The sequence below is a fragment of the Blennius ocellaris genome, assembly GCF_963422515.1.
Source record: "Blennius ocellaris genome assembly, chromosome: 3".
In the NCBI taxonomy this organism is placed as follows: domain Eukaryota; kingdom Metazoa; phylum Chordata; class Actinopteri; order Blenniiformes; family Blenniidae; genus Blennius; species Blennius ocellaris.
In genome coordinates this window covers 2,255,488-2,316,192 of record NC_137652.1, presented here as the reverse complement: position 1 = coordinate 2,316,192, position 60,705 = coordinate 2,255,488, and the positions used below count along the sequence as shown (strand labels likewise).

The 60,705-nt window shown below is 43.6% G+C and overlaps 2 protein-coding genes across 4 annotated transcripts; one reads left to right on the top strand and one right to left on the bottom strand.

Annotated features, from left to right (window-relative positions):
- Positions 1-17,253: 17,253 nt before the first annotated feature.
- On the bottom strand, positions 17,254-51,172 carry LOC308148949 (calcium uptake protein 3, mitochondrial-like). Of its 3 annotated transcripts, XM_080520535.1 has the most exons (15): positions 50,915-51,172; positions 45,051-45,198; positions 43,208-43,239; positions 42,046-42,124; positions 39,406-39,453; positions 37,904-37,986; positions 36,695-36,766; positions 34,060-34,101; positions 30,611-30,706; positions 24,375-24,389; positions 21,778-21,872; positions 20,685-20,856; positions 19,694-19,802; positions 19,447-19,604; positions 17,254-17,707 (listed from the first exon to the last, which is right to left on the bottom strand). In XM_080520535.1, exons 1-15 carry the CDS (start codon positions 51,158-51,160, stop codon positions 17,603-17,605), a joined length of 1,500 nt encoding a protein of 499 aa, XP_080376661.1. In that variant the 5' UTR covers positions 51,161-51,172; the 3' UTR covers positions 17,254-17,602. The 3 variants fall into 3 exon arrangements, 2 of the variants coding, with proteins under 2 accessions (XP_080376661.1, XP_080376660.1); XR_013937220.1 differs by lacking the exons at positions 24,375-24,389; positions 30,611-30,706; positions 34,060-34,101 and having other exon boundaries at positions 17,254-19,235; positions 19,295-19,604; XM_080520534.1 differs by lacking the exons at positions 24,375-24,389; positions 30,611-30,706; positions 34,060-34,101.
- A 4,637-nt stretch (positions 51,173-55,809) lies between these two features.
- LOC308145585 (fibroblast growth factor 20-like) lies at positions 55,810-57,355 on the top strand (the record flags this gene model as incomplete). The annotated part of the gene is made up of 3 exons (XM_080517050.1): positions 55,810-56,110; positions 56,893-56,996; positions 57,110-57,355. The coding sequence occupies 3 exons, from the start codon at positions 55,810-55,812 to the stop codon at positions 57,353-57,355; spliced, it is 651 nt and encodes a 216-aa protein (XP_080373176.1).
- Positions 57,356-60,705: the final 3,350 nt, after the last annotated feature.

Below are 60,705 nucleotides of genomic sequence, written 5' to 3'. Positions count from 1 at the left end.
ATGATTCACTTCATACTCTCGTCATTGATGATTGTTCTTTACTCCCTTCATGGAGTGACGATGGCGGGAATATGATCTGAGTGGTGCAAATTGTCTGATAACAACTGATTCCTAGGAGCATTGATCAGAACAGTTTTCCTAAACATTCTTCTCATTGTCAGTTGTGATGAACTTAATAGTTATTTGCTCTCTGGATCAGTATCAGACATTTAGCTTCTTGGTTTGAGTCGTCATAAATATAATGGAGTGTTCCAGAACCATGTCTACTGTGAGAAAACAAACCTCAATTTCAAGATTCAACTATTAAATCCCATATTTAGTTTATTTTCAGGGGATTAGAATGACCTCGGGACCGATGCTAATGCGTAATAAGTGTGGAGGACGTCAGTGATCTCAGTCCCGTGCAAATGCAGCATGTGTGTAATTTGTAAAGTCAAAATTCCACCTAATTACCAACCACATTTCACCAAACAACCACGTCCTGTGATGATACTCGACCCGTACGAATCTGCACCTCAGTGATTTTATTGAAGAAACGGCAAAATGAGACCAAGAGGACCATTTCGGGGGACGTTGAGAAGGACGACACGGCGAGACTCATGGTTTCTAAGCACATCGTTCAACTGGTTTAATACAACCCCCCTGAAGGCCCATTATCCTGACGGTGCTGCTCACTGGATGGAACCATGATCATGTTGTGACTCACAGACGTGATGTCACATTTGACCGTAGTGTCAGTTAAATACAGAGTTTCCATAAGCTCACATGTAGATTAATCCACAGTGGACCACTAATTCTGTGAGTACATGGTACAATATTGACATTCAACAAACATCTATTACCACTCAGATCATATTCCCTCCATCATTGCTCCATGAAGGGAGTAAAGAACAATCATCAATGACAAGAGTATGAAGTGAATCATTGCTCTCTGTCTGCTTCATGCTCAGGAGGGAATATCACAACTCTTCATCATGGATAGAGAGACCAAACACTTTAGAAACACATTTCTCAAGTCAAGAACTATAGAAATGATCCCTGAAAGTATAGTCTTAATGATCCTCGGTACAAACAGCAGAGGCCTTGAATGAATCAGTCTTTCTCATCACTGGTACGTCATCGCTGAGGCAGACAGAGCCAGTATCACCGGTACTTTTTAACATTCATGGTCAATGCTTCATCAAAGTGCTAAATCTGGCTGAATTTGCTAATGTCCATCTTCTACATTCTGGCATTTTTAAAGGTGAAATGTTTGTGTTCCAGATAAATAGAACAATAACACCTCGTCTACTGAGGCATGAAAGTGCTAAAAGTATATAAAGTCACACCACAACTTGGAGAAGCTTGCTGTTAAGGTTCTGTGTACTTCAGATTCATATGTGCCCTGTGAAAGGCATTTTCAAAAGCAGGAGAAATAATCTTAAAAAATAAACAAACACCTGAAGCCAACCACTGTTGAGAAGTTGCTGTTCTTAGATAAAAATAAATATTAATGTCCCCCAAACAAGAGAAACAGAAGCAGGTCTTATTCATCGTTTGCCTGTTTGATGGACCAGAGTCTCTCCACGGACTTTCTGACAAAGTCCATTTCGTTTGGGGAAATGTGAACGAGCTGAATCTGCCTTCAAGTCACCGGTCTCCCCAAGTGAAGAGTCTTGGACTACCCAATGGAAAAGGCCCCTTAAACACCAGTTAAGACCAAGTTTCACACAGTGAAGCTTTTGAGTTGTTATATGCTTTACATTAACAAGGATTTTATGGAGCAGTAGAGCACCAAGAGTAAATTTCAGACACTCTCCACCACTCAGATCATATTCCCTCCATCATTGCTCCATGAAGGGAGTAAAGAACAATCATCAATGACAAGAGTATGAAGTGAATCATTACTCATAACTAGTGAAAACACACTTTTCTTGTTCTTTAAGTTGCTTGTTTTGTAACTAAATCTAATTATTTTATACAATTGTATTTATATATTTTGTAGCTTCCTATAGAAAACATGGTCTGAGATTAAAGCTTCTTAAAATGTGTCAGTAAAAGAATCGATTGTTGCTACGTTTAAGATTGACTACCGTTGCATGGCAACTAGAATGACGTCATAAGAATCAGCTACCTTTGCACAACGGTTAAATTAGTTTCATTGTAACAGATTCTACTACCACTCTGATCATATTCCGTCCCTCAAAGCTCCACTAGGGGGCAAAGAACGTTCATCAATGGCGGAGAGCGTATGAAGTGAATCATTACTCTCCTCCCGCTTCACGCTCAGGAGGGAATATCACGACTCATCATCGTGGGTAGCGAGACCAAACTTGTTAGAAACACATTTCTCAAGTCAAGAACTATAGAAATGATCCCTGAAAGTATAGTCTTAATGATCCTCGGTACAAACAGCAGAGGCCTTGAATGAATCAGTCTTTCTCATCACTGGTACGTCAAAACAACAACCATGAAACTAGAGAAGCGTCTCATTTCACCAAATGCATCAAAACCACATTACCAGCAAACTCCACATCAGTAATTAGTCCCAAACTACGTTTGGTTCTTTTCCTCCTCGGCCTTCCTCGACTCCACTTTCTATTGACGCTTTTCTACTCCGTGTTCGTCTCACTGCAGGGGTTTCCTGGTTCCTCCTCAGATGTTCCCTGGTTCCTCCTCAGGTGTTTCCTGGTTCCTCAGATGTTCCCTGATTCCTCAGGTGTTCCCTGGTTCCTCCCCAGGTGTTCCCTGGTTCCTCAGATGTTCCCTGGTTCCTCAGGTGTTCCCTGGTTCCTCCCCAGGTGTTCCCTGGTTCCTCAGATGTTCCCTGGTTCCTCGGGTGTTTCCTGGTTCCTCCTCAGCCGACGTTCCCAGTGAACTGAGGCGAGTAGGAAAAATGCCGGCGGCGAGATCGGCCCGTCATTTTTTAAAAACCCGAACCAACCAGCGACACGACGTTTCTCTGCCTGGAGGCGACCAGAGGATTCAGACTGCTCAGCGTTTCACAGTGACGTAGCAACCTGAGCCAAGCAGTTAGCATCGATGTGAGCTATCATGCTAGCCATGCTAAATGTGGCGCTCTACCGAGTCTCTTCTCCTTTTATTTTGTGTCTGTTTGCATGTTTATGTTTGTGAGAATCCTGCTTATTGTTGTAAAAAGTTCCTATATTTCTTTTAGTTTTGATTGAATTTCACCTTTTTGGTGTTCATGTTTTCTTCCTGTCAAATAAAATAAAACTATTTCTCTATCGGAAACGTATCTCGGCTGAAGCCAAGGCTCATTTTGGCCTTTTCATTAAAAAATGTGTAAAGTGACTCAGGACGCCAGTGATACAAGAGAACAAAACAAATAGAAAAAAACTAAACAAATTCAAAGTAAAACAAAAGATTAAAAATAAAAAAATTAAAACGGACTCTGATCTATTCTTGTGAATCATTTCTGAATTCAGTCATTTTCATTGTCACCATTAATTATTTTACATTCCAATGTTTTTTTTTTTTTAAGCACAACAGAGATTTTCAAAATCTAAAGTTGCTGCTAAGTCAATTCCATAATTGGACCAAAAATTAAACATCTATATTTTATCTTAATCAAATTAATCAAATACCAGTAGGAAGACTTGAATGAATGAATTCAGTTGAAATACTTCTTCTAATGTTTTTATGTATCTACAAATATTAACCTGCAAGCTTCTATAAATAGTTTATTTGAGGTTTTCCCAATAGCAATCTTTATTTATTCTCTAAAAATAATTTTCTGAAGATCAATGAGGGTCTATATATGTGTTGTTGTGTATCTTCTCTCCAAACCTCCACACATCGTACATGACATAACTAGTGAAAACAAATTTTTCTTGTTCTTTAAGTTGCTTGTTTTGTAACTAAATCTAATTATTTTATATCATGTTATTTATATATTTTGTAGCTTCCTGTAGAAGACATGCTCTGAGATCAAAGGTCCTTAAAATGTGTCAGTAAAAGAATCGATTGTTGCTACGTTTAAGATTGACTACCGTTGCATGGCAACTAGAATGACATCATAAGAATCAGCTACCTTTGCACAACGGTTAAATTAGTTTCATTGTAACAGATTCTACTACCACTCTGATCATATTCCATCCCTCAAAGCTCCACTAGGGGGCAAAGAACATTCATCAATGGCGGAGAGCGTATGAAGTGAATCATTACTCTCCTCCCGCTTCACGCTCAGGAGGGAATATCACGACTCATCATCGTGGGTAGCGAGACCAAACTTGTTAGAAACACATTTCTCAAGTCAAGAACTATAGAAATGATCCCTGAAAGTATAGTCTTAATGCTCCTCGGTACAAACAGCAGAGGCCTTGAATGAATCAGTCTTTCTCATCACTGGTACGTCAAAACAACAACCATGAAACTAGAGAAGCGTCTCATTTCACCAAATGCATCAAAACCACATTAACCAGCAAACTCCACATCAGTAATTAGTCCCAAACTACTTTTGGTTCTTTTCCTCCTCGGCCTTCCTCGACTCCACTTTCTATTGACGCTTTTCTACTCCGTGTTCGTCTCACTGCAGGGGTTTCCTGGTTCCTCAGGTGTTTCCTGGTTCCTCCTCAGGTGTTCCCTGGTTCCTCAGATGTTCCCTGGTTCCTCCTCAGGTGTTTCCTGGTTCCTCAGATGTTCCCTGATTCCTCAGATGTTCCCTGGTTCCTCCTCAGGTGTTCCCTGGTTCCTCAGATGTTCCCTGGTTCCCCGGGTGTTTCCTGGTTCCTCCTCAGCCGACGTTCCCAGTGAACTGAGGCGAGTAGGAAAAATGCCGGCGGCTCGATCGGCCCGTCATTTTTAAAAACCCGAACCAACCAGCGACACGTCGTTTCTCTGCCTGGAGGCGACCAGAGGATTCAGACTGCTCAGCGTTTCACAGTGACGTAGCAACCTGAGCTAACCAGTTAGCATCGATGTGAGCTATCATGCTAGCCATGCTAAATGTGGCGCTCTACCGAGTCTCTTCTCCTTTTATTGTGTTTCTGTTTGCATGTTTATGTTTGTGAGAATCCTGCTTATTGTTGTAAAAAGTTCCTATATTTCTTTTAGTTTTGATTGAATTTCACCTTTTTGGTGTTCATGTTTTCTTCCTGTCAAATAAAATAAAACTATTTCTCTATTGGAAACGTATCTCGGCTGAAGCCAAGGCTCATTTTGGCCTTTTCATTAAAAAATGTGTAAAGTGACTCAGGACGCCAGTGATACAAGAGAACAAAACAAATAGAAAAAAACTAAACAAATTCAAAGTAAAACAAAAGATTAAAAATAAAAAAAATAAAAACTTACTCTGATCTATTCTTGTGAATCATTTCTGAATTCAGTCATTTTCATTGTCACCATTAATTATTTTACATTCCAATGTTTTTTTTTTTTTAAGCACAACAGAGATTTTCAAAATCTAAAGTTGCTGCTAAGTCAATTCCATAATTTGACCAAAAATTAAACATCTATATTTTATCTTAATCAAATTAATCAAATACCGGTAGGAAGACTTGAATGAATGAATTCAGTTGAAATACTTCTTCTAATGTTTTTATGTATCTACAAATATTAACCTGCAAGCTTCTATAAATAGTTTATTTGAGGTTTTCCCAATAGCAATCTTTATTTATTCTCTAAAAATAATTTTCTGAAGATGAATGAGGGTCTATATATGTGTTGTTGTGTATCTTCTCTCCAAACCTCCACACATCGTACATGACATAACTAGTGAAAACAAACTTTTCTTGTTCTTTAAGTTGCTTGTTTTGTAACTAAATCTAGTTATTTTATATCATGTTATTTATATATTTTGTAGCTTCCTGTAGAAGACATGCTCTGAGATCAAAGGTCCTTAAAATGTGTCAGCGAAAGAATTGATTTGAATAACATACGGGATTGACTTTCGTTGCGTGACAACTAGTATGACGTCACAATAATCGCCTAAAGGTGCATAACAGTTCAATTAGTTTCATTATAACAGATTCTACTACCACTCTGATCATATTCCATCCCTCAAAGCTCCACTAGGGGGCAAAGAACGTTCATCAATGGCGGAGAGCGTATGAAGTGAATCATTACTCTCCTCCCGCTTCACGCTCAGGAGGGAATATCACGACTCATCATCGTGGGTAGCGAGACCAAACTTGTTAGAAACACATTTCTCAAGTCAAGAACTATAGAAATGATCCCTGAAAGTATAGTCTTAATGCTCCTCGGTACAAACAGCAGAGGCCTTGAATGAATCAGTCTTTCTCATCACTGGTACGTCAAAACAACAACCATGAAACTAGAGAAGCGTCTCATTTCACCAAATGCATCAAAACCACATTACCAGCAAACTCCACATCAGTAATTAGTCCCAAACTACGTTTGGTTCTTTTCCTCCTCGGCCTTCCTCGACTCCACTTTCTATTGACGCTTTTCTACTCCGTGTTCGTCTCACTGCAGGGGTTTCCTGGTTCCTCCTCAGGTGTTCCCTGGTTCCTCAGATGTTCCCTGGTTCCTCCTCAGGTGTTTCCTGGTTCCTCAGGTGTTTCCTGGTTCCTCCTCAGGGGTTTCCTGGTTCTTCAGATGTTCCCTGGTTCCTCCTCAGATGTTCCCTGGTTCCTCAGGTGTTCCCTGGTTCCTCCCCAGGTGTTTCCTGGTTCCTCAGATGTTCCCTGGTTCCTCCTCAGGTGTTTCCTGGTTCCTCAGGTGTTTCCTGGTTCCTCAGGTGTTTCCTGGTTCCTCCTCAGGTGTTTCCTGGTTCCTCAGATGTTCCCTGGTTCCTCCTCAGGTGTTTCCTGGTTCCTCAGGTGTTTCCTGGTTCCTCAGGTGTTTCCTGGTTCCTCCTCAGGTGTTTCCTGGTTCCTCAGATGTTCCCTGGTTCCTCGGGTGTTTCCTGGTTCCTCCTCAGCCGACGTTCCCAGTGAACTGAGGCGAGTAGGAAAAATGCCGGCGGCTCGATCGGCCCGTCATTTTTAAAAACCCGAACCAACCAGCGACACGTCGTTTCTCTGCCTGGAGGCGACCAGAGGATTCAGACTGCTCAGCGTTTCACAGTGACGTAGCAACCTGAGCTAACCAGTTAGCATCGATGTGAGCTATCATGCTAGCCATGCTAAATGTGGCGCTCTACCGAGTCTCTTCTCCTTTTATTGTGTGTCTGTTTGCATGTTTATGTTTGTGAGAATCCTGTTTATTGTTGTAAAAAGTTCCTATATTTCTTTTAGTTTTGATTGAATTTCACCTTTTTGGTGTTCATGTTTTCTTCCTGTCAAATAAAATAAAACTATTTCTCTCTCGGAAACGTATCTCGGCTGAAGCCAAGGCTCATTTTGGCCTTTTCATTAAAAAATGTGTAAAGTGACTCAGGACGCCAGTGATACAAGAGAACAAAACAAATAGAAAAAAACTAAACAAATTCAAAGTAAAACAAAAGATTAAAAATAAAAAAAATAAAAACTTACTCTGATCTATTCTTGTGAATCATTTCTGAATTCAGTCATTTTCATTGTCACCATTAATTATTTTACATTCCAATGTTTGTTTTTTTAAGCACAACAGAGATTTTCAAAATCTAAAGGTGCTGCTAAGTCAATTCCATAATTGGACCAAAAATTAAACATCTATATTTTATCTTAATCAAATTAATCAAATACCAGTAGGAAGACTTGAATGAATGAATTCAGTTGAAATACTTCTTCTAACGTTTTTATGCATCTACAAATATTAACCTGCAAGATTCTATAAATAGTTTATTTGAGGTTTTCCCAATAGCAATCTTTATTTATTCTCTAAAAATAATTTTCTGAAGATCAATGAGGGTCTATATATGTGTTGTTGTGTATCTTCTCTCCAAACCTCCACACATCGTACATGACATAACTAGTGAAAACAAACTTTTCTTGTTCTTTAAGTTGCTTGTTTTGTAACTAAATCTAGTTATTTTATATCATGTTATTTATATATTTTGTAGCTTCCTGTAAAGACATACTGAGATCAAAGGTCCTTAAAATGTGTCAGTTGAAAGAATCGATTTGAATAACATATGGGATTGACTTTCGTTGCGTGACAACTAGTATGACGTCACAAGAATCGCCTAGAGGTGCATAATAGTTAAATTAGTTTCATTGTAACAGATTCTACTACCACTCTGATCATATTCCGTCCCTCAAAGCTCCACTAGGGGGCAAAGAACATTCATCAATGGCGGAGAGCGTATGCAGTGAATCATTACTCTCCTCCCGCTTCATGCTCAGGAGGGAATATCACAACTCATCATCGTGGGTAGTGAGACCAAACTTGTTAGAAACACATTTCTCAAGTCAAGAACTATAGAAATGATCCCTGAAAGTATAGTCTTAATGCTCCTCGGTACAAACAGCAGAGGCCTTGACTGAATCAGTCTTTCTCATCACTGGTACGTCATCGCTGAGGCAGACAGAGCCAGTATCACCGGTACTTTTTAACATTCATGGTCAATGCTTCATCAAAGTGCTAAATCTGGCTGAATTTGCTAATGTCCATCTTCTACATTCTGGCATTTTTAAAGGTGAAATGTTTGTGTTCCAGATAAATAGAACAATAACACCTCGTCTACTGAGGCATGAAAGTGGTAAAAGTATATAAAGTCACACCACAACTTGGAGAAGCTTGCTGTTAAGGTTCTGCGTACCTCAGATTCATATGTGCCCTGTGAAAGGCATTTTCAAAAGCAGGAGAAATAATCTTAAAAAATAAACAAACACCTGAAGCCAACCACTGTTGAGAAGTTGCTGTTCTTAGATAAAAATAAATATTAATGTCCCCCAAACAAGAGAAACAGAAGCAGGTCTTATTCATCGTTTGCCTGTTTGATGGACCAGAGTCTCTCCACGGACTTTCTGACAAAGTCCATTTCATTTGGGGAAATGTGAACGAGCTGAATCTGGTCCCCTTCAAGTCACCGGTCTCCCCCAAGTGAAGAGTCCTGGACTCCCCAATGGAAAAGGCCCCTTAAACACCAGCTAAGACCAAGTTTCACACAGTGAAGCTTTTGAGTTGTTATATGCTTTACATTAACAAGGATTTTATGGAGCAGTAGAGCAACAAGAGTAAATTTCAGGCACTCTCCACCACTCAGATCATATTCCCTCCATCATTGCTCCTTGAAGGGAGTAAAGAACAATCATCAATGACAAGAGTATGAAGTGAATCATTACTCTCTGTCTGCTTCATGCTCAGGAGAGAATATCACGACTCTTCATCGTGGGTAGAGAGACCAAACACTTTAGAAACAGATTTCTCAAGTCAAGAACTATAGAAATGATCCCTGAAAGTATAGTCTTAATGCTCCTCGGTGCAAACAGCAGAGGCCTTGAATGAATCAGTCTTTCTCATCACTGGTACGTCAAAACAACAACCATGAAACTAGAGAAGCGTCTCATTTCACCAAATGCATCAAAACCACATTACCAGCAAACTCCACATCAGCAACTAGTCCCAAACTACGTTTGGTTCTTTTCCTCCTCGGCCTTCCTCGACTCCACTTTCTATTGACGCTTTTCTACTCCGTGTTCGTCTCACTGCAGGGGTTTCCTGGTTCCTCAGATGTTCCCTGGTTCCTCCTCAGGTGTTTCCTGGTTCCTCAGGTGTTCCCTGGTTCCTCAGATGTTCCCTGGTTCCTCCTCAGGTGTTTCCTGGTTCCTCAGATGTTCCCTGATTCCTCAGGTGTTCCCTGGTTCCTCCCCAGGTGTTCCCTGGTTCCTCAGATGTTCCCTGGTTCCTCAGATGTTCCCTGGTTCCTCCTCAGGTGTTTCCTGGTTCCTCAGGTGTTCCCTGGTTCCTCCCCAGGTGTTCCCTGGTTCCTCAGATGTTCCCTGGTTCCTCCCCAGGTGTTCCCTGGTTCCTCAGATGTTCCCTGGTTCCTCAGGTGTTCCCTGGTTCCTCCTCAGCCGACGTTCCCAGTGAACTGAGGCGAGTAGGAAAAATGCCGGCGGATCGATCGGCCCGTCATTTTTTAAAAACCCGAACCAACCAGCGACACGACGTTTCTCTGCCTGGAGGCGACCAGAGGATTCAGACTGCTCAGCGTTTCACAGTGACGTAGCAACCTGAGCTAAGCAGTTAGCATCGATGTGAGCTATCATGCTAGCCATGCTAAATGTGGCGCTCTACCGAGTCTCTTCTCCTTTTATTGTGTTTCTGTTTGCATGTTTCTGTTTGTGAGAATCCTGCTTATTGTTGTAAAAAGTTCCTATATTTCTTTTAGTTTTGATTGAATTTCACCTTTTTGGTGTTCATGTTTTCTTCCTGTCAAATAAAATAAAACTATTTCTCTATCGGAAACGTATCTCGGCTGAAGCCAAGGCTCATTTTGGCCTTTTCATTAAAAAATGTGTAAAGTGACTCAGGACGCCAGTGATACAAGAGAACAAAACAAATAGAAAAAAACTAAACAAATTCAAAGTAAAACAAAAGATTAAAAATTAAAAAAATTAAAACTTACTCTGATCTATTCTTGTGAATCATTTCTGAATTCAGTCACTTTCATTGTCACCATTAATTATTTTACATTCCAATGTTTTTTTTTTTTTAAGCACAACAGAGATTTTCAAAATCTAAAGTTGCTGCTAAGTCAATTCCATAATTGGACCAAAAATTAAACATCTATATTTTATCTTAATCAAATTAATCAAATACCGGTAGGAAGACTTGAATGAATGAATTCAGTTGAAATACTTCTTCTAATGTTTTTATGTATCTACAAATATTAACCTGCAAGATTCTATAAATAGTTTATTTGAGGTTTTCCCAATAGCAATCTTTATTTATTCTCTAAAAATAATTTTCTGAAGATCAATGAGGGTCTATATATGTGTTGTTGTGTATCTTCTCTCCAAACCTCCACACATCGTACATGACATAACTAGTGAAAACAAATTTTTCTTGTTCTTTAAGTTGCTTGTTTTGTAACTAAATCTAATTATTGTATATCATGTTATTTATATATTTTGTAGCTTCCTGTAGAAGACATGCTCTGAGATCAAAGGTCCTTAAAATGTGTCAGCGAAAGAATCGATTTGAAAAACATACGGGATTTCGTTGCGTGTCAACTAGTATGACGTCACAAGAATCGCCTAAAGGTTCATAATAGTTCAATTAGTTTCATTGTAACAGATTCTACTACCACTCTGATCATATTCCGTCCCTCAAAGCTCCACTAGGGGGCAAAGAACGTTCATCAATGGCGGAGAGCGTATGAAGTGAATCATTACTCTCCTCCCGCTTCACGCTCAGGAGGGAATATCACGACTCATCATCGTGGGTAGCAAGACCAAACTTGTTAGAAACACATTTCTCAAGTCAAGAACTATAGAAATGATCCCTGAAAGTATAGTCTTAATGATCCTCGGTACAAACAGCAGAGGCCTTGAATGAATCAGTCTTTCTCATCACTGGTACGTCAAAACAACAACCATGAAACTAGAGAAGCGTCTCATTTCACCAAATGCATCAAAACCACATTACCAGCAAACTCCACATCAGCAACTAGTCCCAAACTACGTTTGGTTCTTTTCCTCCTCGGCCTTCCTCGACTCCACTTTCTATTGACGCTTTTCTACTCCGTGTTCGTCTCACTGCAGGGGTTTCCTGGTTCCTCCTCAGGTGTTCCCTGGTTCCTCAGATGTTCCCTGGTTCCTCCTCAGGTGTTTCCTGGTTCCTCCTCAGGTGTTTCCTGGTTCCTCAGATGTTCCCTGGTTCCTCAGATGTTTCCTGGTTCCTCAGATGTTCCCTGATTCCTCAGATGTTCCCTGGTTCCTCCTCAGGTGTTCCCTGGTTCCTCAGATGTTCCCTGGTTCCCCGGGTGTTTCCTGGTTCCTCCTCAGCCGACGTTCCCAGTGAACTGAGGCGAGTAGGAAAAATGCCGGCGGCTCGATCGGCCCGTCATTTTTTAAAAACCCGAACCAACCAGCGACACGTCGTTTCTCTGCCTGGAGGCGACCAGAGGATTCAGACTGCTCAGCGTTTCACAGTGACGTAGCAACCTGAGCCAAGCAGTTAGCATCGATGTGAGCTATCATGCTAGCCATGCTAAATGTGGCGCTCTACCGAGTCTCTTCTCCTTTTATTGTGTTTCTGTTTGCATGTTTCTGTTTGTGAGAATCCTGCTTATTGTTGTAAAAAGTTCCTATATTTCTTTTAGTTTTGATTGAATTTCACCTTTTTGGTGTTCATGTTTTCTTCCTGTCAAATAAAATAAAACTATTTCTCTATCGGAAACGTATCTCGGCTGAAGCCAAGGCTCATTTTGGCCTTTTCATTAAAAAATGTGTAAAGTGACTCAGGACGCCAGTGATACAAGAGAACAAAACAAATAGAAAAAAACTAAACAAATTCAAAGTAAAACAAAAGATTAAAAATTAAAAAAATTAAAACTTACTCTGATCTATTCTTGTGAATCATTTCTGAATTCAGTCATTTTCATTGTCACCATTAATTATTTTACATTCCAATGTTGTTGTTTTTTTAAGCACAACAGAGATTTTCAAAATCTAAAGTTGCTGCTAAGTCAATTCCATAATTGGACCAAAAATTAAACATCTATATTTTATCTTAATCAAATTAATCAAATACCGGTAGGAAGACTTGAATGAATGAATTCAGTTGAAATACTTCTTCTAATGTTTTTATGTATCTACAAATATTAACCTGCAAGCTTCTATAAATAGTTTATTTGAGGTTTTCCCAATAGCAATCTTTATTTATTCTCTAAAAATAATTTTCTGAAGATCAATGAGGGTCTATATATGTGTTGTTGTGTATCTTCTCTCCAAACCTCCACACATCGTACATGACATAACTAGTGAAAACAAATGTTTCTTGTTCTTTAACCCTATAATGCCAAATGCATCAAATTTGATACAACCATTTCTGAGGCCTATTGCATCACCCTATGGTAGAGACTTCACTCAAAACCCTCTTGTAGCCAATCTGATACTTGTCTTCTACCCCCTGGTGGATACCTTTATCACTACAACAATTCAGACACAGCACAGTGGACAATCCAAGATGGCCACTTTCAGATGGTCCCCAACTCACTGGATCAGGGTCAAGAAAATTGGAATTTTTATGATTTTCCAGTGACATTTTCTATGAAATTTTTTATAATATTCTAACATGAGTACTTAATCTGTTGAAGCAAGTTATAATTACTTACTTTTTTTCATTTTAGTATATAGTAAAATCGTGCATAAAATTTGTGTTCAAATTTGATACTACAGGTAAAAAATGGAATTTAGTAGTAAATCCCCCAATTGTTATTATCTTTTATTTCCTGGTGCAATATGCATTATATTGATCATTGTGTGTCACAAAAATGTTTTGATCAATCAATTACACATAATACAGATTGAAATGTGATATTTACAACAAATAATTGCACTCAAAAATGGATAAACCTATGTTTCTTTATATGGCTAAACGGTACAGCGTTTAAGATGTCCTATGCTTACTTGATGGCAATTCAAGTGATGTAGAGGAGTTGATGTAAGAAGATGATAAGGTTTGGGATAAAGATTGGGCCCCTAATGCAGGCTTTGAATGAGAGAACTCTCGTACTAGTAGTAGCAGCAATGAGGAAGATAAAACTCTTGATGATGGGTTGGAAGAGGAGGGTCTAACCAGGTCACAGGCAACAAAACAGTTCTGGTAGAAGGGTACAGTATGAAGGATGAATAAGACCTGAGGAAACAGGGAAGAGGGTCCATGGATTACAGAGTCAACCAACCCAACGTAATAGTTGTAAGGTGGTGTGACAACAAACCCGTCAACCTGGTGTCCTCTTTTGTGGGCATCACTCCACAAGACCACTTGAAACACTGGGAAGATCAAATAATATGTCTTGGTTCCCAGACCATCCATCGTGGAAACACACAACAGATTCATGGGGGGGGGGGGGGGTGCAGATCTTATGGATATGCAGTCTGCCCTGTACAAATATAGTTTCAAAATCAGAAGATGGTACTTGTACATCTGGTGGCATAGTGCCACAGTGGCACTCACCAATACTTGGTCCCTGTACCAAAGAGACCTGAAGGCCTAGAGAAAAATGTCCTGCCCCTGAGAAGAGTTCAGGCATGGGTTAGCATTTCCCTGGTAAGGGCAGTAAAAGCAAAAGTCAGGGTTGGTGGACCATGGTCCTGGTGGTCCTCTCCACCACAGTCACCAACATCACCACCACCACCACAGAGGAGGTGGCCATCCACCAGTGTGCCTCCAGATGTGAGGAGAGATATGGTTAACCACTTCTCATCCTGGGAAAAGCGACAAAGGTGCAAGAACTGCACAGGACACTTTCCCCATATGCGCTGTGGAAAATGCAACGTCCATCTCTGCCTGAACAAGGATAGAAACTGTTTCCATGATTACCACATGGCATCATAAAAGAAATGTCTTGGGAAACAGTCACAGTATTAAAAAATTAAGAGGCAGATGTTCTTGTTGTATTGCCTGAACTGCTATTTTCATGCTTACTACTGTTCATAATACAAGAAAAAGTTACGGGAAAAGGTAGCATTTTGAAAAAATAATAGGCTAATGTTCTAGTTAAATAGCCTTAACTGATGTTTTCATGCTTACCACTGTTCATAATAAAAGAAAAAGAAAGAGGCCTAAAGAGGCTGACGTTTTTGTTGTATTGCCAGAACTGCATGTAATGCCCAATGTATCATTTACGATACAAAATGAAAAACATATTTGCAAATAATTTTTTAAAAATTTTTTTCAGATTATGTGTAAGGGCCTAATATAGGTTCCAGATTCAAAAAATCAGAATTTTCTGACCATTATTTCTGGGGTCAGGCATTACAGGGTTAAGTTGCTTGTTTTGTAACTAAATCTAGTTATTTTATATCATGTTATTTATATATTTTGTAGCTTCCTGTAGAAGACATGCTCTGAGATCAAAGGTCCTTAAAATGTGTCAGTTGAAAGAATCGATTTGAATAACATACGGGATTGACTTTCGTTGCGTGTCAACTAGTATGACGTCACAAGAATCACCTAAAGGTGCATAACAGTTAAATTAGTTTCATTGTAACAGATTCTACTACCACTCTGATCATATTCCGTCCCTCAAAGCTCCACTAGGGGGCAAAGAACGTTCATCAATGGCGGAGAGCGTATGAAGTGAATCATTACTCTCCTCCCGCTTCACGCTCAGGAGGGAATATCACGACTCATCATCGTGGGTAGCGAGACCAAACTTGTTAGAAACACATTTCTCAAGTCAAGAACTATAGAAATGATCCCTGAAAGTATAGTCTTAACTGGTAAACGGTCCGCGGAGGGGAACCGGTTCGCCGCACGATCCACCTCAGTCACGGTTCGCTGTTAAACATAACAAACTGTGAAAACATATCGAGAGGAAGAGAAGACAATAATCTGAACACACCTCGTCTCGAGTTTTATGTTATTCGCTCAAAAATGGGTTCAAATTCGTGTTTACGATTCGCTCTGTGTAGAACCCACAATGCTTTGCGGCACCTGCCGTCGCCTCACAAAACATTTCTGCTCTTAATTTCCATAAAAATGAACGACGTTCTTTGTTTGGAGATTCCAACGATAGTGTATGGAAAATTCAAAATAACGACATAAATACTTTGGTTTGTGGAACGTGTAATCGATGTAAAAACGTATTTATACAAGAAAGAATGCCGGACGGTGCGTCGTTTTAAATGGCACTGACAGACACGGGGAACGCAGAACAAGGTTCCGGGTAAATTCCAACCCGATTAATTTATGCAGCCACATTCATTGCAACCTCTTATTAAAATAAAAGTAATGGACAACATACTAGTAAGAGACTCATCTGAATATATTAAACGTAGATCAGACAACAGACGTGGCAGTTATCGCCTCAAAGCTCCGACATTACCGTAAAACCGCTGAAACACGCGCACTTCAAATCGTATCGCGCCCCACGTGCGAAGGTTCCGTAGTTTAATAAATCACAGTCGGCATGTTGGGAGGAACGTCAGTAACAGGATTACCTGCCTGAAGCTTTCAGTGTGCCAATAAATGTCCTGTTTAGTGAATGCAATTCGCTTTATTTACTATATATTCGAAAAGCACTAAATCGCCACGACAATTATGACATAGCTCCAATTTACAACTAACGGAAGTGGCTTTTTACAAATCTTCTACAAACTACATCTGTAACTTTAAAACGCAATAAAGTACTAAAAACAACAATTCAACCATTTGAAACCACAACTTAAGCCTCTTCCAGTTGTAATAAGGCCTTAACTCTGGTGTCGATCAGCTAATTCACAGCTATTTCAATGAATTTCACTCGCAGAGCTGCAAATATGCCCAAAACCTCCGTCTCTCTCCACTTTGTGTTCATAAAACTGTGACGCCGTCATTAGTAAAGACGCCTACCGTGACGCCCGGCGAACCTTTCCAGCACGTCGTACTTAATTGAGCGGTGAACCACGTGGAACAGGTGAGACCTCTCTGCGCATGCGCAATAACGTCCACATGCCTTTCAGAATAGTTTATTCATGCGCGTACATTTCTTCACTGTTCAGAGAAACACATGACGATTATTCCAAACATGATTATAATCTACTATTTACATCATGGCGGACAGTGACGGCAGGTTTTAGGCTCTCTTTCTTCTCTAGAACCTTCTGTTGTCAAGCTTTAAGCCGATATCCCGCCTGTGCTTTTTGTAAAATGTAAAAAAACAAACAAAAACAAAAAAAAACAAAGTACATATTTGTCAGCTTTCTGACTGACGTGGGGTCAATAAGGTCGCTGACAGTCGAGTCTGCGGTGAGGAAGTCGGTGCCACACGAACACGCAGTCGTTGATAAATGTGTTTTAATTGAAATTGAAAAAAGAATCTCTTGGTGTAAATCTTTCTCTGTGATCCTGGTCAAACACGTGAACCAAACCCCACTGTTAACGTAGGAAGATGCACAATTCCTATTCATGTTTTCTTATTGTGTTAAAAAGCAAGCGGCTGGCGATCAAACAACAACAACAACAACAACAACAAAACAGTGGATACACAGAAAGTACATATTTATTCACTCTCTCTTCAATTCTGGGTAGATGTTTGAGAGTTCTGCATTTCAAAAAAAAAAAATTCAATATTGCTGGCATAAATGTTTTGTAGACAAGTTCAGTATCATATAGAATCTATTTAATCTGTTGTGCTCCTAAAGTTATATATATATATATATATATATATATATATATATATATATATATATATATATATATATAAAACACCAATTTAATTGGTCGTGCATAACTTAATTTAGGTAGTTAAAGAACAAAAAAACAATATTATCTCTCAATTAAAGGTTAAAAATAGTTGTGTGGGTCTATGGGGTGAAAATCAAGGACACTGGTGTTGCACTATGATAAAATACCTGTTTTTTTTTTATCACATGATAAATCAGGAGTTATACGATTGACGGTAGACGACTGCAGGACTGTGGTGAGGTGAAATAAAAACACGAGCGTCAAGCAGCTTGAGACTCATCAAACAGTTTGGAGGTGGACTTTGAGGTTTGGGCTTTGAAGCGCCAGGGTCCAAAGACGGCGGTGCGTCGTCCTCAGCTCGTCCTCAGCTCGTCCTCTACGGCTCCTCGGTGTCCCGGTACCGTCTGCGCAGCCAGTGCACTCGCCTCCTGGCCTCGGAGCGAAGGCAGCCGGAGAAGGAGGCGTGACGACGGCCCTTCACCTGGTGGATCAACCAGCAAACCACAGTCTGACCGGATCGACGCCGACGAGTCGGAAACCTGGACAGTCGTCTCGTTTCGTTTATATATCGTATGAACGTGAACTCAACGTGTTGCTGTTTCCATAATAAAACCCCCCCCCCAAAAAACAAGCTTGATATAAAAAGCCGTGGCTCGTCAGAGATACTTATCTGTTGGCCAGTTCCCTCTTCAGGCAGGACCTAAAGGAAGTCGCCTTCTCCACGGCCTTAAAGCCCTACGGGGGGGGCGGGGGGGGGCGTCACGAGCGAGACCGGGGGGTTTAGGAAGCAGATAAGATGGAGGGAGAGAGGGAAACACATGGTGGCGGAGAGGAAAGTGTGGGTTAGAAATGAGAGTCGGTGAAAAAGAGACAAAAGGAGAGAAAGAGAGCAAAGTGTTAAAGAAGCCAAGACTGTGAGGCCTGCAGCAGTTCCGCAGCGCCGCCACCAGGGGGCGGTGTCGCCTAGAGAAAGACCCTTTTTCGTCACTTGCCACTGATTCATTCAAGCCGTTTCCGTCAAAAGCTGTAAGATTTCGTCAAATATCGATTTGGAATCTTTGAAAAGTTACAGGAAACATCAGCCTCTGTAGTTTAGACGTGGTTTTTGGCAATTCTGGCATCGCCGGCGTGCGAAGCGGCTCCCGGTGTTGAATTCAATGTGATTCCAGTCGTTGCGACGCTCAAATAAACAAACAGACTAGAATTTAGTCTCCTTTGCTTTTATCATTTGGAAAATGTGTTACCTCAGCGCTTTGTGGTCTCCAAACAAGGAGCTTCAAACGATTAGATCTGACCCACAGAATAATCTTTCCATTATAACCTGCAGGTTTCCTCCAGTATAAAAATGTTAATTTCAACCTGATTATTTTGAATATCCTTGTTAAAAGTTAAGAATAAGAAAGAATTCCTAAAAAGTAAAGAATGTGGGGAAAGAAAAAAAAGTGTTTTTATTTCATATTTTAAATGTCTCAAGATTTACGACTCAAACTTGGGATTTTGACTATTTATTTTCATACTTTGACCTTTCAAAGTTAAATTCCACTTTTTTTTTTTTTTATCTTTTAGGTTCCTAATCTTTAATTTTAAGTCATATTTTGACCCATCTAACTCCTTATTTTGGCTTTTTAATCCCATATTTGGACTTTTAAACTCATGATTTCAATTTTTTCCTCATATTTTTACATTTTAAATGAATAGTTTTTACTTTTTATATCATATGTTGAGCTTTTAGACTCCAAATTTAAAATTTAAGTAATACTGTTTTCATCAATTTTAATTCTAGCTCTTTTTTGACGTTGCTTTTTTTCAATCCCACATTCTGACCTATCAGACTCACAATTTAAAATTCCAAGTAATATTTTGACTTTTAAACTAATGTGTTAAATTTCGATCTCATATTTTGACCTTCAGGACTCACGATTGTGATTTTCTCCTCAAGTGTTTATTCTTTTAAAAACATTATTTTCCTACCTTTAACATCGTGTAAAACTAATCAATTGGAATTTTATCTCAGATTTGAGAGTTAAACTTATACATTTTTAAATTTTTTTTAAAATTTCCAAATGACTGGTGATGGTTAAATGTGGACCTTGTCCGGCCCTCAGGTCAGACCTGGATCCAGAATGCGGCCCCCTGCTGTGATCGAGTTACATTTGATCAGCACCAGTTTGCCTTCACGTCCCCGTTGCCCCGTTGCCCCGTTGCCGGTTGCCCTCTCACCCGGGCTCCCCTGCGCAGCCGGTCCTTCATGATGCCGATGAACTCCTTGTAGGACAGCTGGTCGTCGTGGTCGACGTCGAAGATCTTGAAGATGGTGTTGACCAGGTGACGGGTCAGCTTGAGCCCCGTGGCCACGTACACCGCCCGGGCAAACTCGTCTGAGGAGACGAGGAGAGGAAGACAAGAGGAAAGTGAAGAAAGGGTGTGGTTGCAGGTGGAGGACTGGAGGACCGGAGGACCTCACTACCTTGGCCGATGGAGCGCGAGGCAAAGTTGTACATCTGCATGGCGATGGCGAAATCCTCCAGGTTGTTCAGGAACTGGAAAAACGAGCGGAACTCGTCGAAGGTGATTCCCTGAAACGAAACGTGTGAAACGTCTGAGAGGAGGACCAGGAGGAGGACCAGGAGGACCAGGAGGAGGACCAGGAGAACCAGGAGGAGGACCAGGAGAACCAGGAGAACCAGGAGGAGTTTCATACTAAGATACAGGTTGAACATGGGAGTAACGTCTTCAGTGAGGCTCCTGAGAGACTAGAGACTAGACTAGAGAGCAGAGAGCAGAGACTAGAGACTAGAGACTAGAGACTAGAGACTAGAGACTAGAGACTAGAGACAGAGACAGAGACCAGAGACAGAGACCCTAGACCGAGACCAGAGACTAGAGAATAGAGACCAGAGACCGGAGACTAGAGACAGAGACCAGAGACAGAGACCAGAGACTAGAGACTAGAGACTAGAGACCAGAGACCAGAGACTAGAGACTACAGACCAGAGACCAGAGACTAGAGACTACAGACTAGAGACTAGAGACCAGAGACCAGAGACTAGAGACTAGAGACTAGAGACTAGAGACCAGAGACTAGAGACTAGAGACTAGAGACCAGAGACTAGAGACCAGAGACTAGAGACTAGAGACTAGAGACCAGAGACCAGAGACTAGAGACTAGAGACTAGAGACCAGAGACCAGAGACCAGAGACTAGAGAACAACCTCCTGCTTCTTCCACAGCATGAAGAGAAAGAAGCGAGTGACAGAAACAGTTCGGTTTCACAAGCAAGATAAACACATTATAGACATAGAAATTCACATAATGGCACAAACACTCGTCCTCCACAGTGATCATTGTTATTATTATTATCAATAATAATAACACTAGAGCTGCAGACAGGACCTGGTCTCTGGAGCACCATGTGTGGTTCTCTGACGTGGTACCCTGGTAGCCACACTCAGCCCTACTTTGTCGTCCGGTATGGACTGGCGGACGTTCTCCAGGTAGGAGCTGATGTTCTCCACGTTGGTGAAACGCAGCAGGATCTTGGCGAAGTCTTCCTCGCTGATGGTCGTCATCCCCTTGGAGTAGGTGAGGAACTCAATCTCCAGAACCTCCGTCTGCAGGTTGTCCATGAACCTGGAGGAGGAGGAGGAGGAGGGGGAAGAGGAGGAGGGGGAGGGGGAAGAGGAGGAGGGGGAGGGGGGGGGGAGGAGGAGGGCAGGGAGGAAGAGGAGGAGGGGGAGGGGGAGGAGGAGGAGTGGGAGGAAGAGGAGGAGGGGGAGGGGGAGGAGGAGGGCAGGGAGGAAGAGGAGGAGGGGGAGGGGGAGGAGGAGGGCAGGGAGGAAGAGGAGGAGGGGGAGGGGGAGGAGGAGGAGTGGGAGGAAGAGGAGGAGGAGGAGGGAGGAGGAGTGGGAGGAAGAGGAGGAGGAGGGGGAGGGGGAGGAGGAGGAGGAGGAGGAGGAGGAGGAGGAGGAGGAGGAGGAGGAGGAAGAGGAGTAGGAGGAGGAAGAGGAGGAGGGGGAAGAGGAGGATGAGGAAGGGGAGGAGAAGGAGGAGGAGGAGGAGGAGCGGGAGGAGGAGGAAGAGGAGGAGGGGGAGGAGGAGGAGGAGGAGGAGGGGGGAGGGGGAGGGGGAGGAGGAGGAGGAAGAGGAGTAGGAGGAGGAAGAGGAGGAGGGGGAAGAGGAGGAGGAAGAGGAGTAGGAGGAGGAAGAGGAGGAGGGGGAAGAGGAGGAAGGGGAGGAGAAGGAGGAGGAGGAGGAGGAGCGGGAGGAGGAGGGGGAGGGGGAGGAGGAGGAGGAGGAGGAGGAAGGGGAGGAGGAGGAGGAAGAGGAGTAGGAGGAGGGGGAGGAAGAGGAGAAGGAGGAGGAGGAAGAGGAGGAGGAGTGGGAGGAAGAGGAGGAGGAGCAGGAGGAAGAGGAGGAGAGGAGGAGGAGAAGATGGAGGAGGGGGAGGAGGAAGAGGAAGTCAGCTGTGTGTGTGTGTGTGTGTGTGTGTGTGTGTGTGTGTGTGTGTGTGTGTGTGTGTGTGTGTGTGTGTGTGTGTGTGTCGTGCTGCACCTGTAGAAGTCGTCGAAGGTGAGCTCCGCCTTTCCCTTCTTGCCAAAGAAGTGGACCAGCAGCGTGGTGTCGATGGTGATGCTCTCGTCGGCTCGCTGTCGGAGAGAAAGGACCGGAAAGGAGGTGATTAACCACCAGTCGCCCGACGGAAGCGACGCGTCGCGGAGCGGGACCGGTCCCGCCGCCAATCCAACATGGCCGCCGCCGCGCCAGGCAAGCAAGAAGCAGGTCAGGGTGCGGCGCGGCGTAGGTCAGGGTGCAGCGCGGCGTAGGTCAGTAGGTCAGGGTGCAGCGCGGCGTAGGTCAGGGTGCAGCGCGCCGTAGGTCAGGGTGCAGCGCGGCGTAGGTCAGTAGGTCAGGGTGCGGCGCGGCGTAGGTCAGTAGGTCAGGGTGCGGCGCGGCGTAGGTCAGTAGGTCAGGGTGCGGCGCGGCGTAGGTCAGTAGGTCAGGGTGCGGCGCGGCGTAGGCCAGTAGGTCAGGGTGCGGCGCGGCGTAGGTCAGTAGGTCAGGGTGCGGCGCGGCGTAGGTCAGTAGGTCAGGGTGCGGCGCGGCGTAGGTCAGTAGGTCAGGGTGCAGCGCGGCGTAGGTCAGTAGGTCAGGGTGCGGCGCGGCGTAGGTCAGTAGGTCAGGGTGCAGCGCGGCGTAGGTCAGTAGGTCAGGGTGCAGCGCGGCGTAGGTCAGTAGGTCAGGGTGCAGCGCGGCGTAGGTCAGGGTGCAGCGCGGCGTAGGTCAGTAGGTCAGGGTGCAGCGCGGCGTAGGTCAGTAGGTCAGGGTGCAGCGCGGCCCGGAGGGAACCAGTCTGGCAGCAAACACAGCAAAACCTGTTTTTAACAGCAGGAAACTGAAAACCAACCAGCGCGGCGGTTAGATCGACCACATCCCCGTGTCTGGAGTCAAATCTGAGGTTTGTTTTCCTCTGGATGCAGTCGAGACTGGTGGTGGTGGGGGGGTGGGGGGGGGGGGTGAAGGGGGGCGGCAGCGGCATAGAACACAGACAAATAGAAAGGCGACCACAAAAGCAGAGCTCAGGTATCAGAGGAACAGAGGAACAGAGGAACAGCCCAAACAAGGACGTCAAATGAAAAGTGAGGCATGCCTACATTCACCAGGTGGGGGGGCGGGGGGGGGGGGGGTGTGAGGGGGGCAGGGGGGGTCTAGAAGGACGCAGAAGCAGGTTAAAACGGGGCAGAGAGAGACAGACGAGGTGAGATGAGGACACAGAGACGACACAGGTAAAAGACGTCCATCATGCATTTTGTCTTCAAGACCACAAACAGCAGCGACGCACAAACAACCACAAGCAGAGAACCTGAGCTGGTTCCACCTTTTTCTGTCAACAGAGGAGGATCTGGGGTTTAGTGTGTGTGTGTGTGTGTGTGTGTGTGTGTGTGTGTGCGTCGCTGACCCCAGTTTGAAACAGGTTTTACTGAGGGAACATCCACACGATGAAATAAACCGTCTTTCTTCTCCCCTGACTTCTCAAATTAAACCTCCGTCCACACGTCACCATGAACTCGACTCAACACGAGGCTGCAGGGCTGCAGTTCACCTGCCAGGCCTGTAGGGGCGCTGTGACTCACCAAACACCAAAACCACAGAGGAAGACTGAGCATATAGACGTTTAGAAATAGATTCCTGCTCATAAACCTGTTTATAACTCACTAACTAGTTAAATAGGTCTATGGCCCTGCTCCTCCTGCTGCTAGCGTCAGTAGCTTCTAGTTCTATAGGTCTATGGCCCTGCTCCTCCTGCTGCTAGCGTCAGTAGCTTCTAGTTCTATAGGTCTATGGCCCCGCTCCTCCTGCTGCTAGTGTCAGTAGCTTCTAGTTCTATAGGTCTATGGCCCTGATCCTCCTGCTGCTAGTGTCAGTAGCTTCTAGTTCTATAGGTCTATGGCCCTGCTCCTCCTGCTGCTAGCGTCAGTAGCTTCTAGTTCTATAGGTCTATGGCCCTGCTCCTCCTGCTGCTAGCGTCACGGGCCAGAAACATCTGGTTCAGGTGAACCAGGTTCCCGGTGTGGACGACGGGCCAGAAACATCTGGTTCAGGTGAACCAGGTTCCAGGTGTGGACGACAGACCAGAAACATCTGGTTCAGGTGAACCAGGTTCCAGGTGTGGACGACAGACCAGAAACATCTGGTTCAGGTGAACCAGGTTCCAGGTGTGGACGACAGACCAGAAACATCTGGTTCAGGTGAACCAGGTTCGGCCCTGACTCGGTTCTGTCTGCTTGGTCGGTACGTCCCCCTATAATCCTCTCGGTGAGACGTGACCCGTTCGATCAGTTTGACCAGTTTGACCTCAGAAAAAGGTGAGTTTGTTTCCAGCAGGAGAGCGGCAGCGGCAGCGGCAGCGGCAGCGGCAGCGGCAGCGGCAGCGGCAGCGGCAGCGGCAGCGGCAGCGAGGAGACGACCTCCAGCGTCGGTCGTCTCCTCGCTGCCGCTCATGGCCATGCTGAGGAGGTGCAGACATCAGATTGACCCAAATCTCATGTCCCCCTCAGGAGGAAGCCTCATCATCATCATCATCATCATCATCATCATCATCATCATCATCATCATCATCATCATCACCACCACGATGCCCCTGGTTCTACCTCCAGTGTAAAATCCTAACATCCAGTGAGGGACAGGAAGAGAACGACACGTCAGAAGGTTACTGCTGCTGAACCCGTTTGGTCTCTGCTTGTCTTTAAGATGAACACACACACACACACACACACACACACACACACACACACACACACACACACACACACACACACACACACGCACACACACACACACACACACACACACGCAGCAGAGGGGTGGAGGTGGTGATGAAGACGAGTTCGTGACGTGAAGAAGCTTCAAGCTTTTAGAAAAGCAATAAAAGGTTAAAATAAAAGAAATAATGAGGAAACATGTTCAGTTGTAGACGTGAGAAATGTGATGATTATTGTTGAATTACAATAATATTTACTGGCTCCTGGAGGGTGTCTGTGTGTTTGTGTATATTATATATATACATATATATATATATATATATATATATACACACACATTTCACACATTTGAAAAAACCCTTTAAGACCAATGTTATAGAAATATATATTGCTCGAGAATAAACAGCAGGAATATTAATAATATGATCAATTATAGTTATAATAACAAAACTAAATAGTAATAGTAGTATTATAATAATAGTAATAATAGCATAAAAAAAGGGGAATATAATTGTTGGTGATTCATAAACTGTTTATATATACGTGTATTTATAATAAATTGTGTATACTTGAAATACATTAAATGTATTATTATGTTTTTCACTTTATATATGAAATATATAAGTTCAGAGTCTTGTGGTTTTGCTCCATCTTGCATTTTGATTCATTAACAGGGTTTAGGTGAAACAAGAGTTTAACTTCAGCCGTAAAACTTTCCTGTTTGTCAAATTGTCAAATCTGTGGAGGAAAACTAGATTTTGCTTCTTTTATTTTGTTGAACACGGACCGGAGGAGGAATAATAATATAATATAAAAAACCAAACCAACATGTCTCTCTGGAGTTTGTCCCGCTGCTCAGGGTTTGTGATTCACGTCTGATCTTCGGCTCTTTGATTCACACAAAGAGGAACAATTACAGATTAATCACGTCCTGGAGGTGAACTTCTCATTACGTCTCTGACTACGAACAAACGGAGCAGAAATACTTCCAGTTCTTTTATCATGTGACACGTCTTTATGACACACGGCCGTCCAGCTGCTGCGTCTCTGTCCTGAAAGACACTCCGTCCCCCTCGTCCCCCTCGTCTCCCTCGTCCCCCTCGTCTCTCTCGTCTCCCTCGTATAATAATTAATTAATTAATTAATTAATGTAAAAATATATCTTTTCTTTTCTTTTCAATCAAAATAATAATAAATAATGAACAAATAAATAATATGAAATAAAAAATAAAATAAAATAATATAAAATAATAATAAATTAAATTATAAATAAAATAAAATAATATAGAATAACATTTTATAAAATAAAACAAAACAAAACAAAACAAAACAAAACAAAACAAAACAAAACAAAGTAAAGTAAAGTAAAGTAAAGTAAAGTAAAATAAAATAAAATAAAATAAAATAAAATAAAATAAAATAAAATAATAATCCCAGGTGTGGCCGGCCTGTTGGGCAACAACAAAGTAAGAACCCAGAGCGAGATGCAATGACTCGCTGTGCCGAACAAGAGCACAGCTGAATAGACATCATGCTCTAGATACGAGAGGATTTATTAAAAATATGGATTTAATAAATCTCACAATAAGGCTCAGAATTGATGACTGACGCCGGCAGAAACCTGACCGGATGAACTTTGACCGTATTCCAACTGGACTTCCTCTCAGAACGAAGAACCAGAGACGAGCTGGAGCCTCTGAGACGACGTCACCTCCTCAACACTGTTTCACACGTTTGTCTGGGAAAAGCTGCAGGTTCAACTTCCTCCATCAAAGTTACTTTTAATTTCACACAAACATAAATATGTTGAGATTTTATCAAATGTGTTCAGGGTTGTTGATGTTTATATATGATCATCTTTATTAATGACTGAAAATCTAAGAGGTTTAAAAAAAAACCCAAACATGTTTGTTATTTATTTGAGGTTTCTATCAAAGCGTTGCAAAACACTTTGAAACATGAATTGATGTGTTGATTGAAAATCAACCTGATTCCCTTTGTTTTCCCTAAACTCAGACTATTATTTCCATTAAACCAGCAACAAAACATTCATTTTCTAAAAGAGACTAATGAAGCTTCTGCTTGTATTTGTTTACTAGTATGTTAATAACAGAGCTTTAATCAGTCTCTCAGTTCACTGGCTGTTTAAAAGAATGTTTCATCACTGGGGCGTCTCTCAATCTGACAAAGGCAAAGTTGTTATAATGTGGTTTATAGATGATGAGTATTTTAAACAAAGTTAACATTGGCTGAAATGGAATAATAATGAAGAGACATCGATCGCTGGCCGCCGCCGCCGGCCGCTAGATTGTTGTTCGCCGAGGGGGAGAAAAAAAACACCAAAAAAAACAATCAATCCCGTTGAAGTGTGAGAACGCAGGTTGTTTTTGTCCAAGTCGTGAGATCAAAGCCCCGAGACAGACGCAACGTCAAAGTGATCAAAACAGCCTCATTATTCCTGGAAGTGTGGCTGAAGCAGCGTGAGGTCATCATCCCCGTGGCAACGCAACCATTACCACGCCCACCAGGCACGAGCCAACACCTGGTGTGTGTGTGTGTGTGCTTCCTAGTCTTTGATGGTGAATTTGGGGGTAAAAAGTAATAATTACTCGTGTAAAGGCTAAATGTTGCTCTTCACTCAGTGAGTCATCCTCAGGATGAAGAGCTGGTCGGCAGGTTGTAGTCAGTGTCACTCAGCTGAACCTGAACCCCCCCGGGGGAGAAATAAAACAAACAAAACAAACAAACAAAAACAACAACAACATCCCACCACTGCAGTATCAACCTCCACCTCTTCTCTCCTCCTCCTCCCCCCTCCTGCCCTCCTCCATCTGATTATGATGGTTTCCTTTCTCTTCATGCTGCCTGTCACTCCTCCTCCCCTCCCTCCTTCCTTCCCTTCCTCCTTTCCTCCTGTCAGTCACTCCCTCCCTCCCTCCCTCCCTCCTCCCCTCCTGTCAGTCACTCCCTCCTCCTCCAGACAAAAGCAAAGAGGTCTAATGGTGACTAATCTGTTGAGTAAACACATCTTCCTCTAAATACAAGCTGTACTTCCCCCGACCTCTTTTCTTCTCGCCCACTTTGTTCCTGACCTGTGTCACCGTCTCCCGGCCTCTGTCCTGCTTGTTGACTCACATTTCATCTCTTCCTTTCATCTTTTCTAAGAACAAGAAGTCAAGAGGAGGCGACGCTTCTCGACAACTCACGCTTTTACAAAAGCTCACAGTCTCACCTGCCAGTTTAGTGGATTTATTCTCATAAGGCTTGTAACGCCTCGCAACTCTGACCCGTCCTCCTCCGTCTCTTTTGCTCGTCCTGTCCGTCTCACCAGATGAAAGGCTGGAGAGACGAGGTCAGACCCATTAAGCTCTGCTGTCATTACCTGAACCTCGGCTTCCGCCGCCGCAGCCTGTCATTACGCGGCTCGTCCGTTAGCGCGGCGTTAGCGGCTCCTCATCATCACGCTCACCTCCGCCCTGTTTTGTCCGTGTCATCCCAGATAGACGATTCCCAGATAGACGACTTAATTTAAAATTGTGTTGGGGATGTAAATTTTAAAAAAAGAAGAAAAAAAAAAAGCAGCGGGCTAAAACAAAAAAAAATGTCGGTCTAAAAACATTTAGACAACTTATTATAAAAAGTGAATTATTTGTAATATTTCAGTGGCCTAGAATAAATCTAAAGGTTTTTTTTTACACAAAAAAAGACAGTAAGAAAATTTTTTTTTAAAGTCCAACGCAATTTTAAACTAAGTCGCCTATGTGGGAATCGTCTATGTGGGAATCGTCTCTGTGGGAATCGTCCACGTGGGAATCGTCTATGTGGGAATCGTCTATGTGGGAATCGTCCACGTGGGAATCGTCTATGTGGGAATCGTCTATGTGGGAATCGTCTATCTGGGAATCGTCTACCTGGGAATCGTCTATGTGGGAATCGTCTATCTGGGAATCGTCTATGTGGGAATCGTCTATCTGGGAATCGTCTATGTGGGAATCGTCTATCTGGGAATCGTCTATGTGGGAATCGTCTATCTGGGAATTCGTCTATCTGGGAATCGTCTATGTGGGAATCGTCTATCTGGGAATCGTCTATCTGGGAATTGTCTATCTGGGATGAAAGCGTTTTGTCACTGACACTATTGAAACCAATGCAAACGGCCACAGCGTTATATCATGTAGATTCTGCAGAGACGAAGTTCTCAGGAGGTCAAACGTGACTTTTTTCTGTTTCTTCAAGGACTTTGACTAAATCCTGCCTCCAAACTGAACCGCCTTGAAACATTTACGGTACAATGAAGCTGCTCTTGAGTTAATTTCAGGAATAAACTCAGCAGTTACTGAATAAGATAATAAGAAAAATACTCTAAATCTATACATGTTTTATTGTGTTCTACAGCTTCTTCCCAGGAGTATTTGGTTTATATAAAAATCCCTTCAAACTACCCGAGTTTCTTAATGTTATTTAACCATCCTATTTTTAAATGCCTCCACTTTTTAAAGGTAGATAAGCACAGTTATCGAAACACTAGAATGTGCTTCTCTACACATTCTCCCTCCAGGTTTGCGAGGTGAACCAGTTTTACATGTGATCAACTCATTGAACAGGATTTCAATGTGCATGTGGCCGAAATAGGATGTTGCTCTTGTATGTAGAAAACCGTGTTATCGATCATTTCTGGTGCGAAGAGGGAACGACGCCAAAGCTACGACATATAAAGCCACAACACGGCACAAACACACACCAAGCTGCAGAGGCCGAGTGACGGTAACAAACAAAACAGGTTAATTCAATACAATATCATCATTGATGGATCAGTAACTGTCACATCAATAAAAAAAAAAAAAAGAACCACGATGAAAAAATACAGCAGAAACAATTAGCAGGAACAAATATAACAAACAACCAAATAAACATGATTATCATACTTCTTCATTGAGAAAGAATAACGATGACGTTATGGGATGGAGGGGAAACTTCCAACGTCTCGATGACGCTCCGATCGTCTCACAGATAAAGTACATTTTTTTTTAAACTATCTGTCTATTAAAAACTACATTAAAATAATTAAAGAAGGAATTATTGTGGGGGGTTTATTTCAGAGCTCATCCAAACGGGAAAGGTTTCACAATGAAAGAGGAATTCACTCTGAATGGACTCTACTACTACTACTAGTACTACTACTACTAGTACTACTACTTGATACTGGGTACTGAGCGACAGGAGCAAAACATTAGGAAGAGGAGACGATGGCAAGAGGAGAGCAGAGGAAGGATGGAGCTAATCGATGCAGAAAACAAAGAAAGAAGGAAAATGACCAGTGAGTTTCTGTATCAAGTCAAACCAAAAGGACTTTTTTAGATGCTGAATATATAATTCAGGGGCGTAAAACTCATTTGAATCGAGGGGCAACGGTTTGATTCTCAGGGAAACGTATTGCATTCACATGAAAAAATTAAAATCGACTCAGTTTTTTGGGAATTATTGACAGAATTATGTCAGAATTATGAGATTAAATAAATTATGAAAACAAATTGGCTCTGTTTTTCTGAATTCATGAGATGTTTTCTGAAAAAAAATCTGTCCTTGTTTTTCTGAGTTTATGAGATACTATTTTATGAAAAAAATAAAAAATTGTCCTTGTTTTTCTGAGTTTATGAGATACTGTTTTCTGATTTTTTTTAAATGACTGTTTTTCTGAGTTTATGAGATGTTTTCTGAAAAAAAAAACATAAGTGTCTCATAAATTCACATTAACAGAGCCAATTTTTTTAATAATAAATGTTATCTCATAATTCTGAGATAATTATGTCATTCATTCAGCAAAACAGTTGATTTATATTTTTTCATGTGAATGCAATACGCTTCTGTAGATTTGTGATTAATTTGGGGTTTTCCCCCGACAGGAGAACTTTGTTATCCTTGCGGTGTTCATCAAACACCCCAAAAATTTAATCCAGGGTGTTATTCTGGCCAAACTGGATGCAACTAAATGACATAATCCACTGAGATATTTGGGGAAAATCCTTCAGGCTTGACAGAACAGAGAGAAGAGAGAGAGTGATGGGAACAAAAAAACTAGAAATGGAGGGATGAAAAAGGCACAGCGGACAGTTGGACATGTGTACCTCCGCCAGGTCAGAAAAGAGGACTTGACTGGCGCCTCGCCTCAAAACGTCCCAGTAACTCCGCGCCACAAACTCCTGACTGTCTTTTTTTAGCACCTGTAGGTCAAGCAGGTCCAGGGTCAGTTCAGCTCCCGGCTCAATTAGTCAACAGTTAAAACACTAAAGCATCCATAAAAGAACAGTTCTTTATTGTATAACTGCTCTCAATAATCCTTGTAATACACATAAAGCCTGTGCTCAGTCTAGGACCGACAGTGGACTGAAGATAAAATGGTTTTTATTTCCTCATAGGGACTCGTCTCGTTTTTACAGTTCCCGTCACAACCACGGAGGAAACGTCCAGATTATAAACTGCAATTCAACCCCTCTTTTCAAATGAATTCATCCCATCATTGTAAAGATAAAATGTTTTGATAAATAGGAGTGTTACGTTTCCATAAGCTCTTTGACGGCAGACCCCTGGTACTCCCAGCAACAAACACGCACAAATTGAAGAACAAAACATCATTTTGCTTCGCCCCTGAGAGGATTTCCCTCCATTAAACCTTCAGTATTATGTTACTTTAACCACTATTGTGGAAAAAAAGAAAGAAGAAGGAAAAAAAAAAAAGCCCCAGCTGGTTGAGTTGTTGTGTATTTTCCCTTAATAAAAGCTGATCACGGTGCTGAGCTCCTGACCACCCACCTCGTCTCTCTCCAGAGGAAACCGTGACCCCCGAGCTGCACAGCCACAATACACCTATCCATCACAACGAGTGTGTGTGTATGTGTCTCTGTGTGTGTGTGTGTGTGTGTGCAGCCGACAGTGTTTAAATAACTTGTACAAGTTATTTTTAACAGGACCAGATCAGGCAAGTCCACTGAAGACTGTCCTTCTACGTCAACGACAAGCGTCACATACGGCATTCAAATTAGGCAAAAATTTCAACTCAACACTTTATTTTATTTGTACTTTAATACGGAGAAAAGCTTTCACGTGGATAAATCAAGCCAAGGGACAGAGTGTCCGGCTTCAATCCAGTTCAGCAGACGAATCCAGCCGTTTTGACGTAAATGTACATTTCCATGTGTTCAGATTAGAGATTGTACGAATACGGTTCTGTCTGTCGTCTGTACTGGAGGCTTTCTCCCATGAAAGATCGACTTTCTCTTTGTGATCACACACACACACAAATGTACACAAATGTACACACACACACACACACACAAGCCCAAACAAGCAGCGTGTGTCCTAAAAAGATCTAAAACCGACAGAGTTGATTGTGTTTGTCTCACGTCGTTCTAAATCACATCACCCGCTTTTTGTCCAGAGTTCATCTCTCCTGACCCCTTCAATCTATTCTTCTTCCTATTCTGCCATTCCTCCGTTCACCCCCCCCCCCAATCAATCAGCCGGGCTGACAGATGGACCCCCGGTCCTGGTCTCTCCTCTGGGAGGGCGTCTCGCTGATGGCGGAGGATCAGGTAGATCGGGGTTCAGGTGTTTTAAACGCTGCCCTCCAGCAGCCTGACGTCATTTACATTTAAACTGGGAAAACCTTCATATTTCACCACACTGAGAAGTGGGGTTTGGAGGACATGTGTGCACAGAGCACAGCCGTCCCCGAGGGTTCTGGGACAACTCGTCCACACGTGAGATTTCAGAATGTTTTAGAGAAAATAAATCCTGTACAATGTACTTTTATACATTATTTCTAATTGATATTTTATTTATGCTTCATGTATCTAGTATATGTCCATATATAGTCAATATGTTATCATATGGCTTTTTATTCTCATGAAGAATTGTCTTTTTTACACATATGACCCCCCCACATGACGCCCCCCCCCCCCCCCACTAGAAACGTCAGCACTGCCGTGTTCTGCATGTTCCAGCTCTCTAATGACTCTATCATTATCATTATCAGTCATATTTTAATCATGTTTATCTTTTTTTTTTCCTTCTTCTTTTTTTTACTCCTTCAGGAAGCCTCCTAACACCTTTCCTAACTCCTTTAGGAAGCCTCCTAACTCCTTTAGGAAGCCTCCTAACACCTTTCCTTAACTCCTTTAGGAAGCCTCCTAACACCTTTCCTAACTCCTTTAGGAAGGCTCCTAACTCCTTTAGGAAGCCTCCTAACACCTTTCCTTAACTCCTTTAGGAAGCCTCCTAACTCCATCAGGAAGCCTCCTAACACCTTTCCTTAACTCCTTCAGGAAGCCTCCTAACACCTTTCCTTAACTCCTTTAGGAAGCCTCCTACCACCTTTCCTTAACTCCTTTAGGAAGCCTCCTAACACCTTTCCTAACTCCTTTAGGAAGCCTCCTAACACCTTTCCTTAACTCCTTTAGGAAGCCTCCTAACACCTTTCCTTAACTCCTTTAGAAAGCCTCCTAACACCTTTCCTAACTCCTTTAGGAAGCCTCCTAACACCTTTCCTTAACTCCTTTAGGAAGCCTCCTAACACCTTTCCTAACTCCTTGAGTTTATCAGACTTTAAATGTTTATCATTTAAAGTCACTATCGGGAACCCGCTCTTACGTGATGCACCTGAACGCATCACTCGAAGCAACGAAGCGGCGTCATCCCGTTCCCACATCGGGACACTTACAAAATCTTTACACCGTAATAAAGATAAATTAGTCCTGAGCTCGACGTCAAAAGTTCTCCATTTGTAATCCTGCACTTTTTTTTTTTTTTTTTTTTTAAACCAGTCGACACTATTTTTACTGTCGTAATGATATTGTTGTCATGCGCGATCCGTTTGAGTCACGTATAAGCTGCTGGTCCAATAGGAGATCGCAAAACATCCAAGATGGCGGCGGCTGCGACCGAGCTCACGGCAGTTGAGAGGAGGAAAACATGACAAAAACCTTTAATAAGCCGTCAAAAATATGTAATAATGCTGAAAAAAACATGTCATGTCGCTCGTGTCGGAGCCCGCGGCTCGTTGACGTGTCAGAAAGCAGCTTCCGACACGTTAACGAGTTCCTGGACGCATTAATCACCGCCGTCATCTCCGAGACTGCGTTTTAACTTTATTATTGTGTCAAATATATTTATGTTTTTTTGTGTCAAACACCCTTAATAATCCTTCCAAATGGGTTAAATATACTTCGAAATCCAATCCCTCAAATCAATAATGCTGAAAAAAAACATTGTTGTGGACGAGTTGTCCCCCACCTGTCCCTGAGCCTCACCTGTAATCTGAGTTAGTCGCAGTGCATTCATGTGCATTGAGAGCAGATTAGATATGGAAACGACACCAGTTTACTGGCATCAATCAGCTATAGGCTCAATCTTGTCAGTTAAAATTTTTTTTTTTTTTTTAATTATTATAAAACAGTTAAATCCCCTGATTCGTCCCCAGCATAGGAAGTGACCCGGCAGAGAGAAAACAGTCCCTCCTCCGCCCCCGTCTCGGAGGACGGGCGGAGGAGGAGCTGAGCGGTGCGGCTGTGATACATACGCTGTTCATGGGGGCAACCTGATATCCATACAGCTGCATACTCTAACAAGCAGGGAGACATGGGGGAGAGAAAGCAGAGCGTGCAGTCAGAGGGGAGGGGGAGAGAAGGGAAAAGACATGTTAGTGCATGCCAGGAGAGTGGACGTGTCCTTTTCAACGCCTCTGTGATTACACTTCACAAAACTACACTTTGCTCTGCTTTTGTCCGCTGACACTTAATGTCAACCGATTTTAACGGTTCATTAAAGTCAAGTTGTGTGAATAAAGGCCTCCGTTAGAGGTTTACTGGTTTTCGTAACACGCTAGTAATGTGATAAAGGTCTTTAGAAATCAAAGATTTCCATCGTGCAATGTGTGCAAATGATTGAGCAGATGGACAATATTAGGGAACAATAATGACTTATGGACAATCAGAGGGAAAGAAAAAAGTGCTGCTTGTGTTAGAATGTGTTTCTTTCAATAACCACAAGCATAACACCTCTCCTGCAAATCACTAATATAATGACATAAACACTGATATCTGTGTTTCCCCCATTACAACTGAGGCCCCATTTCCACGACAACGACTACGAGTGTATCTTGTAAAACTTTCTTCCCTGTTGTTGGGGTTCGTTTTCACGACACCAGTGTGCAGATGCACAGTATCTAAAGCGTTTTTATTCCGACCCACAAGGTGGAAAGTTTCTTTCACGGCCGCTCATCCCTCCTGCAGAGACTGACGGAGGCTGTCGAGCCTGTTACGGCGCATGCGCAGCTCTCCCCCCTCCCTTCCCCTTCCATCCCTCGTAAACAAACATGGCGACCCCGTAGTGGTTTGACTCGCGGTCAGAATTCTAGTTTTATCCTCCATGTCAGTAGTTTAATAGTTGAGACTCACCCCTGAGAGTATCTGATACGTCATCAGTCCACTACGATGTCGGCTTCTCTCCATTTCCTTCGTGTTAATAGCGTTTTCTTCTCTGCACACGTCTGTGTGGTTTCATTACAGAATCAAGCAACAGCGCCCTCCTATGGCCAGGCAGACTAACTACCTCGTCTCTCTGCCCGCTGCTGCAGTGTAAACACACCCTTTTATTTTTAACGGATCAGGTGTCTCACGTGAAACGTTGCCATGGAAACAGGGACTCTATGAGACTATTTAAGCGCAGAACCCGTAAAGCAACCGACATTCTGCATGTCTGCTGGAATATTGAACAATCTTGGTTGTAATTTCTGCATCTCATTATACGACCTTATTTTATGACCTCTGCCTAAAGTGTTGTGAGACAAATCCTGTTTACACTCGGTTGTAAGATATAAATCAAGACATATGTGCAATTTTGATTAGTTTGACACTTTTCCCGTGACTTTTATTATAAACAAATGGAATTTTATAGTAATTTTAATGTTAGATTAGTTTATTACATATGTTTGATTAAATACATAAAAACTGACCGCTGAAATATTCTTAAAAACAATCTGTGGCATTGAATTTTCTTTTTTTTGGCTTAAATTTCCAATAAAGAGTTAGTGTGAATAGTTTTCACAACTGATAATAAGATTCAAATCATTAATAGTTTACATGTTAAAACAACAGCAGTTAGATGTCATTGATAAAGAAATTCTCACACAACTTGGCTCCTTCTTAAACTTTTCATAAAATATCCGGGAGCTCAGTGTGTAAAGACGAACCAAAATGTGTATTTAAGTTTCACTGCTAATTTTACTACTACGATACTGAAACTGTACTCAGCTACAATATAAAGCAAATTAATAAACTCCTCTTTCCGAAAAACATATGGGCTAAAATGAATTAATGAATTAATTTGAATATTATTTCAAGTTATGGACTGAATGTCGCACTGCGGTAAAGCAAAGTTCAACGTGTCGTTTCCAAACGTGAATCACAACAGTGGTGAAAAAGACTCATTATCTGAGTGTCCCAGTATCAGACGTACACGTCAGGGGGAAACTGCGACAGTAGAAACAGAGGAGATACCACACGGTCAAAAAACTGTTTCTATTGGGGGACATGCACTTAAAAAGCCAGTTACATGAAATGTTTAGTTACTCCCGCTTTAAATGCGGACGACAATTAGCTGGATAATGACGAGTCGTCGTTCGCTTCATACACCCTCCAGGAAGTTCAAACAAAAATAAAAGGTGTTGTTGCACTTTAAACTGGTGGACGATAAACTCTGTGACAGCTTTTGTGGTTTTTGTGTAAACGCAAGACAACTTTGTCTGACTTTGTGTAGATTAAATAATCTTATATCTGTATTTTTACACTCTATGTATAGCTGTGTACAATTGCTATTTCCAAATAAAAATTTTTTTTATATATATATTAAAAAAAAGGCATTTTAAAAGGAAATCTTTCACAGGAATGTTTTTTTTTTGGCTCTCTCTCTCGTAAAAATGGATAAAATCAGGATATTATATGTGAAATTCACCGCACTGATGAACGCAGGAAAAATAACAGTCCTTATACAATAATAAATAATAGTATATTATAAAATATTATCTATTGTTTTTCTTTTCACTTTGATTAGAAAAAAAAAGGGAAATAAAATAAATAAATAAATAACAGTTTTACTCCACGTGATGTAATTGACCCCCGGCAGCCATACAGTCACACGTCCTCATCCCGTCTTACCAACTGCGCCGACTTCTCCGCATCTCCTTTCCTCCCTTTCTTCTCGTTTTTCTTGCGGAAAATCTCCTGAAGCTGTGAGGAAAAAGAAAACATGACAGTACATCAGTACAGACACCCGCTGGGCTAACACCAGACAGTGGTCTAAGCTAACACCCAGACCTGGTCTAAGCTAACACCAGACCTTGGTCTAAGCTAACACCAGACCGTGGTCTAAGCTAACACCAGACCGTGGTCTAAGCTAACACCAGACCTTGGTCTAAGCTAACACCAGACCGTGGTCTAAGCTAACACCAGACCGTGGTCTAAGCTAACACCAGACCATGGTCTAAGCTAACACCCAGACCTGGTCTAAGCTAACACCAGACCGTGGTCTAAGCTAACACCAGACCGTGGTCTAAGCTAACACAAGACTGTGGTCTAAGCTAACACCAGACCGTGGTCCAAGCTAACACCAGACCGTGGTCCAAGCTAACACCAGACCGTGGTCCAAGCTAACACCAGACCGTGGTCCAAGCTAACACCAGACCGTGGTCTAAGCTAACACCCAGACCTGGTCTAAGCTAACACCAGACCTGGTCTATGCTAACACCAGACCGTGGTCTAAGCTAACACCAGACCGTGGTCTAAGCTAACACCCAGACCTGGTCTAAGCTAACACCAGACCGTGGTCTAAGCTAACACCAGACCGTGGTCTAAGCTAACACCCAGACCTGGTCTATGCTAACACCAGACCGTGGTCTAAGCTAACACCAGACCGTGGTCTAAGCTAACACCAGACCGTGGTCTAAGCTAACACCCAGACCTGGTCTAAGCTAACACCAGACCGTGGTCCAAGCTAACACCAGACCGTGGTCTAAGCTAACACCCAGACCTGGTCTAAGCTAACACCAGACCTGGTCTATGCTAACACCAGACCGTGGTCTAAGCTAACACCAGACCGTGGTCTAAGCTAACACCAGACCGTTGGCTAAGCTAACACCAGACCTTGGTCTAAGCTAACACCAGATCTGGTCTAAGCTAACACCAGACCGTGGTCTAAGCTAACACCAGACCGTGGTCTAAGCTAACACCAGACCGTGGTCTAAGCTAACACCAGACCGTGGTCTAAGCTAACACCAGACCGTGGTCCAAGCTAACACCAGACCGTGGTCTAAGCTAACACCCAGACCTGGTCTAAGCTAACACCAGACCGTGGTCTAAGCTACTCACCACCATGAACTCCCTCTTGTCCACCATCTGGTTCCCGTCGGCGTCAAACATGTTGAAGGCGATCTTGAAGCCGGCGTGAGGCTCTGCAGGACAGACAGGAGGACGGGACGCAGCGTGAGCCTGACAGTGGGTGTGGCAGTGGGCGTGGTAGTGGGCGTGGCAGTGGGCGTGGCAGTGGGTGTTCAGGCGCACTGATTGGTGAAGGCAGTTTTCAATCCATGTAGGAAACCGTTAAGTGACACTCCTCTTTGTTCTTTTTATTACTCTACACCGTTTCACACCTATTTGCCATATAATCATTCAAAGGAGTGAATTTGCCAGAATTAAGACAAATCTTTGAGTTTTATCATTTTCAGTTTATATGAAGAAAATCTACTTTCCCTCATGAGGACACGGGTGTTATTCCATATGAAGCACAAAACCTGCTGCAGTCGTACTTCAAAGGAAGAACGAGGGTAAGATGAGGAAACATAACTACATTTTAAATATTTTAATACATGTTTTAGTTAATAATTAGGCCATTTATTTGTGTCTGTCAAATGTGACAGAATAAACCTTCACCAGTTTTCTGATTTTGTGATAAAAAAAACAAAACAATTCTACTTCATGCCATTCTGCTGCAGCAAATAATATAGAAATGACAGATTCCTGGTCCTCGAGGGGAAAACCTCCACATCTGACAGCCGGTCGACACAAATTCCTCACGTATGTGAGGAAGAGCAGAGACGTTTTCTATACGACGCTCTCAGGAAGAGAGACGCCGTCTCTCCGGCTGCTTCCCTTTCAAATCAAATCCCTGCAACTTGCAGAAGAAACCTGGCAATTTTTACTTATTCATTTATTTATTTTCTATTTAAATCCAGGTCCTGCACACTGAAGGTCAAGACTCCACCAGGTGGGAGGGGGGGAAGAAAATAAAAGGGACACAATGTAAACAAGAGAAACCTAATTTTATTGTATTTGTAATAAATGGATCGACTATATGAGACCAGATTCTCTCTGAACTGTTCCGGACTAAGCTGCTCCACTTCTGTAAATACTTCAGGTGTCATGCTGTGATAACTTTGGTGGTTTTTGTGTATCAGCACAACAACTTTGTCTAACTTAGTGTCGACGGAGGGTCAATGAGGCGCTGGAGTGAGTTAAAAAAGAGGAAATAAGGCTTTATCTGTATTTCTACACTAAATTTGTTACCGTGTACAATTAGTATTTCCAAACAAAAAAAAACAAACAAACAAAAAAAAAAAAAATATATATATTTTAAAAAGTCATTTTAAAAGGAAATCTGTCACAGGAATGTTTTTTTTTTGTCTCTCTCTCGTTAAAATCAATAAAATCAGGATATTATATGTGAAATTCACCGCACTAATGAACGCAGGAAAAATATAAGTCCTTGTACAATCTTTTTAAAAATAGAATGTAAATAAAGGGAAACTGAGTGAAACTTGCAGTTAAAATGTGATAAAAAAATAAAAGTGGAAGTGAAGACTTGAGTGACTCACTGGTCAGGATGCAAAGCAGGAACAGGTACTCTGTGTAGGAGATGATGCCTGGTGGAGACACACACACACACACACACACACACACACACACACACACACACACACACACACACACACACACACACAGTGTTTACAGATGTTCAAAGGCCCTGGGCCTCCCGAGCTTCACGCTGACACGCATAATCCCTCCTTTCATGAAGATAACATCTTAAAATGTGTCTTCTTCTCCGAGCCGTTCGGCCACACAGAGTGTCCACCGCGTGTGTGTGTGTGTGTGTGTGTGTATGTGTGTGTGTGTGTGTGTATGTGTGTGTGTGTGTGTGTTTGGATAAGCAAGTGAAAAATGTTTGAGGAGGTGATCCCTGCTTGCCTCTGGCACATCCAGTTGGATCTTTGTGTTTCCCCCTCCTCTCTCTCTCTCTCTCTCTCTGATGCTTCAGATAGTTCAGGGTGACTCGTCTGAGTGTTTCGGGACGCTGCTCTTCCATTGGTCCGTACGGCCGACGGAGTGCAGGTGAAGGTGAACGCGACACCTGACGCTTCGGCGCTTTGTGTGGAGGAGCTGGTTTGGAACTGTGACTTCCTGTTTATTCTCTCGCGCTGCAAGGCGCTGTGCTCTCGTTCCTCCATTAGCCTCCACACGTTGGTGTGATCAACTGAACTACACAGAGTTTGATTGATGTTAATCCATCGGATGGCGATTATTACAAACTACATGACCTTAAACGTTGTTTAAATAATGGTTGAAATTAGAAATGTCAAAAAAAAGCTAAAAAACATTTGAAAGCCTAGAAAATCAAGCCGTTTGATGAAAAAAAAAAAAAAATCAGTCCTGATAAGAGTTTGGTGACGAACAATGACATCAAACCAAAGTCTGTCCATACTTGTCTGCAACTTGTATAAATGTCTATATTTACATTACAAAAAGTTGACTTGATAATATTGTTTTGTTGTTTTTGCCATCAACAATATAGTCATCGACTGTTACTACTATATTTACTTTCATTCTTATATATTTATATTTCCGTCTCAATAGTTGTATGATTTTAATCATGATTTCATGTTTCTTTCTTTCCCTGTTTTAATTCTAATGTATAATTGTTTTCAGCATTTTGTTCACGTTTTGAGCGACAGATAGTGTTTATTGTCCGTCTGTCAAATTAACTGCTTACTAAAGAGGAACACAGCGACAAATCGACATTGTCAGCAGTTTATAGTTGTGATGGTAACGTTCAGCAATGCTGAAACGACGAGCAACTTGTAAAACACAATACTTTCCCTCTCTGGGACTCAGACGAGGAGTTTCGTGGCGTAACAACGGTCCTAAGTGCTCCACTATTCTCTAATCAGCACCGTGATCTGACTCAGGGTCAGTTTAGTTTGAGGCAGAGTGCCGAGCATTCCTCCGTCTGACGCTCTCTCTCTCTTCTCAGAAGTTCCACTCCATTCAGGGGATTTCTCCCCGTCGTTCGCTCACCGTGGCACGAAGAGCCGAGTGCGTCCCGACATCGTCCCGACATCGTCACGACATCGTCACGACATCGTCACGACATCGTCACGACATCGTCACGACATGTCGTTACGACATCGTCACAACGTCGTCACGACATGTCGGGATGATGTGGTGACGATGTCGTCATGATGTGGTGATGACATCATCACGACATCATCGCGACATGTCATGACGACGTTGTGACGACATGTCGTCACGACATGTGGTGACGACGTTGTGACGATGTCACGATGACGACATGTTGTGACGATGTTGGGACGATGTCATGACGATGTGATGACGACGTTGTGACGATGTCGTGACGATGTCGTGACGATGTCGTGACGATGTCACGATATCACGATGTCACGATGACGACATATTGTGACGATGTCGGGACGATGTTGTGACGATGTGGTGACGACGTCGTGACGACATCACAATGTCACGATGTCACGATGATGACATGTCGTCCCGACATGTCGGGACGCGCTCGGCTCTTCGTGCCACGGTGAGCGAACGACGGGGAAATCCCATGAATGGAGTGGAACTTCTGAGAAGAGAGAGAGCGTCAGACGGAGGAATGCTCGGCGCTGCCCGATGAGCACAATGGCACGAGGAGAGAAGGAGGAGAGGAGGAGGAGAGGAGAAGAGGAGGAGAGGAGGAGGAGAGGAGAGAGAGGAGGAGAAGAGGAGGAGAAGAAAGATGTACTGGCAGTGAGGAGGAGCAGCAGGACACTAATGTCCAGATCAGCGACACACAAACTGATTCTGGTATCATAAAATGAACCGACAGCAAAAAGCCTCCTGCTGCAGCTCAGTGTCAAACAAACAAACAAACAAACAAACAAACAAACAAACAAAGTCCCTGAAAAGAGGCTTTTGCTCCTCGTTCCTTTCAAACATTACATGAAAATATCACTCATTATTTACCGTGAGATTGAAACATGTAACATTTGTCCTTCAGACCTTCTAATCAATTTATTCTGATGAAAATGAAACGATCATCCAGTCTGTAAGTGTGCATTTATGTGTCTTCCTCCCAGTGTGTGTGTGTGTGTGTGTGTGTGTGTGTGTGTGTGTGTGTGTGTGTGTGTGTGTGTGTGTGTGTGTGTGTGTGTGTGTGTGTGTGTGTCACACTCACTCACCTCGTTCTCTGAGGTTGCGGAACAGTTTGGACGACCCCCTCCACACGGGGGGAGTGTCTGACAGGATCTTCTCCAGCTCCTGACGCACAACAAACACAAAGCGTCAGTGAAGCTGCATCGCGGTTTTTCTGTTTATGAGGGAAGAAAAATAATTATTAAGAGTTTTATGTTGGGGTTTTTTTTGGCCGCCTTCTATTGGCACATTATGAATAAAAAATTAAATCTCAACAATTACACCAATTCACTACGCAAATATAGAAAAACACTGAAGTTTCCGTGCCGCGGTGCAACACGTAGCAGAGCCACAGTTCAAACAGTTAAAAGTGATGTCTTCAAATAGAAAGCTGGGAGTTACGTGATGCACCTGAACGCATCACGCGTGTAGCTTTGGCACAGAGCTTCTCCTCAGCGTTAAATGGAGGTATTACTTGTGTTGCTACCTGGACTAGCCAGCGAGCTACAAATGTTTCTGTGGATCTTCCAGCCTGGATCTTTGTGTTTAGCTCCAGCAGGAGACCTCTCCAAGATGGCGGCGCCGTGAGGCATCTAGTGTTTTATATCTATACGTTCACCCGTACAAATCCATACATTCGACCGCAGGGTTCAAAACGTGTGGAGAAAAAAAAAAAGTAGCGGCTTGTAGTCCAGAGACTACGGTTCTATAAATACCATTAAACTGCTCAACGTCACTGACAATAACATTATTAACATTGCATGTAGAAGTCATGCTTCTACATCAAGGAGCTGCTCAGCAGATGTAAAAATAATAATTCAGCTCTGCACGCAGCCTGAAACAGATGTGACATGCTCCAGATGTGTGACTGCGACCTGGAGAGAGAGAGGGAGGGAGGGAGGGAGGGAGAGAGAGAGGGAGAGGGAGAGAGAGAGAGAGGGAGGGAGAGAGAGGGAGAGAGAGACGGAGGGAGAGAGAGAGGGAGAGAGAGAGAGAGGGAGGGACAGAGAGGGAGAGGGAGGGAGAGAGAGAGGGAGGGAGAGAGAGAGCGAGAGAGGGGGAGAGAGAGAGAGTGAGAGAGGGGGAGATAGAGAGAGAGACAGAGAGAGAGAGAGACAGAGACAGAGACAGAGAGAGAGAGAGAGAGAGAGAGAGAGAGAGAGAGACAGAGAGAGAGAGAGAGAGAGAGAGAGAGAGAGAGTCTCCCACCTGTTTGGTCAGGGACCTCCAGGGCCTCTTGTCTGCCAGGGAAAGACACAAAAGAAGAGTTTGGGTGGCCTGATAGCATCTGTATGATCTGGAAATGGGTCTCAATGTGCCAGGTACAGTCACAACACACACACACACACACACACACTGTATACACACTGTCATCATCACAGGCCCATTCGTACCATCTAAAGTACCCGGCGCTCGTCTTTGTAGTGCGGAATGTCCCTGTAAAAGCACATACTACTTTTGTTCTGTTTTATACAACAAGGTTCATCTAATTCAACTTCAAAGGGGGCATTAGAGGACGCCGGCTGCTGAGAGGGTATGTGAGGCTGTATCGCATGTCAGCGAGCCAAGGCCACATGTAAACACACACACACACACACGCACACACACACACACACACACACACACACACACACACACACACACACACACACACACACACACACACACACACACACACACACACACACACACACACACACAGGTGCACTGTTTGCACGCAATTCAATCAAACACTCCATAGAGAGAGAAATTGTAGTTTTTTTTGGGGGGGGGGTTTGTGAAGAATTTCTAGCCCTGGGGGGTCACAGAGGAAAAAATGAAAGATTGTCCAGTGTAGATATTAGTGGGATCAGAGAGACGGGTGCATGTGAACACATGGAGTGTGTGTGTGAGTGTGTGTGTGTGTGTGAGTGACTAACATTAACCACAGACTAAACAAAAGCTGTAAAGCCATCTGCTTTGAGGCTGGCTGGCCGGGGCTAATCTGTTACGACTGGCAGCAGGCTGACACAATCTGCAAAGATGTGTTTAAACCAAAGATCTGAAACTTGGCGCTGACGTCCACGTTGGGAAATCAGAGGTGGAGGCACATGAAACACGGCGAGGTTCGGTTTGGCGGACCAATTAATCTTTAACCTTCAAACCACAATTAGCGGGGGGGAAAAAAATAGAAATAACAACAGTGTACTGACATTAAAGAGCAATGAGAAGCATGTGACTTCAGCTGAAAGTATAAGAATGAATCAGGGAGACGAACAAGTTCTGTGGAGGGTTCAGGCTGTACAAAACTACTGCTGCGCTTCAGACACTGTGAAGTGTCTCACTGTTATATTTACATACATATATACATATATACATACATATATACATATACACACACACATATATATATGTGTGTGTGTGTGTGTGTGTGTGTGTATATATATATATACACACACACACATTTTTATTTTATTTATATATATATATATATATATATATATATATACACATTTGTATTTTATTTTTTTATATATACAAATATTTATTTTATTTATATATATATATAAATTGTTATTTTATTGTATGTATATATATATATATATATATTTGTATGTATGTGTGTGTGTGTGTGTGTGTGTGTGTGTGTGTGTGTGTGTGTGTGTGTGTGTGTGTGTGTGTGTGTGTGTGTGTGTGTGTGTGTGTGTTCATAAATATGTCTGGGTCTAATTAAACATAGATTATCTATTTTTGTATAACTACAATTTCCACAATATATTATTTAATTATCTATTAACATCAAGTAATAATAAACATATTTTGGGTATGCGTGTGTGTGTGCGTGCGTGTGTGTATGAACATTTGAAAATGTATGTATATAAACTGCATTCCATGCAACATCCCAGTCATTTCCTAAAGTGGTGATATTTGCCTTCACATTCTGACTGTTGAAGATTATATATGTAAAGACGGATCAGGCCAAAAAAAAAAAAGAAAAGCGCTTGACTTGCATTAAAAGTTCTTCCAGTTCTATCAAACATCAGAACCACACCACAGGGACACTGGCACTCACTCCTGGGCTCGCTCATGGTCACCGACTCGATGAAGTTGTGCGGCGTCATGTACAGCTGGCCTTCGTACTCCACCGAGCTGAAGGTGCGGAAGCGATACTCGTGGGAAGACATGTACACGTCTCCGTCCTCGAAGTCAAACGCTCGAGCCTGAGGAGAGACAGCAAGACAAGACAAAGCCACCCGTTGAGACAAAGGGACAGTTTGGGAGGAACAAGTGATCAGAAAACAATTAGAAAAATCCTTTAATAACGTCGTCCGAAGGAAGAATTATCCATAAATATCAAACCAGGGAACCAGATTCAACCAGGTTAGAGGATCACTCTACTAGAATCATAATGAATGTTGATTAACGCGTATAAAGTGTATAAAGCACTTAACAACCAATGTGAGAAGAGTAGATGTGTTTCTGTCCGCTTCTATTCACATATTTAGAAAATGTTCTAGAAAAATATATTACAGCAGAATAAACACCAGGAATATCAAGAACATGATCATTTCTAGTAGTCGTAACAAAAACTCAACAGAATTAGTAGCATTGTAGTAATAGTAATAGCAATAGCAGTATATAAATACTAATGGGAATTCAATTCAATTCAACTTTATTTATAAAACACCAAATACAACACAGTCATTTCCAGGTGAAAAGAGAAAAACCCAACATCTACATGAGCAGCAGGTTTATTTGGGACTGTGGAAAGGAATATATATATACACACACACACACACACACACACACACACACACACACACACACACACACACACACACACACACACACACACACATATATGTATACATACACTTTATATATATTATATATATATAAAGTGTAATTGTTGGTGACTCATAAACTGTTTAAATACTTGTACAGCTATAATATGATATGATGTGTATACATGTGTATTTATAATATATTGTGTATACTTGTATAAATGAAATGTATTATTATGTTTTTCACTTTATATATGAAATATATAAGTTCAGAGTCTTGTGGTTTTGCTCCATCTTGTATTTTGATTCATTAACAGGGTTTAGGTGAAACAAGAGTTTAACTTCAGCCTGAAAACTTTCCTGTTTGTCAAATTGTCAAATCTGTGGAGGAAAACTAGATTTTGCTTCTTTTATTTTGTTGAACACTGACCGGAGGAGGAATAATAATAATAATAATAATAATAATAATAATAATAATAATAATAATAATAATAATAATAAATAAATCTAAAAGATCAGCGCTGGATGTCAAAAAGACCCGTGTCTCATTAAAAGCAGAGAATCTCCCGGCGGCTGATTAACTTTGCGGCGGTTTGAGAGCAGATGTGACAGATGTGACAGATGTGCGTGCAGATGGAGCGTCTCAGGCGGAGGAGCTCAACCCGGCGAGCCTCTTCTCTTCTTTTGAACTCGTGGAACGAGGAGATCCATCTATTCTCGGCATCGACTCTCCATTTAGCTCCCCGACTTATAAATAGAGTCGCCACCTCTGGAGCGCGAGAGCAGGAAGACCGAGGGAGGCCTGAACGCACCACTCACTCACCCTGTCACCACTCTCTCTCTCTCTCTCTCTCCCTCTCTGTCTCTCCCTCTCTCTCTCCCATTCTCTCTCTCTCTCTCTCACTCGCTATTTTCTCCCTCTCTCTCTCTCTCTCTATTGCTCCCTCTCTCTCTTTCTCCCTCCCTCTCTCTTTCTCCCTCCCTCTCTCTCAGATTGAGAGAGAGAGAGAGAGAGAGAGAGAGAGAGAGAGAGAGAGCGAGAGAGAGAGAACTTGCTGCACCAAACGGCGGCTCGATTAATCGGATTTTAAACGTGATGAAGTTTTTGGCTCCAGGCGATCTCAACATTCATATAATTGAGGAAAAAGTAATTTAAAAATTATGTGGCGTTTCCTTTACTAGAGCGCCACTCAGGCCTTTCCGGTGCAGCCGGTCAGACAGGAAGTGACGACACGTTTGACCCGAACGCGCAGGCGCTAGCTACTTAGCGGTAAGTTACTACTTTTAAATTTGCCGAAAAAGTTATAAATGTACGGTTTCCTCTGCTCGCTGTTGTTGAACCTGCCGTAAACTAACATATATCGATGATGATGATGACGACGTGTTTCACCAGTGGTTTAGCTTCCGTCATTTTAAAGCTAAGTAATGCTAACGGTGGCTACTAGCATCACTTAGCTTAGCTTTCTCACAGGACGGGCAAAATGTCAACATTTAATGTAAATCAACGTTATTCATTACTGGAGGTTGTATTAGTATCTGAAGTTAATTATTTATTGTTTTAAGAAGATTGAGTGCAGTACAACAGCTTATTTTTTACTACTACATTACAAGATATGTTTATAAATTCAACAGGAAGGTTTTTTTTATTTTACACATGTTTAATAAATGCTGTTCCAAAATCAAGAACATGATTTTGTAAATAATCGTGATTATGATATGTTTTTCCATAATCGAGCAGCCCTATTGCAGTTTTGTGGCGTTGTGACGTCACACGTCCACAAGCGTCTCTGCAGCCTGGTCTGGTCCCTTGTGACTGCGCTGCAGATGCTCCAGGTGTTTTCCCTTCAGGCGGCTTCGTGTTTTTCCCTCCACAGCTGCACCTCTCTCGCCCTCGCCCCATTCCCCAGCTCAACTATGTCTTCCTCTCCCTTAAACTCTCCCCGTTCCTTCCTGATCATAGGCTTTAAGTTCTTCCAGCGCAGTTAAATTACAGTACAATGCAGCCAGCGGAGGTCCGAGCAGAGGGAAAACCTGTTCTCCAAACACAAAGTGCGGCGGCTTGTTTTTCCCAGGTCCTTCTCTTAATTACTGGGCATCCGACACTTTCACCGGGGAAGTAGCCATTTTCTCAGCTCGGCTGCTTTAACGGCTCCCTTAAAGGGAAAATCCACCAGTTTTAAACTTCAAAGCCGGTTTGCAGGTGGTGAGAAATACAAGTGGAATATTTGTGGCTGCAGCTGAACCAAAAGGTGCCTGGAGTGTTGTTCTGTAGGGACGTGTGTCCTGAAGGGCTGCCGTCCTGTTCTGGAGGCTTCAACACACCTGACTGAGAAAAACAAAACTCTTTAATAACGTTTGCATTCCAGTGTGTAAAACCTGCAGCAGGACAGGGGCCTTCCAGCTCGACTCCGGTGTGTGAAATGACACACAAATACATGTCACCGCACTCAAATTAGGCGACATATCTTATTCATTCATCTTCTTTTGTCCAACGTAGGTTTGCAGGGTGTTGGGGGGCCGATCCCAGCAGACAGTGAAGGAAAGTGGAACACAAGCTGTGCAGGTCTCCAGGCCAACGTTCTAACCTGCAGGTTCTCCCGTTATTATTGGTGCCGTCTCGTACCGGCGTCCGATTAAATTGTGGCTGAAGGAATTTTGCGGGTTTGAATGTTTCAGCTAATGGATTCCAGACCCAACAGAACCAATAGATTAAGACTGGCGGGATCAAAATAACATAAAGACATTTAAAAAGGATGGTCTTGATAAACATTCATGTCCAGTCTGTCATGAATGTCATCTTGTACAAAACAGTGAAAGATTAATAACAGCCAGTGGCGTCCCACCAGGGCCTTCAAGGCTTCTCTGCAGGCCGAAGAAGAAAAAAAAGATGTGAATCACAGACTGATGTTAATCATATTTTGTCCATAAATATTTATCAAATAATTCCAAATGGTCTGTCTGCTTCTCCTCATCGTTTCTCCCCGGCTGCTGCTGCTTCCAGACGCCGACTTCCTCATTGAAGCTTTGAACCAATCACATTTCAGCATGACCTGTTGCCGGGTAAAGAAATCTGCCTGAGACCTTCACTTTCAGTTCTGCAGGCGTCTGCAGTGTAAAACTAGTGTCGTCACGCTGCTGCTTCAACCAATCAGATCTTGATATTTGGCTTCTAGAAGGCCTAGTGTGACGTCGGCGTATTCAAGCCCTCTGATTGGCTGGTCAGAGAATTCACTCTCCAGCGCTAGCTAGCTGCATCTGTAGCGAGCTGCACCAACAAAAATATAGTTGTGTTTATTTAATAGTGGTTTTATCAACCTGCAATGACTGAAGGAGAAGATAAAGACGTTTGGTTGCAGATTTTTTATCAAAACTATTTTCAAGACGAATTTTTCCTGGAGGTCATTGAACGCACTGCGGGAATTTACGAGCGCTCACTACAAACTCCATGGCAGGATTCAGGATTATATTATTTACCATTTTATTATTTTCACGACCAGGAAACGCTGACGTTCGTCTCCTTCCTCGACCCCCAGAAGCTTCTGGAAAAGCAGCAGCTTCTTTATGCAGCTGAAGCAGGAGAAGAGACGAGAACTTGATCTATTCTGGCGACACGAGTATCTATCTGTGATGCAAAGGCTCTTTATACTGCATTTCTGCAGTAACGTGGTTTTTGTAACTCGTCATTGAGGGTTGGATTGACTCAGACCAGCAGTAGTGAAGGCCTGGCTCTGAAATGTACTGGAAACAACAAACAAGAATAAATAAAGCTGACAGGTTTGCTATGTTCTTTTCTTTCAAGTTCATGGTTTTTTTTCTTTTGGGACAAGAGTCACATTTTTTACAATCAATTCTAAATGTTTTCATCACTTCATACCAGCCTTCTTTTTTTTTTTTTTTTTAAGTTTTTTCTATTGCTGCAGTTGTTCTTTGCTCACTTCCTTGGAACTTCCTGCATTTTTAATACGTCTCTTTCTCAGTCGTATCTCGTTTCTAATTTCCCTTCGTTGGGTCATCTGACAGTTTTTTTTGTAAATATTCTAGCTTCCCTCCTCGTAAACTGACCAACTTAACCAACAGGAAACGTTGCAATGATTTCCACAGAGGTTTATTGTAACACAACCACATCGTCTGCCGCCTCCTGCTTTGTGCTTCAGGAACAGGAACAGTCGGGTCACGATGTCAGGAAGTCAGAAACACAACTGCATGCATGGATGAAGTTGACTTTCTTACTGACGTTCTGTTTTCTGCACGAAATCGATGTTCTCGCCAAATTTATGAGATTCAAGTTACATAATTTCACCTTCAAAAGAGCTGCTTCTTTTTTTTTTTATAGCCATTTTGCATCCCTTTGTGTTCATTTTGCATCACTTTTTGAGGTCACATTATAGTTGGAATTATAAAAAGCTTTGGGCTTTTATACCAGCAAGTTATTGTGACTCATTTTCTCCCCTGTTTTTTTGTGCTTCTGACTTTCGGACTTATCTGCTGTTATATAATGTTGTAATGTTGTTCTGCACCTCTGTAGGAATGCCCGAATTTGCAATACCTTGAAGTTTTGTTTCGTCCCTTTGAAGTGGTTTTGTGTCACTTCGTGCCAACCAGATCCTGTCTGGGTACTGGGTAATGGGTACTGGGTACTGGGTACTGGGTAATCCATGGAGGAATAAAATAAAACCATAAACAGTATGATGTAGTGTTCTGACCCACTTTGCTTTGTTATGCCTTCATGCATTTTACTTCCACGTGTCCTTTATGGGCCCTGGGAGGGACAGCCGTGCGGACGTGAGGGACAGTCCCAGGGACAGCCGGCCGTCACTTCAGCACCAGCCCCGGCGGAGAGCGCCTCTCCGCTCCTCCCGTACTGCGCCTGCGCAGTGCGCGCTCACGTCGCCCTGCAGCCAGACGGTGAGCCACAGTTTCCAGTGGGGAAGGAGTGGACGGAGGGACGCACTTTACCCGCCCGGGGGGAAGAAAACATTCACAAAAGCTGCCATGGCGACATGGAGCAGACTGGGCCCAACCGAGGAAAAGATTAAATTAAATAAAACCATCTTTTCCCACAGTGGCTTCCACTGGACGGACCTCTACATTGACACCCCCCCCCACCCCCTCCACTGTGTCAACAATAACACCCCCCTCCCCTCCTCCCTACCTTCTCCTTGGCCTCCACGGTGGGTATGGACGGCAGCAGTCCGTTGATGCTGTGCCTCCTCATCATCCTCATCCTCACTGCGCCGCCCGCCGCGTCCCGGTGGAGGTAAAGCGCCGCGGCGGCGGCGGCGGTTCCCCCCGCGGCCACGCACAGCCGGACAGCCGTCCACCCCCGAGCCCGTCCCCCGCCGCCCGGCCAGAGGCCGAGCCTCCCGGCCAGCGCTGCCACTCTGCGGAAAACAGCCATTCCTGCTGCCGCTGTGATGATAACTTTACCGTGGCAGCGGCGAACTCTCGCGTTTCCACGGAGTTCTCGCGAGATTTGGCGAAGCGGAGCGCAGAGTCCCGCAGCTGGAACTCCTAATGTAGATGCATCAAATATTTCACTTCAAAAACAAATGTAAAGAAAAGGGACTATATTGGCTATTTCTATCCTCTTATAAATAGTCACAATACAGCAAAGAAGGAAGTTTTTTTTGTTTAAAGTTGGCAAAATATTTCAATTACAAGGACAGATGAACGGTGATATTAGGAAGAGAGCTTTTTTCCCCGTGTGCTCAAACTAGTTTATTGTTATTCAAATAATTGTTTCACAAATGCCAAGCCAAGCACACCCCGAAACTGAGGTGTAACCCAGGCGACAGTAACACAACACAGACCCAGTTGAGAGATCAGTGATTATTGAGCCAGACCCATCAACTTCACCCAGAGTGAAGAAATCTGAGCTTTTAAAGACATATTGTCAAAGTCAGTTTGGGAAAAAACATGCATGTTGAAGGCTGCAAAAACAAAATCCTGTGCCTTGAAGAGAACTCTGCATTCGCCAACAGTAGCCTGAGGGGAAACACCACTTGGGTTTCACATCCGTATTTCTGCCAAACGAATCAAAATAGTCAAGTCATTTGTTTTATATTTGGGTAAAATACAAAGACAAAAAAGCTGCATAACTTTTAGACATATTCCTGTAGCCTGTGTGTATATCTGACGTTACCAGCCTCCACCCTGTGTGTCAGGGTGGAGGCTGGTAACGTCAGGGTGGAGGCTGGTAAACTGAGGGTGGAGGCTGGTAAAGTCAGGGTGGAGGCTGGCATACTGAGGGTGGAGGCTGGTAACGACAGGGTGGAGGCTGGTAACGTCAGGGTGGAGGCTGGTAAGCTGAGGGTGGAGGCTGGTAAAGTCAGGGTGGAGGCTGGTAAACTGAGGGTGGAGGCTGGTAAACTGAGGGTGGAGGCTGGGGCCTCCATGGCTTTTCTCTTTGGGTCAGTTCCTCAATGCAAGTTGGACATGAAAGCAGTCGCTGAGGAGTCGATATCAAACAAATATCAAAGATGAACTCTTCATTTAAGTCTTTACAAGTCGGACTAATGTTAACCTATTGGGACTTTTCTGTTGACTTTGATGCTGCGAGAATAAAGGGATGAGGTCTAATAGATGCGTCGTCACCTGTTCACACACGAAGCTCCGCGGATCACCGCCGTTTAGTCGGAGGCAGATCAAACAATGACTATGAAAACCTGCAGGTTGAATTAAATCATTTGGAGGCTCCAGCGCAGCCATTAAACCCTTGATTTGTTTCTTTGATTCCTATTTCGTTCCTAATCCAAACTGGATTAGCGCATTGTGATGTTGAATCGTGGCAACAATGACTGACTGGCTGACTGACAGTAATGGCGTTAATATTTAATGAACCATTAGGGCTACATCTTGTAAAATATAAATGCACACAGTTGTTTTTGTCTTTGGCAATGTTTCAGGTTGCCGCATAAAACCCAAATTTACATTAACCTTTAATGGGGCACTCTGAAATACTTGTGAATTATTAAAGCGAGTTAGAAAAATTATAAATGTGTTATAGCACATATAATAAAATCAGCATTGTGTAAAACTATCCCAAATAAGTGGGTTCATTTTACTGTTGGATTTATGTTCAACACAAGCATTTCATTATAGTAGTTGTGTTTTGTGTCTCTGCTGCAGTTTGAGAAAAATGTAGGTTACAAAAATTAGCAGATCCGTTAAAAAAAGCGAGATTTTTTTTTTTTTTAAGGAAATTTAGAAGGAATAATACTGAAATAAAATCTTTCATGCATTTTGTAACCAATTAGAGTCCTGCTTTCAAGGACCCCAGGAGTTCCCCAGACCCCAGTTTGGAAACCACTTGCATTAATAACCTCCAGGCTACTTATTCAGTTATTCCATTATCCAGGCATTCGATTAGGTGTGTGTGTGTGTGTGTGTGTGTGTGTGTGTGTGTGTGTGTGTGTGTGTGTGTGTGTGTGTGTGTGTGTGTGTGTGTGTGTGTGTGTGTGTGTGTGTGTGTGTGTGTGTAGGTGGGTGGCTTGGAGGGGGAGGGGGGGGGGGGTATAACCTGAGGGGCCTCCTCCTCTTCATCATCATCATCACTCTCTTCCTTCTACATGACAGCTTCACGCGCTTCGCTTTCCTCGCCCTCCTCCAGCGGCACCGACACGTTGGAAACGACGGGTAGAATAAAGCAAAGCGCGTGATCCCGGGAACTGTTCCTCCCGTGCGCCTCCTGTGAGCACGCGTCCCACGGTTGACGTCTTCATTGAGGTCGGGTCGATGTCCAATACATGTGATCAGCCTGAGGCGATACCGATCGATGCTGTCGCCTTGGAAAAAAAAAAAAAAAGGAAAGTCCGTTTTGTTCTGGTCATAAATACTAATGAAGCGAGGGAGAAGGGGGGAGAAGGAGGCACGTCACACAGATGGATGTGTTCTCAGTTTATTTTCCCCTCACGTCGAGACAAAACCAGACTCACAACAAAAACAAACAACCACCAAAAAACAAAAAAAAAACAAAAGTATGTCTAAAAGCTGGCGGTGGAGCCTCGCTGCAGTCAATTGCACGGTTATACAACATGGTGATGATGTGAGCAGCACACGGACCAACACACACCAACACCTCTCATTTATCAACGAGGCTCTGGGGGGGGGGGGGGGGGGGGGGGGGGGGCTGTGCGCGTGTCTGGAGCGGCCAAAATCAATGCCACAATGGGCGGAACACGGAACTCGTTCTGATCAAAACCAGATCTAAAATCTAAGTGAACCTTTACGCAGTTGGACATAATCAAGCCACTGCGACTCCAACAAACAACATCGACATTAGAACATAAACTCTGCGGTGCTTTTCTTCAATGTTGGCCTGACAAATAACCTCATATTATGTTGTGTTCACGATGCACCAGATTTCATTTTGATTGGTTCGATTTATGGAGTCATTTCTTTATTTCACATCAGTCTGTGAGTGCGTGGCTTCTAATAGTCAACTCTTTAGTGTGCTATACTATTATACGTTTTATCACACAACGCACCGTGCGCCCCTGTTGAGTTTGCGCCCTGGGCGGCTGCCCTCTTTGCCCAGAGCAAAATCAGCCACTGCAGAGAGTCAAAGGTCAGTGCACATTAAAAATACAAAAAAAAAAAAACCTGTGCATGATTCATGCAGCATATTTAAGCCCAGGTGAGAAATTAACAGCTACTTAATTTTTTTGAAGTCCCGCAAGTGTCAAGTGTCGGGGTATTTTCTGAGCCCGCAGTTCAAACAGGTATATTCCCTTCTTCTGGTGGTGAGGCCTGATCCCCTTACAAGATCCCCGCGCTTTGAAGCCTCTGTGTCTTTGATTCGTCTTTTAAGACCACAATTAAGAATATATATGGGCTCCTGCGCGGTTCAAAGCGTCGTGGAAAGATCAGTGGGGGGGATTGACAGTCAAGTGATGTCGTTTGCACAGGTGTGTGTGTGTGTGTGTGTGTGTGTGTGTGTGTGTGTGTGTGTGTGTGTGTGTGTGTGTGTGTGTGTGTGTGTGTGTGTGTGTGTGTGTGTGTGTGTGTGTGTGTGTGTGTGTGTGTGTGTGTGTGTGCGCGTGCGGGTGAAGTGCTCCACGACTTGTGTGCAGGCTGCGAGCTCGTGTTTGCGTCTGTGCGGGCGCTGCTCTCGACGCGCGGCTGGCTTACATAAAACGAGAGCAATAAATCAACAGTGTGCGAAAATTACGCAAATTGGGGGGCTTTCCTCTCCCCTTCCCCACCGCCACCTGACTCATTTGTAGGAATAAGAGGGTAGTGAGTTGTAAAGCGTTTAGGATAATGGCGGTAACACCCTCATGTTGTTTGACATTTACGCGCGCGCGCACACACACACACACACATTGCGCGTTTATTTTAACGCACGAGACTGTTGCTTGCGCTCTTTACTGCCACTTTCAACTCGAATCGGAGGAGCCGGAGCAATGTGGCCAAACTAGTGATGGGATGAAAGTCTGCCTGTCTGCATGTACTAACCAAGTACTCATCGAAACTGCGCATAAAGCTGAAACTGGGGGATAATAGGGATAATAGAGTGATACCATGCAAATATACCTTTATTTGCATGAGAAGGGACATGGCTGATTTGGGGGGGGGGGGGGGGGGGTAAATACTGCGTTCGACAAAGCGAAGTGCACTGCGCTACATACTGCTGGAGTACTGCAGAAATGAAGGAGTGAAGAGAGAGAGAGCGAGAGAGAGAGAGGAAAATCCCAACGTGCGTCGGACCGAAGGGGAGTATCCCGAGGTGAGGAGGAGAGAGGGACACTTGAGAGGAGGAGGTGAAGAGGATAAATAGCAGAGGAGGGGAGGACGGGCTGCAGCCATCAGGACACCGCTGGACTTTTCATCCGCGTCATAATCATCCGCGCGTAATTCACGCTGCGCCGAAACGCGCACTCAGTTGGGATTTTTTTTAATTTATTCCTCTCCACCTGCAACTTTTTTCCTTCCCCCTGCGCCCCACGGAGCGACGGTTGCTCGTTTGCCGAAGCCCCCCTTCTCCACACACACACACACACACACCCCGCACCTCGCAGCCACGGAGCGGCGGAGCCCCAGTCTGTGATGGGGGCAGCGGCCGAGGTCGGCAGCTTCGCCAACGGATTCCTGGACAGCTTCGGTCCCGCGGGCTCCCGCTTCGTTCTCAGCCCAGCCGGGGCGGCGGACTACCACTCCGCAAACGGACTGATCACGGGGGGCCAGGACCACCTGGTGTCCGCGGAGAGACTGTCCCGGAGCCTGGCGGACCTCAGCCATCTGCAGGGGATCCTGAGGCGGCGGCAGCTCTACTGCAGGACCGGCTTCCACCTGGAGATCCACCCGGACGGCAGCGTGCAGGGCACCAGGAAGGACCACAGCACATTCGGTACGAACTCATTTTGCAATAACCAACATCATTAAAAACCCCGCGCGACAGTGACCGTGGGAGTCGAGGAGGAGGCAGTAGGACATATTGTGGCATTTTGTAAACACCGTTTTGTAAAGATCCTTGCGGTGGAGGAACAAACAGAGACTCCCTGGTGGAGCGTGCAAACTACGTTTTATCTCTGCTGCACACTGATTGGCAATAAATGCATAAACATAAGAGATAAGAGGCGCTCAAAGACTCTTTATCTATCATCACTGACTGCACTTCAGCCAACAACTTATTCCGCGAACGAAACAAGTGTTTCTCGTTTGAACACTGAACTGTCATTTATTATCAGTGAAATTCATTTCAAGATTACTTTTCCTGTCGGATTCACACATGGGAGATTCTCTGCTTTGCACAGTTATCCCACATTTCTCCACTTTTTTTTTTTTTTTTTTTTTTTACCCTCCTTGTCTTCAGTCATGATGATAAACAGCTGAATGTCGCTGCGTTGTTATTATTTCCTCCAGCCTTGTTGTTGCATTTCCAGTTAATTCATTCCATTCGCGATTCTGGATAAAAGTGAATGTAACAGAGAACAGAGAAGGTGTGTTTGTCGAGAGGCTGCAGACTGGGAAACGTTAAACTCTCTGAACTGAACGGAGGAAACGTTCAGGCTTTACTTCGTCGGCTCCAGTTCAAGTTTATGACGACGTGATAATTCAAGTCTCAAACCAGAGATCAAATAAAGTCCCACGTGAGATGCTCACTAATGAGGCGATGCTCCATGTGTGCAGGCATTCTGGAGTTCCTCAGCCTGGCCGTGGGGCTGGTCAGCATCAGGGGGGTGGACAGCGGCCTGTACCTGGCCATGAACAGCAGGGGGGAACTGTACGGCTCGGTGAGTTCAGCACACTGGTCTCCATTTACACCCGCCGCCAGCAGGGGGCGCATGTCGTACTCGCCCCGCCTGCTGTCCTACTGTGATGTACTCATCCTGTCTTCCTCCCGCAGGACAAGCTGTCTGCGGAGTGCGTCTTCAGGGAGCAGTTCGAGGAGAACTGGTACAACACCTACTCCTCCAACATCTACCGGCACGGGGAGCGCGGCGCCTTCTACTTCGTGGCTCTGAACAAAGACGGGACGTCTCGGGACGGGACCCGGTCCCGGCGCCACCAGAGGTTCACTCACTTCCTGCCGCGGCCGGTGGACCCGGACCGAGTCCCTGACCTGTACAGAGACGTGCTGGGCCAGAGCTGAGACTGGAGGGGACGTGTCCTCTGTCCTCCACCCCCCCCTCACCCCCCCCAATGAGCTGACATTGCAAATCAAGTGCACATAAACTCAATCGCTGTGTGAAAGAGGCGGAGGATCTTATGGAAGTGGAGAAAAGGAGGACGTGACGAGTCCCCCATGAAGGACGCTGGCCGGGACGCCAGAGGGGGGGGGGGTCCTCTGAGGACGTCCCGCTCATGGCAGGGACAGAAACTACCAGGACCCCAAAGTATGATCCCTTTATCGGCCTATGCAAAAACGCCCTGGAGGCCGAGGAGACGGTTTTCTGGACTTCCTCTCTTCCTCCTGATGAAATCCCCCGACGGCCCAGACCGCATGTCCAACAGGAGGGACGTGTTGCTGCTACTGGACTTTCTAGTTCTGGTTTCACTGGGACTTTTCTTTTTTTTTCTTTGGTTTTTTTTTCATCCCAACATTGCCGAGGCTGCTACGACCTGGTCGGTTTACATTGAAACGGTAGTTTTATGCACTGGAAGCAGCCGAGTCGTTGGGCTGAGACTGAACTGATGGATCCTCCTGGAAACGACCGAAGACCCACGCTGCCGAGGCGATGGACAACCTGGTGGACGGTCCCGGTGGACGGTCCTGAGGGACGGTCCAGGTGGACGGTCCTGCAGAGTGCATGAGGACGAGAAGGACAGCAGCTCCAGTGGAGCTTCAGTCTGACTTCTTCTGTGGTGTCTTGTTGAGGAATACAAACGTGTGCGGCCGGGACTCGTTCTGGGACTCGTTCTGGTTCTGGGACTTGTCTGGGACTCGTTCTGGTTCTCGTTCCGGGACTCGTTCTGTTTCTTGTTCCGGGACTCGTTCTGGACTCGTTCTGGGGCTTGTCTGGGACTTGTTCTGGGACTTGTCTGGGACTTGTTCTGGTTCTCGTTCCGGGACTCGTTCTGGGACTCGTTCTGGTTCTCGTTCCGGGACTCGTCTGGGTCTCATTCTGGTTCTCGTTCCGGGACTCGTCTGGGACTGGTTCTGGTTTTCGTTCTGAGACTCGTTCCGGGACACGTTCTGGGACTTGTCTGGGACTCGTTCCGGGACTCGTTCTGGGACTTGTCTGGGACTCGTTCCGGGACTCGTTCCGGGACTCGTTCTGGGACTCGTTCCGGGACACGTTCTGGGACTCGTTCTGGTTCTGGGACTTGTCTGGGACTCGTTCTGGTTCTCGTTCTGGGACTCGTTCTGGGACCAAGTGAAGGAATTTAGTTGTGTTGTGACTGACGCCGGTGGAGCAGCGAGGACGAGACAGATTTTATTCTTATTTATGAGTTTTGTTTTCTAGGACATACAGTATATTTATTTCATATACTTATTTATTTTGAGAATATATTTTTGCAATTATGAGAGGAAATAAAAAAAAAAAAAAAAACTCAAGGAGGTTCTGCTTTTGTTTTCTTGTCAAACTTTGCCTTCACATCCCAACACTGTTAGCAGCAACCAACTCAGGTTCACATGGTCGTTATTATTCACTGGTCCAGTAGTTTAATATTAATATTAAGAGTCTGTTATGGAAGCGCCTGCAGGACGGACATTTTTAAAAGTGAATTTAAAGGTGAATTTTACTCCCACGTCTGTTTTTACATGAATTTCCTCATCAAGAGTGACAAAAAAATACAAGCGTGTCCAACAATCTGCCCTAAAATATTAGGGCAGATTGCTAAAGAGACCATTTAGCAAGTTAGAGAACTAAACAGTGAAGGAAGTTAAACATGAAGTTGTGAATGTGAAGAGACACGTTTCCTCTGACAGACGTTCTCTTTCATCCGTCCTGTTTATCCTCCTTTATCTCCGTCCCGCCGCCTTGTGTGACTCAGCCCTGGTTCTTATCACGGCCGCCGCTGAATTGAGCAGACGTCACCCAGAGGAACACATTTCATATAAAGAAGGTTCCCCGGTCACGTATTGGCTTTAACGGGAAGCGGTATGTGCACAGTGGGCCTCTAATCACTCGTCCAGCTCTCTGATCGGCCCGCCGACTGATAAACCGTCAAATAACATCTAATTGTACTGCGGTTTATGGTACATATATAAAAAAAAACAATGAAAATATTGTGTATACACAATTGGTTGTGAAAACTGTGGGAAGATCTGAAGTTCTGTGAGAAAACAGAGAGGTTTCTAAGCTCTAAAGTGTAAATGGAAGTGAAATTATCGTAACTTTTCCTTTTATTTCCTCTCCGTCGCGGCGATTTTACTCGACGGGAAACACTATTTATATTTGATCTGGTTAGAATGTTTGTCACAGGGAATCTTCCGTGGCCACGTTCGCCTTCAATTCAAAAATAGGAAATGATCCGGCACAAGCAAGAAGGACGAGAGCGAGACGGAACCAAAACAGTGAAACCGTGAAGGTTAACGGTGAGATTCACACAGGATCTATAAGGCTGCACAGCGCGGCAGCAGTTTAGTGTCTCTGAACTCGTCCAGCGTTTGATCGGCGGCTGTGATGTCATCGCTCAAACTCTGACATCATGTTTGAGCTTTGTGTTGTTCAGGGAATCGAACCGGCATCCGCTGACGTCACTAAATGTCCAAACCACACTTGTTCCAAACCGCTAAAATATAATTATGGTTCCTTCTGTTCAGCCAAGATATATATACAGTATATACTATATATATATATATATATATATATATACTGTGATCCAGCAAATGTAAAGTTTCCAGTGTTTTGCAGGAAGCAGAACGAGATGAAGCTCCAAAACTAACAAAACTTACTTTATTACAATTTGTCATGTAAACAAATAAGAAACAGACATTTTCTGTGAATAATTTCAACCGATAAAGATGAAAAGGATCACATTTTATTACAAATTGCGGCTGTGCTCGGGAGCCATGTGTGATTTTTTAAATTAGATTACTTGGTGTAATTTGGTGTAATTTGTACTGAAATGAGTTCAAATTAAATCACCAAACAAATAAATAAATATGTAATTAAAAAAAACCCCAATAGAAACCATCAGGTCTGGAAATGGAGTGAGCAGAATTACTTTAAAAACGACACAGAAGGAAATAACTTTACAGGAAAGCCCAGTAGACGGAGGAGTGACAGAGTTGAGCAGCACGTCTCCACATGGTTCTCAGAGACTTCTTGAACTCTGCAGGTTGAAAAGCCGAACCGGTTCAGAAGAGTCACTTCCTTCTGCCTGACGAACCGATTCACCACATGACGAGTCCTGGTTCTGTCTGGTGGGAATGAACACAAGGTTTCATAACGTGGTCCTGACAGACCAGGATGTGTGAGTCGTTTCAATACAACCCCCCCCCCCCCCCCCCCCACACACACACACACACACCCACACACGCCCCCCCCATCA

Excerpts from the sequence above, each read along its gene's own strand:
- LOC308148949 (XM_080520535.1), bottom strand. The coding sequence starts at position 51,160 with ATGGCTGTTTTCCGCAGAGTGGCAGCGCTGGCCGGGAGGCTCGGCCTC. Across the intron at positions 37,987-39,405 it reads CCTGCTTTGCATCCTGACCA|AGCCTCACGCCGGCTTCAAG; the intron begins GTGAGTCACTCA and ends TCTGTCCTGCAG. Across the intron at positions 34,102-36,694 it reads CGGAGAAGTCGGCGCAGTTG|AGTATGCAGCTGTATGGATA; the intron begins GTAAGACGGGAT and ends CCTGCTTGTTAG.